Source organism: Grampus griseus (genome assembly GCF_964374135.1).
Source record: "Grampus griseus genome assembly, chromosome: 2".
NCBI lineage: Eukaryota > Metazoa > Chordata > Mammalia > Artiodactyla > Delphinidae > Grampus > Grampus griseus.
This window is the reverse complement of record NC_139018.1, coordinates 95,259,472-95,331,560: the sequence shown is the minus strand read 5'-3', so window position 1 is coordinate 95,331,560 and position 72,089 is coordinate 95,259,472. Positions and strand designations below refer to the sequence as shown.

General features: G+C 43.5%; 1 protein-coding gene and 1 pseudogene across 2 annotated transcripts; both read right to left on the bottom strand.

Annotated features, from left to right (window-relative positions):
* Positions 1 to 38,298: 38,298 nt before the first annotated feature.
* LOC309819285 (RAD52 motif-containing protein 1-like) lies at positions 38,299 to 47,090 on the bottom strand (annotated as a pseudogene). The gene is made up of 4 exons: positions 46,995 to 47,090; positions 46,436 to 46,615; positions 43,141 to 43,263; positions 38,299 to 38,400 (listed from the first exon to the last, which is right to left on the bottom strand). The product of its transcript is annotated as an RAD52 motif-containing protein 1-like (transcript).
* Positions 47,091 to 47,097: 7 nt separating this feature from the next.
* Positions 47,098 to 67,472, bottom strand: LOC309819284 (leucine-rich repeat-containing protein 37B-like; the record flags this gene model as incomplete). The annotated part of the gene is given in 8 exon segments (XM_082649403.1): positions 47,098 to 47,111; positions 47,844 to 47,898; positions 47,902 to 47,962; positions 56,512 to 56,580; positions 57,127 to 57,197; positions 63,399 to 63,477; positions 66,808 to 66,970; positions 67,277 to 67,472. Coding segments are annotated over 8 exon segments (708 nt in total).
* Between the last annotated feature and the right edge of the window lie 4,617 nt (positions 67,473 to 72,089).

Genomic DNA, 72,089 nt, shown 5'->3' with positions numbered 1-72,089 from the left:
TTTTGCCTGAATATATTCAGGCAAAAACGCATACGCCCTTCTTGGCCAATCGAGGAAGCGGGCAATGGAAATCCGCACAGCAAAGAAGTCTCTCTTCAACCGGTCCAAAGGGCCATCCGAAAAAAGTGTAAGAACCAGAGAGGCAGGACAGGCCATGCAGACCAGGGAGCCTTGTTACCCTGATTGGCCGGAATTTAATTGCCAACAGCCACTCTGGAGAAGTGTACGGTGTTTCCGGAAACATGTGAAAAACAGAGCTACAGAGCATAGGGCACTTCCACTCGTGGGCATATATCTTGGGAAATATAAAAATCAACAAGACACAGCCACCCCAAAGCTTAGGGCTCCTCTGTTTACAAAATCCTCCACTTGGGTACAACTTAAACACCCCAGGAAAGAGAAAAATGGATAAAGAAGTTGTGGTACTTATGTACAATGGAATGTCACTCAGCCTTGAAATCACTGTCATAAGGCCAGCAGCAGCATAATGAGTGGATTTACGTACGATGATTCTAAGTGAAAGAAGTCACACAGAAAAAGAAACTTATCATAAGATATCACTCACAGACGGAATGTAAACATGGCTACACATGAACTGAATTACAAAACAGAACACAGTCACACATGTAGAAGACGCACTTATGCCTGCTTAAGGGGAGAGGTGAGGAGGGGTGATGCATAAAACCAGAGTTTAAACTTAGCACGGATCCCGTTCCATAAACCAAATATGTAATAGAGAAGACCTACTCTTTGCTCAGTGAACTGGACTCAACACCCGCTATGCACCGCAGAGAAATATATGTGACAAGTCAGAATCTTAAAACCTATGTATTGATATGTCTCCGTAAGGGAATCAAGTGTGTGTAGGGCGGCAGAAATACTGCAGTGAAATTCAGCTGAAGCCCATTATAAAAATAAAGTTCGAAAAACAAACAAAACACAAAGAGAGTGAAAGAGAGAGAAATTCTTACAAAATTCGTCCAGGGGCTGTGATGCACCCTGGATTGACCTTACCTACCCCCTACAGCTGGATGACACATGAGGCTGGACACTTGGGGCTGAGAGGATTGGTGAGGTTGGGTGAGCAAATGCAGACCCTTTAAAGCAGTACTGCGCGCTACCCATTCCATGGGCCCCAACTCTCCAGGTTTAAGGGTATCTTCCTACAGCTAAAACACGCATGGGAAACCCAGAGGATGGTACACCGTGTGATCGGGAAAGGTTTCTAAAACGTACCTCACTTTTCCTCTCCTGGTGCTCGGGTTCGCCATTCCAGCCGCTTTACTAACAATCTCCCCATTTGGAGAGTCAGCGCCTTAAACCTCCTGTTTCGCACAGTCTGCAATTAGTGCGGAGGATGAACGGGATGACGGAGAACCGATGAGAGAACAGCTGTAGGTGTTCGGACGGGCACATGCACCTCTAATTTCCCATCAGGAGGAAGAATTAACCAAAGCCTCAGCCCGCCGCCCCGGAACCAGAATAGGGCCTGAAGCAATCCTGCGGTTTTGCGGTCAGTTCACAAAAGAGCGAGTTGAAAAATGGAGCTCAGGGGCACTGCAGTTCACAAACCTGCAGAGTTAAAAAGGACAACTTTCGTCGAAAAATATATTGAGGTAAGGCAACGAAGAAGAGTTGAAACCAAGGCAGAATTGCAGCAAACAGGTTTCACCAGGTAGATTGGAGTCTCCTTTAAAGCACATGAAAAGCGGCCGAACTTCGACGATGACGCAGTTGCCCAAAAAGGGCGTATGCGTTTTTGCCTGAATATATTCAGGCAAAAACGCATACGCCCTTCTTGGCCAATCGAGGAAGCGGGCAATGGAAATCCGCACAGCAAAGAAGTCTCTCTTCAACCGGTCCAAAGGGCCATCCGAAAAAAGTGTAAGAACCAGAGAGGCAGGACAGGCCATGCAGACCAGGGAGCCTTGTTACCCTGATTGGCCGGAATTTAATTGCCAACAGCCACTCTGGAGAAGTGTACGGTGTTTCCGGAAACATGTGAAAAACAGAGCTACAGAGCATAGGGCACTTCCACTCGTGGGCATATATCTTGGGAAATATAAAAATCAACAAGACACAGCCACCCCAAAGCCTAGGGCTCCTCTGTTTACAAAATCCTCCACTTGGGTACAACTTAAACACCCCAGGAAAGAGAAAAATGGATAAAGAAGTTGTGGTACTTATGTACAATGGAATGTCACTCAGCCTTGAAATCACTGTCATAAGGCCAGCAGCAGCATAATGAGTGGATTTAGGTACGATGATTCTAAGTGAAAGAAGTCACACAGAAAAAGAAACTTATCATAAGATATCACTCACAGACGGAATGTAAACATGGCTACACATGAACTGAATTACAAAACAGAACACAGTCACACATGTAGAAGACGCACTTATGCCTGCTTAAGGGGAGAGGTGAGGAGGGGTGATGCATAAAACCAGAGTTTAAACTTAGCACGGATCCCGTTCCATAAACCAAATATGTAATAGAGAAGACCTACTCTTTGCTCAGTGAACTGGACTCAACACCCGCTATGCACCGCAGAGAAATATATGTGACAAGTCAGAATCTTAAAACCTATGTATTGATATGTCTCCGTAAGGGAATCAAGTGTGTGTAGGGCGGCAGAAATACTGCAGTGAAATTCAGCTGAAGCCCATTATAAAAATAAAGTTCGAAAAACAAACAAAACACAAAGAGAGTGAAAGAGAGAGAAATTCTTACAAAATTCGTCCAGGGGCTGTGATGCACCCTGGATTGACCTTAGCTACCCCCTACAGCTGGATGACACATGAGGCTGGACACTTGGGGCTGAGAGGATTGGTGAGGTTGGGTGAGCAAATGCAGACCCTTTAAAGCAGTACTGCGCGCTACCCATTCCATGGGCCCTAACTCTCCAGGTTTAAGGGTATCTTCCTACAGCTAAAACACGCATGGGAAACCCAGAGGATGGTACACCGTGTGATCGGGAAAGGTTTCTAAAACGTACCTCACTTTTCCTCTCCTGGTGCTCGGGTTCGCCATTCCAGCCGCTTTACTAACAATCTCCCCATTTGGAGAGTCAGCGCCTTAAACCTCCTGTTTCGCACAGTCTGCAATTAGTGCGGAGGATGAACGGGATGACGGAGAACCAATGAGAGAACAGCTGTAGGTGTTCGGACGGGCACATGCACCTCTAATTTCCCATCAGGAGGAAGAATTAACCAAAGCCTCAGCCTGCCGCCCCGGAACCAGAATAGGGCCTGAAGCAATCCTGCGGTTTTGTGGTCAGTTCACAAAAGAGCGAGTTGAAAAATGGAGCTCAGGGGCACTGCAGTTCACAAACCTGCAGAGTTAAAAAGGACAACTTTCGTCGAAAAATATATTGAGGTAAGGCAACGAAGAGGAGTTGAAACCAAGGCAGAATTGCAGCAAACAGGTTTCACCAGGTAGATTGGAGTCTCCTTTAAAGCACATGAAAAGCGGCCGAACTTCGACGATGACGCAGTTGCCCAAAAAGGGCGTATGCGTTTTTGCCTGAATATATTCAGGCAAAAACGCATACGCCCTTCTTGGCCAATCGAGGAAGCGGGCAATGGAAATCCGCACAGCAAAGAAGTCTCTCTTCAACCGGTCCAAAGGGCCATCCGAAAAAAGTGTAAGAACCAGAGAGGCAGGACAGGCCATGCAGACCAGGGAGCCTTGTTACCCTGATTGGCCGGATTTTAATTGCCAACAGCCACTCTGGAGAAGTGTACGGTGTTTCCGGAAACATGTGAAAAACAGAGCTACAGAGCATAGGGCACTTCCACTCGTGGGCATATATCTTGGGAAATATAAAAATCAACAAGACACAGCCACCCCAAAGCCTAGGGCTCCTCTGTTTACAAAATCCTCCACTTGGGTACAACTTAAACACCCCAGGAAAGAGAAAAATGGATAAAGAAGTTGTGGTACTTATGTACAATGGAATGTCACTCAGCCTTGAAATCACTGTCATAAGGCCAGCAGCAGCATAATGAGTGGATTTAGGTACGATGATTCTAAGTGAAAGAAGTCACACAGAAAAAGAAACTTATCATAAGATATCACTCACAGACGGAATGTAAACATGGCTACACATGAACTGAATAACAAAACAGAACACAGTCACACATTTAGAAGACGCACTTATGCCTGCTTAAGGGGAGAGGTGAGGAGGGGTGATGCATAAAACCAGAGTTTAAACTTAGCACGGATCCCGTTCCATAAACCAAATATGTAATAGAGAAGACCTACTCTTTGCTCAGTGAACTGGACTCAACACCCGCTATGCACCGCAGAGGAATATATGTGACAAGTCAGAATCTTAAAACCTATGTATTGATATGTCTCCGTAAGGGAATCAAGTGTGTGTAGGGCGGCAGAAATACTGCAGTGAAATTCAGCTGAAGCCCATTATAAAAATAAATTTCGAAAAACAAACAAAACACAAAGAGAGTGAAAGAGAGAGAAATTCTTACAAAATTCGTCCAGGGGCTGTGATGCACCCTGGATTGACCTTAGCTACCCCCTACAGCTGGATGACACATGAGGCTGGACACTTGGGGCTGAGAGGATTGGTGAGGGTGGGTGAGCAAATGCAGACCCTTTAAAGCAGTACTGCGCGCTACCCATTCCATGGGCCCCAACTCTCCAGGTTTAAGGGTATCTTCCTACAGCTAAAACACGCATGGGAAACCCAGAGGATGGTACACCGTGTGATCGGGAAAGGTTTCTAAAACGTACCTCACTTTTCCTCTCCTGGTGCTCGGGTTCGCCATTCCAGCCGCTTTACTAACAATCTCCCCATTTGGAGAGTCAGCGCCTTAAACCTCCTGTTTCGCACAGTCTGCAATTAGTGCGGAGGATGAACGGGATGACGAAGAACCAATGAGAGAACAGCTGTAGGTGTTCGGACGGGCACATGCACCTCTAATTTCCCATCAGGAGGAAGAATTAACCAAAGCCTCAGCCTGCCGCCCCGGAACCAGAATAGGGCCTGAAGCAATCCTGCGGTTTTGCGGTCAGTTCACAAAAGAGCGAGTTGAAAAATGGAGCTCAGGGGCACTGCAGTTCACAAACCTGCAGAGTTAAAAAGGACAACTTTCGTCGAAAAATATATTGAGGTAAGGCAACGAAGAGGAGTTGAAACCAAGGCAGAATTGCAGCAAACAGGTTTCACCAGGTAGATTGGAGTCTCCTTTAAAGCACATGAAAAGCGGCCGAACTTCGACGATGACGCAGTTGCCCAAAAAGGGCGTATGCGTTTTTGCCTGAATATATTCAGGCAAAAACGCATACGCCCTTCTTGGCCAATCGAGGAAGCGGGCAATGGAAATCCGCACAGCAAAGAAGTCTCTCTTCAACCGGTCCAAAGGGCCATCCGAAAAAAGTGTAAGAACCAGAGAGGCAGGACAGGCCATGCAGACCAGGGAGCCTTGTTACCCTGATTGGCCGGAATTTAATTGCCAACAGCCACTCTGGAGAAGTGTACGGTGTTTCCGGAAACATGTGAAAAACAGAGCTACAGAGCATAGGGCACTTCCACTCGTGGGCATATATCTTGGGAAATATAAAAATCAACAAGACACAGCCACCCCAAAGCCTAGGGCTCCTCTGTTTACAAAATCCTCCACTTGGGTACAACTTAAACACCCCAGGAAAGAGAAAAATGGATAAAGAAGTTGTGGTACTTATGTACAATGGAATGTCACTCAGCCTTGAAATCACTGTCATAAGGCCAGCAGCAGCATAATGAGTGGATTTAGGTACGATGATTCTAAGTGAAAGAAGTCACACAGAAAAAGAAACTTATCATAAGATATCACTCACAGACGGAATGTAAACATGGCTACACATGAACTGAATTACAAAACAGAACACAGTCACACATGTAGAAGACGCACTTATGCCTGCTTAAGGGGAGAGGTGAGGAGGGGTGATGCATAAAACCAGAGTTTAAACTTAGCACGGATCCCGTTCCATAAACCAAATATGTAATAGAGAAGACCTACTCTTTGCTCAGTGAACTGGACTCAACACCCGCTATGCACCGCAGAGGAATATATGTGACAAGTCAGAATCTTAAAACCTATGTATTGATATGTCTCCGTAAGGGAATCAAGTGTGTGTAGGGCGGCAGAAATACTGCAGTGAAATTCAGCTGAAGCCCATTATAAAAATAAAGTTCGAAAAACAAACAAAACACAAAGAGAGTGAAAGAGAGAGAAATTCTTACAAAATTCGTCCAGGGGCTGTGATGCACCCTGGATTGACCTTAGCTACCCCCTACAGCTGGATGACACATGAGGCTGGACACTTGGGGCTGAGAGGATTGGTGAGGGTGGGTGAGCAAATGCAGACCCTTTAAAGCAGTACTGCGCGCTACCCATTCCATGGGCCCCAACTCTCCAGGTTTAAGGGTATCTTCCTACAGCTAAAACACGCATGGGAAACCCAGAGGATGGTACACCGTGTGATCGGGAAAGGTTTCTAAAACGTACCTCACTTCTCCTCTCCTGGTGCTCGGGTTCGCCATTCCAGCCGCTTTACTAACAATCTCCCCATTTGGAGAGTCAGGGCCTTAAACCTCCTGTTTCGCACAGTCTGCAATTAGTGCGGAGGATGAACGGGATGACGGAGAACCGATGAGAGAACAGCTGTAGGTGTTCGGACGGGCACATGCACCTCTAATTTCCCATCAGGAGGAAGAATTAACCAAAGCCTCAGCCTGCCGCCCCGGAACCAGAGTAGGGCCTGAAGCAATCCTGCGGTTTTGCGGTCAGTTCACAAAAGAGCGAGTTGAAAAATGGAGCTCAGGGGCACTGCAGTTCACAAACCTGCAGAGTTAAAAAGGACAACTTTCGTCGAAAAATATATTGAGGTAAGGCAACGAAGAGGAGTTGAAACCAAGGCAGAATTGCAGCAAACAGGTTTCACCAGGTAGATTGGAGTCTCCTTTAAAGCACATGAAAAGCGGCCGAACTTCGACGATGACGCAGTTGCCCAAAAAGGGCGTATGCGTTTTTGCCTGAATATATTCAGGCAAAAACGCATACGCCCTTCTTGGCCAATCGAGGAAGCGGGCAATGGAAATCCGCACAGCAAAGAAGTCTCTCTTCAACCGGTCCAAAGGGCCATCCGAAAAAAGTGTAAGAACCAGAGAGGCAGGACAGGCCATGCAGACCAGGGAGCCTTGTTACCCTGATTGGCCGGATTTTAATTGCCAACAGCCACTCTGGAGAAGTGTACGGTGTTTCCGGAAACATGTGAAAAACAGAGCTACAGAGCATAGGGCACTTCCACTCGTGGGCATATATCTTGGGAAATATAAAAATCAACAAGACACAGGCACCCCAAAGCCTAGGGCTCCTCTGTTTACAAAATCCTCCACTTGGGTACAACTTAAACACCCCAGGAAAGAGAAAAATGGATAAAGAAGTTGTGGTACTTATGTACAATGGAATGTCACTCAGCCTTGAAATCACTGTCATAAGGCCAGCAGCAGCATAATGAGTGGATTTAGGTACGATGATTCTAAGTGAAAGAAGTCACACAGAAAAAGAAACTTATCATAAGATATCACTCACAGACGGAATGTAAACATGGCTACACATGAACTGAATAACAAAACAGAACACAGTCACACATTTAGAAGACGCACTTATGCCTGCTTAAGGGGAGAGGTGAGGAGGGGTGATGCATAAAACCAGAGTTTAAACTTAGCACGGATCCCGTTCCATAAACCAAATATGTAATAGAGAAGACCTACTCTTTGCTCAGTGAACTGGACTCAACACCCGCTATGCACCGCAGAGGAATATATGTGACAAGTCAGAATCTTAAAACCTATGTATTGATATGTCTCCGTAAGGGAATCAAGTGTGTGTAGGGCGGCAGAAATACTGCAGTGAAATTCAGCTGAAGCCCATTATAAAAATAAATTTCGAAAAACAAACAAAACACAAAGAGAGTGAAAGAGAGAGAAATTCTTACAAAATTCGTCCAGGGGCTGTGATGCACCCTGGATTGACCTTAGCTACCCCCTACAGCTGGATGACACATGAGGCTGGACACTTGGGGCTGAGAGGATTGGTGAGGGTGGGTGAGCAAATGCAGACCCTTTAAAGCAGTACTGCGCGCTACCCATTCCATGGGCCCCAACTCTCCAGGTTTAAGGGTATCTTCCTACAGCTAAAACACGCATGGGAAACCCAGAGGATGGTACACCGTGTGATCGGGAAAGGTTTCTAAAACGTACCTCACTTTTCCTCTCCTGGTGCTCGGGTTCGCCATTCCAGCCGCTTTACTAACAATCTCCCCATTTGGAGAGTCAGCGCCTTAAACCTCCTGTTTCGCACAGTCTGCAATTAGTGCGGAGGATGAACGGGATGACGAAGAACCAATGAGAGAACAGCTGTAGGTGTTCGGACGGGCACATGCACCTCTAATTTCCCATCAGGAGGAAGAATTAACCAAAGCCTCAGCCTGCCGCCCCGGAACCAGAGTAGGGCCTGAAGCAATCCTGCGGTTTTGCGGTCAGTTCACAAAAGAGCGAGTTGAAAAATGGAGCTCAGGGGCACTGCAGTTCACAAACCTGCAGAGTTAAAAAGGACAACTTTCGTCGAAAAATATATTGAGGTAAGGCAACGAAGAGGAGTTGAAACCAAGGCAGAATTGCAGCAAACAGGTTTCACCAGGTAGATTGGAGTCTCCTTTAAAGCACATGAAAAGCGGCCGAACTTCGACGATGACGCAGTTGCCCAAAAAGGGCGTATGCGTTTTTGCCTGAATATATTCAGGCAAAAACGCATACGCCCTTCTTGGCCAATCGAGGAAGCGGGCAATGGAAATCCGCACAGCAAAGAAGTCTCTCTTCAACCGGTCCAAAGGGCCATCCGAAAAAAGTGTAAGAACCAGAGAGGCAGGACAGGCCATGCAGACCAGGGAGCCTTGTTACCCTGATTGGCCGGAATTTAATTGCCAACAGCCACTCTGGAGAAGTGTACGGTGTTTCCGGAAACATGTGAAAAACAGAGCTACAGAGCATAGGGCACTTCCACTCGTGGGCATATATCTTGGGAAATATAAAAATCAACAAGACACAGCCACCCCAAAGCTTAGGGCTCCTCTGTTTACAAAATCCTCCACTTGGGTACAACTTAAACACCCCAGGAAAGAGAAAAATGGATAAAGAAGTTGTGGTACTTATGTACAATGGAATGTCACTCAGCCTTGAAATCACTGTCATAAGGCCAGCAGCAGCATAATGAGTGGATTTAGGTACGATGATTCTAAGTGAAAGAAGTCACACAGAAAAAGAAACTTATCATAAGATATCACTCACAGACGGAATGTAAACATGGCTACACATGAACTGAATAACAAAACAGAACACAGTCACACATTTAGAAGACGCACTTATGCCTGCTTAAGGGGAGAGGTGAGGAGGGGTGATGCATAAAACCAGAGTTTAAACTTAGCACGGATCCCGTTCCATAAACCAAATATGTAATAGAGAAGACCTACTCTTTGCTCAGTGAACTGGACTCAACACCCGCTATGCACCGCAGAGGAATATATGTGACAAGTCAGAATCTTAAAACCTATGTATTGATATGTCTCCGTAAGGGAATCAAGTGTGTGTAGGGCGGCAGAAATACTGCAGTGAAATTCAGCTGAAGCCCATTATAAAAATAAATTTCGAAAAACAAACAAAACACAAAGAGAGTGAAAGAGAGAGAAATTCTTACAAAATTCGTCCAGGGGCTGTGATGCACCCTGGATTGACCTTAGCTACCCCCTACAGCTGGATGACACATGAGGCTGGACACTTGGGGCTGAGAGGATTGGTGAGGGTGGGTGAGCAAATGCAGACCCTTTAAAGCAGTACTGCGCGCTACCCATTCCATGGGCCCCAACTCTCCAGGTTTAAGGGTATCTTCCTACAGCTAAAACACGCATGGGAAACCCAGAGGATGGTACACCGTGTGATCGGGAAAGGTTTCTAAAACGTACCTCACTTTTCCTCTCCTGGTGCTCGGGTTCGCCATTCCAGCCGCTTTACTAACAATCTCCCCATTTGGAGAGTCAGCGCCTTAAACCTCCTGTTTCGCACAGTCTGCAATTAGTGCGGAGGATGAACGGGATGACGAAGAACCAATGAGAGAACAGCTGTAGGTGTTCGGACGGGCACATGCACCTCTAATTTCCCATCAGGAGGAAGAATTAACCAAAGCCTCAGCCTGCCGCCCCGGAACCAGAATAGGGCCTGAAGCAATCCTGCGGTTTTGCGGTCAGTTCACAAAAGAGCGAGTTGAAAAATGGAGCTCAGGGGCACTGCAGTTCACAAACCTGCAGAGTTAAAAAGGACAACTTTCGTCGAAAAATATATTGAGGTAAGGCAACGAAGAGGAGTTGAAACCAAGGCAGAATTGCAGCAAACAGGTTTCACCAGGTAGATTGGAGTCTCCTTTAAAGCACATGAAAAGCGGCCGAACTTCGACGATGACGCAGTTGCCCAAAAAGGGCGTATGCGTTTTTGCCTGAATATATTCAGGCAAAAACGCATACGCCCTTCTTGGCCAATCGAGGAAGCGGGCAATGGAAATCCGCACAGCAAAGAAGTCTCTCTTCAACCGGTCCAAAGGGCCATCCGAAAAAAGTGTAAGAACCAGAGAGGCAGGACAGGCCATGCAGACCAGGGAGCCTTGTTACCCTGATTGGCCGGAATTTAATTGCCAACAGCCACTCTGGAGAAGTGTACGGTGTTTCCGGAAACATGTGAAAAACAGAGCTACAGAGCATAGGGCACTTCCACTCGTGGGCATATATCTTGGGAAATATAAAAATCAACAAGACACAGCCACCCCAAAGCTTAGGGCTCCTCTGTTTACAAAATCCTCCACTTGGGTACAACTTAAACACCCCAGGAAAGAGAAAAATGGATAAAGAAGTTGTGGTACTTATGTACAATGGAATGTCACTCAGCCTTGAAATCACTGTCATAAGGCCAGCAGCAGCATAATGAGTGGATTTAGGTACGATGATTCTAAGTGAAAGAAGTCACACAGAAAAAGAAACTTATCATAAGATATCACTCACAGACGGAATGTAAACATGGCTACACATGAACTGAATTACAAAACAGAACACAGTCACACATGTAGAAGACGCACTTATGCCTGCTTAAGGGGAGAGGTGAGGAGGGGTGATGCATAAAACCAGAGTTTAAACTTAGCACGGATCCCGTTCCATAAACCAAATATGTAATAGAGAAGACCTACTCTTTGCTCAGTGAACTGGACTCAACACCCGCTATGCACCGCAGAGGAATATATGTGACAAGTCAGAATCTTAAAACCTATGTATTGATATGTCTCCGTAAGGGAATCAAGTGTGTGTAGGGCGGCAGAAATACTGCAGTGAAATTCAGCTGAAGCCCATTATAAAAATAAAGTTCGAAAAACAAACAAAACACAAAGAGAGTGAAAGAGAGAGAAATTCTTACAAAATTCGTCCAGGGGCTGTGATGCACCCTGGATTGACCTTAGCTACCCCCTACAGCTGGATGACACATGAGGCTGGACACTTGGGGCTGAGAGGATTGGTGAGGGTGGGTGAGCAAATGCAGACCCTTTAAAGCAGTACTGCGCGCTACCCATTCCATGGGCCCCAACTCTCCAGGTTTAAGGGTATCTTCCTACAGCTAAAACACGCATGGGAAACCCAGAGGATGGTACACCGTGTGATCGGGAAAGGTTTCTAAAACGTACCTCACTTTTCCTCTCCTGGTGCTCGGGTTCGCCATTCCAGCCGCTTTACTAACAATCTCCCCATTTGGAGAGTCAGGGCCTTAAACCTCCTGTTTCGCACAGTCTGCAATTAGTGCGGAGGATGAACGGGATGACGGAGAACCGATGAGAGAACAGCTGTAGGTGTTCGGACGGGCACATGCACCTCTAATTTCCCATCAGGAGGAAGAATTAACCAAAGCCTCAGCCTGCCGCCCCGGAACCAGAGTAGGGCCTGAAGCAATCCTGCGGTTTTGCGGTCAGTTCACAAAAGAGCGAGTTGAAAAATGGAGCTCAGGGGCACTGCAGTTCACAAACCTGCAGAGTTAAAAAGGACAACTTTCGTCGAAAAATATATTGAGGTAAGGCAACGAAGAGGAGTTGAAACCAAGGCAGAATTGCAGCAAACAGGTTTCACCAGGTAGATTGGAGTCTCCTTTAAAGCACATGAAAAGCGGCCGAACTTCGACGATGACGCAGTTGCCCAAAAAGGGCGTATGCGTTTTTGCCTGAATATATTCAGGCAAAAACGCATACGCCCTTCTTGGCCAATCGAGGAAGCGGGCAATGGAAATCCGCACAGCAAAGAAGTCTCTCTTCAACCGGTCCAAAGGGCCATCCGAAAAAAGTGTAAGAACCAGAGAGGCAGGACAGGCCATGCAGACCAGGGAGCCTTGTTACCCTGATTGGCCGGAATTTAATTGCCAACAGCCACTCTGGAGAAGTGTACGGTGTTTCCGGAAACATGTGAAAAACAGAGCTACAGAGCATAGGGCACTTCCACTCGTGGGCATATATCTTGGGAAATATAAAAATCAACAAGACACAGCCACCCCAAAGCCTAGGGCTCCTCTGTTTACAAAATCCTCCACTTGGGTACAACTTAAACACCCCAGGAAAGAGAAAAATGGATAAAGAAGTTGTGGTACTTATGTACAATGGAATGTCACTCAGCCTTGAAATCACTGTCATAAGGCCAGCAGCAGCATAATGAGTGGATTTAGGTACGATGATTCTAAGTGAAAGAAGTCACACAGAAAAAGAAACTTATCATAAGATATCACTCACAGACGGAATGTAAACATGGCTACACATGAACTGAATTACAAAACAGAACACAGTCACACATGTAGAAGACGCACTTATGCCTGCTTAAGGGGAGAGGTGAGGAGGGGTGATGCATAAAACCAGAGTTTAAACTTAGCACGGATCCCGTTCCATAAACCAAATATGTAATAGAGAAGACCTACTCTTTGCTCAGTGAACTGGACTCAACACCCGCTATGCACCGCAGAGGAATATATGTGACAAGTCAGAATCTTAAAACCTATGTATTGATATGTCTCCGTAAGGGAATCAAGTGTGTGTAGGGCGGCAGAAATACTGCAGTGAAATTCAGCTGAAGCCCATTATAAAAATAAATTTCGAAAAACAAACAAAACACAAAGAGAGTGAAAGAGAGAGAAATTCTTACAAAATTCGTCCAGGGGCTGTGATGCACCCTGGATTGACCTTAGCTACCCCCTACAGCTGGATGACACATGAGGCTGGACACTTGGGGCTGAGAGGATTGGTGAGGGTGGGTGAGCAAATGCAGACCCTTTAAAGCAGTACTGCGCGCTACCCATTCCATGGGCCCCAACTCTCCAGGTTTAAGGGTATCTTCCTACAGCTAAAACACGCATGGGAAACCCAGAGGATGGTACACCGTGTGATCGGGAAAGGTTTCTAAAACGTACCTCACTTTTCCTCTCCTGGTGCTCGGGTTCGCCATTCCAGCCGCTTTACTAACAATCTCCCCATTTGGAGAGTCAGCGCCTTAAACCTCCTGTTTCGCACAGTCTGCAATTAGTGCGGAGGATGAACGGGATGACGAAGAACCAATGAGAGAACAGCTGTAGGTGTTCGGACGGGCACATGCACCTCTAATTTCCCATCAGGAGGAAGAATTAACCAAAGCCTCAGCCTGCCGCCCCGGAACCAGAATAGGGCCTGAAGCAATCCTGCGGTTTTGCGGTCAGTTCACAAAAGAGCGAGTTGAAAAATGGAGCTCAGGGGCACTGCAGTTCACAAACCTGCAGAGTTAAAAAGGACAACTTTCGTCGAAAAATATATTGAGGTAAGGCAACGAAGAGGAGTTGAAACCAAGGCAGAATTGCAGCAAACAGGTTTCACCAGGTAGATTGGAGTCTCCTTTAAAGCACATGAAAAGCGGCCGAACTTCGACGATGACGCAGTTGCCCAAAAAGGGCGTATGCGTTTTTGCCTGAATATATTCAGGCAAAAACGCATACGCCCTTCTTGGCCAATCGAGGAAGCGGGCAATGGAAATCCGCACAGCAAAGAAGTCTCTCTTCAACCGGTCCAAAGGGCCATCCGAAAAAAGTGTAAGAACCAGAGAGGCAGGACAGGCCATGCAGACCAGGGAGCCTTGTTACCCTGATTGGCCGGAATTTAATTGCCAACAGCCACTCTGGAGAAGTGTACGGTGTTTCCGGAAACATGTGAAAAACAGAGCTACAGAGCATAGGGCACTTCCACTCGTGGGCATATATCTTGGGAAATATAAAAATCAACAAGACACAGCCACCCCAAAGCCTAGGGCTCCTCTGTTTACAAAATCCTCCACTTGGGTACAACTTAAACACCCCAGGAAAGAGAAAAATGGATAAAGAAGTTGTGGTACTTATGTACAATGGAATGTCACTCAGCCTTGAAATCACTGTCATAAGGCCAGCAGCAGCATAATGAGTGGATTTAGGTACGATGATTCTAAGTGAAAGAAGTCACACAGAAAAAGAAACTTATCATAAGATATCACTCACAGACGGAATGTAAACATGGCTACACATGAACTGAATTACAAAACAGAACACAGTCACACATGTAGAAGACGCACTTATGCCTGCTTAAGGGGAGAGGTGAGGAGGGGTGATGCATAAAACCAGAGTTTAAACTTAGCACGGATCCCGTTCCATAAACCAAATATGTAATAGAGAAGACCTACTCTTTGCTCAGTGAACTGGACTCAACACCCGCTATGCACCGCAGAGGAATATATGTGACAAGTCAGAATCTTAAAACCTATGTATTGATATGTCTCCGTAAGGGAATCAAGTGTGTGTAGGGCGGCAGAAATACTGCAGTGAAATTCAGCTGAAGCCCATTATAAAAATAAAGTTCGAAAAACAAACAAAACACAAAGAGAGTGAAAGAGAGAGAAATTCTTACAAAATTCGTCCAGGGGCTGTGATGCACCCTGGATTGACCTTAGCTACCCCCTACAGCTGGATGACACATGAGGCTGGACACTTGGGGCTGAGAGGATTGGTGAGGGTGGGTGAGCAAATGCAGACCCTTTAAAGCAGTACTGCGCGCTACCCATTCCATGGGCCCCAACTCTCCAGGTTTAAGGGTATCTTCCTACAGCTAAAACACGCATGGGAAACCCAGAGGATGGTACACCGTGTGATCGGGAAAGGTTTCTAAAACGTACCTCACTTTTCCTCTCCTGGTGCTCGGGTTCGCCATTCCAGCCGCTTTACTAACAATCTCCCCATTTGGAGAGTCAGGGCCTTAAACCTCCTGTTTCGCACAGTCTGCAATTAGTGCGGAGGATGAACGGGATGACGGAGAACCGATGAGAGAACAGCTGTAGGTGTTCGGACGGGCACATGCACCTCTAATTTCCCATCAGGAGGAAGAATTAACCAAAGCCTCAGCCTGCCGCCCCGGAACCAGAGTAGGGCCTGAAGCAATCCTGCGGTTTTGCGGTCAGTTCACAAAAGAGCGAGTTGAAAAATGGAGCTCAGGGGCACTGCAGTTCACAAACCTGCAGAGTTAAAAAGGACAACTTTCGTCGAAAAATATATTGAGGTAAGGCAACGAAGAGGAGTTGAAACCAAGGCAGAATTGCAGCAAACAGGTTTCACCAGGTAGATTGGAGTCTCCTTTAAAGCACATGAAAAGCGGCCGAACTTCGACGATGACGCAGTTGCCCAAAAAGGGCGTATGCGTTTTTGCCTGAATATATTCAGGCAAAAACGCATACGCCCTTCTTGGCCAATCGAGGAAGCGGGCAATGGAAATCCGCACAGCAAAGAAGTCTCTCTTCAACCGGTCCAAAGGGCCATCCGAAAAAAGTGTAAGAACCAGAGAGGCAGGACAGGCCATGCAGACCAGGGAGCCTTGTTACCCTGATTGGCCGGATTTTAATTGCCAACAGCCACTCTGGAGAAGTGTACGGTGTTTCCGGAAACATGTGAAAAACAGAGCTACAGAGCATAGGGCACTTCCACTCGTGGGCATATATCTTGGGAAATATAAAAATCAACAAGACACAGGCACCCCAAAGCCTAGGGCTCCTCTGTTTACAAAATCCTCCACTTGGGTACAACTTAAACACCCCAGGAAAGAGAAAAATGGATAAAGAAGTTGTGGTACTTATGTACAATGGAATGTCACTCAGCCTTGAAATCACTGTCATAAGGCCAGCAGCAGCATAATGAGTGGATTTAGGTACGATGATTCTAAGTGAAAGAAGTCACACAGAAAAAGAAACTTATCATAAGATATCACTCACAGACGGAATGTAAACATGGCTACACATGAACTGAATAACAAAACAGAACACAGTCACACATGTAGAAGACGCACTTATGCCTGCTTAAGGGGAGAGGTGAGGAGGGGTGATGCATAAAACCAGAGTTTAAACTTAGCACGGATCCCGTTCCATAAACCAAATATGTAATAGAGAAGACCTACTCTTTGCTCAGTGAACTGGACTCAACACCCGCTATGCACCGCAGAGGAATATATGTGACAAGTCAGAATCTTAAAACCTATGTATTGATATGTCTCCGTAAGGGAATCAAGTGTGTGTAGGGCGGCAGAAATACTGCAGTGAAATTCAGCTGAAGCCCATTATAAAAATAAAGTTCGAAAAACAAACAAAACACAAAGAGAGTGAAAGAGAGAGAAATTCTTACAAAATTCGTCCAGGGGCTGTGATGCACCCTGGATTGACCTTAGCTACCCCCTACAGCTGGATGACACATGAGGCTGGACACTTGGGGCTGAGAGGATTGGTGAGGGTGGGTGAGCAAATGCAGACCCTTTAAAGCAGTACTGCGCGCTACCCATTCCATGGGCCCCAACTCTCCAGGTTTAAGGGTATCTTCCTACAGCTAAAACACGCATGGGAAACCCAGAGGATGGTACACCGTGTGATCGGGAAAGGTTTCTAAAACGTACCTCACTTTTCCTCTCCTGGTGCTCGGGTTCGCCATTCCAGCCGCTTTACTAACAATCTCCCCATTTGGAGAGTCAGCGCCTTAAACCTCCTGTTTCGCACAGTCTGCAATTAGTGCGGAGGATGAACGGGATGACGAAGAACCAATGAGAGAACAGCTGTAGGTGTTCGGACGGGCACATGCACCTCTAATTTCCCATCAGGAGGAAGAATTAACCAAAGCCTCAGCCTGCCGCCCCGGAACCAGAGTAGGGCCTGAAGCAATCCTGCGGTTTTGCGGTCAGTTCACAAAAGAGCGAGTTGAAAAATGGAGCTCAGGGGCACTGCAGTTCACAAACCTGCAGAGTTAAAAAGGACAACTTTCGTCGAAAAATATATTGAGGTAAGGCAACGAAGAGGAGTTGAAACCAAGGCAGAATTGCAGCAAACAGGTTTCACCAGGTAGATTGGAGTCTCCTTTAAAGCACATGAAAAGCGGCCGAACTTCGACGATGACGCAGTTGCCCAAAAAGGGCGTATGCGTTTTTGCCTGAATATATTCAGGCAAAAACGCATACGCCCTTCTTGGCCAATCGAGGAAGCGGGCAATGGAAATCCGCACAGCAAAGAAGTCTCTCTTCAACCGGTCCAAAGGGCCATCCGAAAAAAGTGTAAGAACCAGAGAGGCAGGACAGGCCATGCAGACCAGGGAGCCTTGTTACCCTGATTGGCCGGAATTTAATTGCCAACAGCCACTCTGGAGAAGTGTACGGTGTTTCCGGAAACATGTGAAAAACAGAGCTACAGAGCATAGGGCACTTCCACTCGTGGGCATATATCTTGGGAAATATAAAAATCAACAAGACACAGCCACCCCAAAGCTTAGGGCTCCTCTGTTTACAAAATCCTCCACTTGGGTACAACTTAAACACCCCAGGAAAGAGAAAAATGGATAAAGAAGTTGTGGTACTTATGTACAATGGAATGTCACTCAGCCTTGAAATCACTGTCATAAGGCCAGCAGCAGCATAATGAGTGGATTTACGTACGATGATTCTAAGTGAAAGAAGTCACACAGAAAAAGAAACTTATCATAAGATATCACTCACAGACGGAATGTAAACATGGCTACACATGAACTGAATTACAAAACAGAACACAGTCACACATGTAGAAGACGCACTTATGCCTGCTTAAGGGGAGAGGTGAGGAGGGGTGATGCATAAAACCAGAGTTTAAACTTAGCACGGATCCCGTTCCATAAACCAAATATGTAATAGAGAAGACCTACTCTTTGCTCAGTGAACTGGACTCAACACCCGCTATGCACCGCAGAGAAATATATGTGACAAGTCAGAATCTTAAAACCTATGTATTGATATGTCTCCGTAAGGGAATCAAGTGTGTGTAGGGCGGCAGAAATACTGCAGTGAAATTCAGCTGAAGCCCATTATAAAAATAAAGTTCGAAAAACAAACAAAACACAAAGAGAGTGAAAGAGAGAGAAATTCTTACAAAATTCGTCCAGGGGCTGTGATGCACCCTGGATTGACCTTACCTACCCCCTACAGCTGGATGACACATGAGGCTGGACACTTGGGGCTGAGAGGATTGGTGAGGTTGGGTGAGCAAATGCAGACCCTTTAAAGCAGTACTGCGCGCTACCCATTCCATGGGCCCCAACTCTCCAGGTTTAAGGGTATCTTCCTACAGCTAAAACACGCATGGGAAACCCAGAGGATGGTACACCGTGTGATCGGGAAAGGTTTCTAAAACGTACCTCACTTTTCCTCTCCTGGTGCTCGGGTTCGCCATTCCAGCCGCTTTACTAACAATCTCCCCATTTGGAGAGTCAGCGCCTTAAACCTCCTGTTTCGCACAGTCTGCAATTAGTGCGGAGGATGAACGGGATGACGGAGAACCGATGAGAGAACAGCTGTAGGTGTTCGGACGGGCACATGCACCTCTAATTTCCCATCAGGAGGAAGAATTAACCAAAGCCTCAGCCCGCCGCCCCGGAACCAGAATAGGGCCTGAAGCAATCCTGCGGTTTTGCGGTCAGTTCACAAAAGAGCGAGTTGAAAAATGGAGCTCAGGGGCACTGCAGTTCACAAACCTGCAGAGTTAAAAAGGACAACTTTCGTCGAAAAATATATTGAGGTAAGGCAACGAAGAAGAGTTGAAACCAAGGCAGAATTGCAGCAAACAGGTTTCACCAGGTAGATTGGAGTCTCCTTTAAAGCACATGAAAAGCGGCCGAACTTCGACGATGACGCAGTTGCCCAAAAAGGGCGTATGCGTTTTTGCCTGAATATATTCAGGCAAAAACGCATACGCCCTTCTTGGCCAATCGAGGAAGCGGGCAATGGAAATCCGCACAGCAAAGAAGTCTCTCTTCAACCGGTCCAAAGGGCCATCCGAAAAAAGTGTAAGAACCAGAGAGGCAGGACAGGCCATGCAGACCAGGGAGCCTTGTTACCCTGATTGGCCGGAATTTAATTGCCAACAGCCACTCTGGAGAAGTGTACGGTGTTTCCGGAAACATGTGAAAAACAGAGCTACAGAGCATAGGGCACTTCCACTCGTGGGCATATATCTTGGGAAATATAAAAATCAACAAGACACAGCCACCCCAAAGCCTAGGGCTCCTCTGTTTACAAAATCCTCCACTTGGGTACAACTTAAACACCCCAGGAAAGAGAAAAATGGATAAAGAAGTTGTGGTACTTATGTACAATGGAATGTCACTCAGCCTTGAAATCACTGTCATAAGGCCAGCAGCAGCATAATGAGTGGATTTAGGTACGATGATTCTAAGTGAAAGAAGTCACACAGAAAAAGAAACTTATCATAAGATATCACTCACAGACGGAATGTAAACATGGCTACACATGAACTGAATTACAAAACAGAACACAGTCACACATGTAGAAGACGCACTTATGCCTGCTTAAGGGGAGAGGTGAGGAGGGGTGATGCATAAAACCAGAGTTTAAACTTAGCACGGATCCCGTTCCATAAACCAAATATGTAATAGAGAAGACCTACTCTTTGCTCAGTGAACTGGACTCAACACCCGCTATGCACCGCAGAGAAATATATGTGACAAGTCAGAATTTTAAAACCTATGTATTGATATGTCTCCGTAAGGGAATCAAGTGTGTGTAGGGCGGCAGAAATACTGCAGTGAAATTCAGCTGAAGCCCATTATAAAAATAAAGTTCGAAAAACAAACAAAACACAAAGAGAGTGAAAGAGAGAGAAATTCTTACAAAATTCGTCCAGGGGCTGTGATGCACCCTGGATTGACCTTAGCTACCCCCTACAGCTGGATGACACATGAGGCTGGACACTTGGGGCTGAGAGGATTGGTGAGGTTGGGTGAGCAAATGCAGACCCTTTAAAGCAGTACTGCGCGCTACCCATTCCATGGGCCCTAACTCTCCAGGTTTAAGGGTATCTTCCTACAGCTAAAACACGCATGGGAAACCCAGAGGATGGTACACCGTGTGATCGGGAAAGGTTTCTAAAACGTACCTCACTTTTCCTCTCCTGGTGCTCGGGTTCGCCATTCCAGCCGCTTTACTAACAATCTCCCCATTTGGAGAGTCAGCGCCTTAAACCTCCTGTTTCGCACAGTCTGCAATTAGTGCGGAGGATGAACGGGATGACGGAGAACCGATGAGAGAACAGCTGTAGGTGTTCGGACGGGCACATGCACCTCTAATTTCCCATCAGGAGGAAGAATTAACCAAAGCCTCAGCCTGCCGCCCCGGAACCAGAGTAGGGCCTGAAGCAATCCTGCGGTTTTGCGGTCAGTTCACAAAAGAGCGAGTTGAAAAATGGAGCTCAGGGGCACTGCAGTTCACAAACCTGCAGAGTTAAAAAGGACAACTTTCGTCGAAAAATATATTGAGGTAAGGCAACGAAGAGGAGTTGAAACCAAGGCAGAATTGCAGCAAACAGGTTTCACCAGGTAGATTGGAGTCTCCTTTAAAGCACATGAAAAGCGGCCGAACTTCGACGATGACGCAGTTGCCCAAAAAGGGCGTATGCGTTTTTGCCTGAATATATTCAGGCAAAAACGCATACGCCCTTCTTGGCCAATCGAGGAAGCGGGCAATGGAAATCCGCACAGCAAAGAAGTCTCTCTTCAACCGGTCCAAAGGGCCATCCGAAAAAAGTGTAAGAACCAGAGAGGCAGGACAGGCCATGCAGACCAGGGAGCCTTGTTACCCTGATTGGCCGGATTTTAATTGCCAACAGCCACTCTGGAGAAGTGTACGGTGTTTCCGGAAACATGTGAAAAACAGAGCTACAGAGCATAGGGCACTTCCACTCGTGGGCATATATCTTGGGAAATATAAAAATCAACAAGACACAGGCACCCCAAAGCCTAGGGCTCCTCTGTTTACAAAATCCTCCACTTGGGTACAACTTAAACACCCCAGGAAAGAGAAAAATGGATAAAGAAGTTGTGGTACTTATGTACAATGGAATGTCACTCAGCCTTGAAATCACTGTCATAAGGCCAGCAGCAGCATAATGAGTGGATTTAGGTACGATGATTCTAAGTGAAAGAAGTCACACAGAAAAAGAAACTTATCATAAGATATCACTCACAGACGGAATGTAAACATGGCTACACATGAACTGAATAACAAAACAGAACACAGTCACACATGTAGAAGACGCACTTATGCCTGCTTAAGGGGAGAGGTGAGGAGGGGTGATGCATAAAACCAGAGTTTAAACTTAGCACGGATCCCGTTCCATAAACCAAATATGTAATAGAGAAGACCTACTCTTTGCTCAGTGAACTGGACTCAACACCCGCTATGCACCGCAGAGGAATATATGTGACAAGTCAGAATCTTAAAACCTATGTATTGATATGTCTCCGTAAGGGAATCAAGTGTGTGTAGGGCGGCAGAAATACTGCAGTGAAATTCAGCTGAAGCCCATTATAAAAATAAATTTCGAAAAACAAACAAAACACAAAGAGAGTGAAAGAGAGAGAAATTCTTACAAAATTCGTCCAGGGGCTGTGATGCACCCTGGATTGACCTTAGCTACCCCCTACAGCTGGATGACACATGAGGCTGGACACTTGGGGCTGAGAGGATTGGTGAGGGTGGGTGAGCAAATGCAGACCCTTTAAAGCAGTACTGCGCGCTACCCATTCCATGGGCCCCAACTCTCCAGGTTTAAGGGTATCTTCCTACAGCTAAAACACGCATGGGAAACCCAGAGGATGGTACACCGTGTGATCGGGAAAGGTTTCTAAAACGTACCTCACTTTTCCTCTCCTGGTGCTCGGGTTCGCCATTCCAGCCGCTTTACTAACAATCTCCCCATTTGGAGAGTCAGCGCCTTAAACCTCCTGTTTCGCACAGTCTGCAATTAGTGCGGAGGATGAACGGGATGACGAAGAACCAATGAGAGAACAGCTGTAGGTGTTCGGACGGGCACATGCACCTCTAATTTCCCATCAGGAGGAAGAATTAACCAAAGCCTCAGCCTGCCGCCCCGGAACCAGAATAGGGCCTGAAGCAATCCTGCGGTTTTGCGGTCAGTTCACAAAAGAGCGAGTTGAAAAATGGAGCTCAGGGGCACTGCAGTTCACAAACCTGCAGAGTTAAAAAGGACAACTTTCGTCGAAAAATATATTGAGGTAAGGCAACGAAGAGGAGTTGAAACCAAGGCAGAATTGCAGCAAACAGGTTTCACCAGGTAGATTGGAGTCTCCTTTAAAGCACATGAAAAGCGGCCGAACTTCGACGATGACGCAGTTGCCCAAAAAGGGCGTATGCGTTTTTGCCTGAATATATTCAGGCAAAAACGCATACGCCCTTCTTGGCCAATCGAGGAAGCGGGCAATGGAAATCCGCACAGCAAAGAAGTCTCTCTTCAACCGGTCCAAAGGGCCATCCGAAAAAAGTGTAAGAACCAGAGAGGCAGGACAGGCCATGCAGACCAGGGAGCCTTGTTACCCTGATTGGCCGGAATTTAATTGCCAACAGCCACTCTGGAGAAGTGTACGGTGTTTCCGGAAACATGTGAAAAACAGAGCTACAGAGCATAGGGCACTTCCACTCGTGGGCATATATCTTGGGAAATATAAAAATCAACAAGACACAGCCACCCCAAAGCCTAGGGCTCCTCTGTTTACAAAATCCTCCACTTGGGTACAACTTAAACACCCCAGGAAAGAGAAAAATGGATAAAGAAGTTGTGGTACTTATGTACAATGGAATGTCACTCAGCCTTGAAATCACTGTCATAAGGCCAGCAGCAGCATAATGAGTGGATTTAGGTACGATGATTCTAAGTGAAAGAAGTCACACAGAAAAAGAAACTTATCATAAGATATCACTCACAGACGGAATGTAAACATGGCTACACATGAACTGAATTACAAAACAGAACACAGTCACACATGTAGAAGACGCACTTATGCCTGCTTAAGGGGAGAGGTGAGGAGGGGTGATGCATAAAACCAGAGTTTAAACTTAGCACGGATCCCGTTCCATAAACCAAATATGTAATAGAGAAGACCTACTCTTTGCTCAGTGAACTGGACTCAACACCCGCTATGCACCGCAGAGGAATATATGTGACAAGTCAGAATCTTAAAACCTATGTATTGATATGTCTCCGTAAGGGAATCAAGTGTGTGTAGGGCGGCAGAAATACTGCAGTGAAATTCAGCTGAAGCCCATTATAAAAATAAATTTCGAAAAACAAAAAAAATACAAAGAGAGTGAAAGAGAGAGAAATTCTTACAAAATTCGTCCAGGGGCTGTGATGCACCCTGGATTGACCTTAGCTACCCCCTACAGCTGGATGACACATGAGGCTGGACACTTGGGGCTGAGAGGATTGGTGAGGGTGGGTGAGCAAATGCAGACCCTTTAAAGCAGTACTGCGCGCTACCCATTCCATGGGCCCCAACTCTCCAGGTTTAAGGGTATCTTCCTACAGCTAAAACACGCATGGGAAACCCAGAGGATGGTACACCGTGTGATCGGGAAAGGTTTCTAAAACGTACCTCACTTTTCCTCTCCTGGTGCTCGGGTTCGCCATTCCAGCCGCTTTACTAACAATCTCCCCATTTGGAGAGTCAGGGCCTTAAACCTCCTGTTTCGCACAGTCTGCAATTAGTGCGGAGGATGAACGGGATGACGGAGAACCGATGAGAGAACAGCTGTAGGTGTTCGGACGGGCACATGCACCTCTAATTTCCCATCAGGAGGAAGAATTAACCAAAGCCTCAGCCTGCCGCCCCGGAACCAGAGTAGGGCCTGAAGCAATCCTGCGGTTTTGCGGTCAGTTCACAAAAGAGCGAGTTGAAAAATGGAGCTCAGGGGCACTGCAGTTCACAAACCTGCAGAGTTAAAAAGGACAACTTTCGTCGAAAAATATATTGAGGTAAGGCAACGAAGAGGAGTTGAAACCAAGGCAGAATTGCAGCAAACAGGTTTCACCAGGTAGATTGGAGTCTCCTTTAAAGCACATGAAAAGCGGCCGAACTTCGACGATGACGCAGTTGCCCAAAAAGGGCGTATGCGTTTTTGCCTGAATATATTCAGGCAAAAACGCATACGCCCTTCTTGGCCAATCGAGGAAGCGGGCAATGGAAATCCGTACAGCAAAGAAGTCTCTCTTCAACCGGTCCAAAGGGCCATCCGAAAAAAGTGTAAGAACCAGAGAGGCAGGACAGGCCATGCAGACCAGGGAGCCTTGTTACCCTGATTGGCCGGATTTTAATTGCCAACAGCCACTCTGGAGAAGTGTACGGTGTTTCCGGAAACATGTGAAAAACAGAGCTACAGAGCATAGGGCACTTCCACTCGTGGGCATATATCTTGGGAAATATAAAAATCAACAAGACACAGGCACCCCAAAGCCTAGGGCTCCTCTGTTTACAAAATCCTCCACTTGGGTACAACTTAAACACCCCAGGAAAGAGAAAAATGGATAAAGAAGTTGTGGTACTTATGTACAATGGAATGTCACTCAGCCTTGAAATCACTGTCATAAGGCCAGCAGCAGCATAATGAGTGGATTTAGGTACGATGATTCTAAGTGAAAGAAGTCACACAGAAAAAGAAACTTATCATAAGATATCACTCACAGACGGAATGTAAACATGGCTACACATGAACTGAATAACAAAACAGAACACAGTCACACATTTAGAAGACGCACTTATGCCTGCTTAAGGGGAGAGGTGAGGAGGGGTGATGCATAAAACCAGAGTTTAAACTTAGCACGGATCCCGTTCCATAAACCAAATATGTAATAGAGAAGACCTACTCTTTGCTCAGTGAACTGGACTCAACACCCGCTATGCACCGCAGAGGAATATATGTGACAAGTCAGAATCTTAAAACCTATGTATTGATATGTCTCCGTAAGGGAATCAAGTGTGTGTAGGGCGGCAGAAATACTGCAGTGAAATTCAGCTGAAGCCCATTATAAAAATAAATTTCGAAAAACAAACAAAACACAAAGAGAGTGAAAGAGAGAGAAATTCTTACAAAATTCGTCCAGGGGCTGTGATGCACCCTGGATTGACCTTAGCTACCCCCTACAGCTGGATGACACATGAGGCTGGACACTTGGGGCTGAGAGGATTGGTGAGGGTGGGTGAGCAAATGCAGACCCTTTAAAGCAGTACTGCGCGCTACCCATTCCATGGGCCCCAACTCTCCAGGTTTAAGGGTATCTTCCTACAGCTAAAACACGCATGGGAAACCCAGAGGATGGTACACCGTGTGATCGGGAAAGGTTTCTAAAACGTACCTCACTTTTCCTCTCCTGGTGCTCGGGTTCGCCATTCCAGCCGCTTTACTAACAATCTCCCCATTTGGAGAGTCAGCGCCTTAAACCTCCTGTTTCGCACAGTCTGCAATTAGTGCGGAGGATGAACGGGATGACGAAGAACCAATGAGAGAACAGCTGTAGGTGTTCGGACGGGCACATGCACCTCTAATTTCCCATCAGGAGGAAGAATTAACCAAAGCCTCAGCCTGCCGCCCCGGAACCAGAATAGGGCCTGAAGCAATCCTGCGGTTTTGCGGTCAGTTCACAAAAGAGCGAGTTGAAAAATGGAGCTCAGGGGCACTGCAGTTCACAAACCTGCAGAGTTAAAAAGGACAACTTTCGTCGAAAAATATATTGAGGTAAGGCAACGAAGAGGAGTTGAAACCAAGGCAGAATTGCAGCAAACAGGTTTCACCAGGTAGATTGGAGTCTCCTTTAAAGCACATGAAAAGCGGCCGAACTTCGACGATGACGCAGTTGCCCAAAAAGGGCGTATGCGTTTTTGCCTGAATATATTCAGGCAAAAACGCATACGCCCTTCTTGGCCAATCGAGGAAGCGGGCAATGGAAATCCGCACAGCAAAGAAGTCTCTCTTCAACCGGTCCAAAGGGCCATCCGAAAAAAGTGTAAGAACCAGAGAGGCAGGACAGGCCATGCAGACCAGGGAGCCTTGTTACCCTGATTGGCCGGAATTTAATTGCCAACAGCCACTCTGGAGAAGTGTACGGTGTTTCCGGAAACATGTGAAAAACAGAGCTACAGAGCATAGGGCACTTCCACTCGTGGGCATATATCTTGGGAAATATAAAAATCAACAAGACACAGCCACCCCAAAGCTTAGGGCTCCTCTGTTTACAAAATCCTCCACTTGGGTACAACTTAAACACCCCAGGAAAGAGAAAAATGGATAAAGAAGTTGTGGTACTTATGTACAATGGAATGTCACTCAGCCTTGAAATCACTGTCATAAGGCCAGCAGCAGCATAATGAGTGGATTTAGGTACGATGATTCTAAGTGAAAGAAGTCACACAGAAAAAGAAACTTATCATAAGATATCACTCACAGACGGAATGTAAACATGGCTACACATGAACTGAATTACAAAACAGAACACAGTCACACATGTAGAAGACGCACTTATGCCTGCTTAAGGGGAGAGGTGAGGAGGGGTGATGCATAAAACCAGAGTTTAAACTTAGCACGGATCCCGTTCCATAAACCAAATATGTAATAGAGAAGACCTACTCTTTGCTCAGTGAACTGGACTCAACACCCGCTATGCACCGCAGAGGAATATATGTGACAAGTCAGAATCTTAAAACCTATGTATTGATATGTCTCCGTAAGGGAATCAAGTGTGTGTAGGGCGGCAGAAATACTGCAGTGAAATTCAGCTGAAGCCCATTATAAAAATAAAGTTCGAAAAACAAACAAAACACAAAGAGAGTGAAAGAGAGAGAAATTCTTACAAAATTCGTCCAGGGGCTGTGATGCACCCTGGATTGACCTTAGCTACCCCCTACAGCTGGATGACACATGAGGCTGGACACTTGGGGCTGAGAGGATTGGTGAGGGTGGGTGAGCAAATGCAGACCCTTTAAAGCAGTACTGCGCGCTACCCATTCCATGGGCCCCAACTCTCCAGGTTTAAGGGTATCTTCCTACAGCTAAAACACGCATGGGAAACCCAGAGGATGGTACACCGTGTGATCGGGAAAGGTTTCTAAAACGTACCTCACTTTTCCTCTCCTGGTGCTCGGGTTCGCCATTCCAGCCGCTTTACTAACAATCTCCCCATTTGGAGAGTCAGGGCCTTAAACCTCCTGTTTCGCACAGTCTGCAATTAGTGCGGAGGATGAACGGGATGACGGAGAACCGATGAGAGAACAGCTGTAGGTGTTCGGACGGGCACATGCACCTCTAATTTCCCATCAGGAGGAAGAATTAACCAAAGCCTCAGCCTGCCGCCCCGGAACCAGAGTAGGGCCTGAAGCAATCCTGCGGTTTTGCGGTCAGTTCACAAAAGAGCGAGTTGAAAAATGGAGCTCAGGGGCACTGCAGTTCACAAACCTGCAGAGTTAAAAAGGACAACTTTCGTCGAAAAATATATTGAGGTAAGGCAACGAAGAGGAGTTGAAACCAAGGCAGAATTGCAGCAAACAGGTTTCACCAGGTAGATTGGAGTCTCCTTTAAAGCACATGAAAAGCGGCCGAACTTCGACGATGACGCAGTTGCCCAAAAAGGGCGTATGCGTTTTTGCCTGAATATATTCAGGCAAAAACGCATACGCCCTTCTTGGCCAATCGAGGAAGCGGGCAATGGAAATCCGCACAGCAAAGAAGTCTCTCTTCAACCGGTCCAAAGGGCCATCCGAAAAAAGTGTAAGAACCAGAGAGGCAGGACAGGCCATGCAGACCAGGGAGCCTTGTTACCCTGATTGGCCGGAATTTAATTGCCAACAGCCACTCTGGAGAAGTGTACGGTGTTTCCGGAAACATGTGAAAAACAGAGCTACAGAGCATAGGGCACTTCCACTCGTGGGCATATATCTTGGGAAATATAAAAATCAACAAGACACAGCCACCCCAAAGCCTAGGGCTCCTCTGTTTACAAAATCCTCCACTTGGGTACAACTTAAACACCCCAGGAAAGAGAAAAATGGATAAAGAAGTTGTGGTACTTATGTACAATGGAATGTCACTCAGCCTTGAAATCACTGTCATAAGGCCAGCAGCAGCATAATGAGTGGATTTAGGTACGATGATTCTAAGTGAAAGAAGTCACACAGAAAAAGAAACTTATCATAAGATATCACTCACAGACGGAATGTAAACATGGCTACACATGAACTGAATTACAAAACAGAACACAGTCACACATGTAGAAGACGCACTTATGCCTGCTTAAGGGGAGAGGTGAGGAGGGGTGATGCATAAAACCAGAGTTTAAACTTAGCACGGATCCCGTTCCATAAACCAAATATGTAATAGAGAAGACCTACTCTTTGCTCAGTGAACTGGACTCAACACCCGCTATGCACCGCAGAGGAATATATGTGACAAGTCAGAATCTTAAAACCTATGTATTGATATGTCTCCGTAAGGGAATCAAGTGTGTGTAGGGCGGCAGAAATACTGCAGTGAAATTCAGCTGAAGCCCATTATAAAAATAAATTTCGAAAAACAAAAAAAATACAAAGAGAGTGAAAGAGAGAGAAATTCTTACAAAATTCGTCCAGGGGCTGTGATGCACCCTGGATTGACCTTAGCTACCCCCTACAGCTGGATGACACATGAGGCTGGACACTTGGGGCTGAGAGGATTGGTGAGGGTGGGTGAGCAAATGCAGACCCTTTAAAGCAGTACTGCGCGCTACCCATTCCATGGGCCCCAACTCTCCAGGTTTAAGGGTATCTTCCTACAGCTAAAACACGCATGGGAAACCCAGAGGATGGTACACCGTGTGATCGGGAAAGGTTTCTAAAACGTACCTCACTTTTCCTCTCCTGGTGCTCGGGTTCGCCATTCCAGCCGCTTTACTAACAATCTCCCCATTTGGAGAGTCAGCGCCTTAAACCTCCTGTTTCGCACAGTCTGCAATTAGTGCGGAGGATGAACGGGATGACGAAGAACCAATGAGAGAACAGCTGTAGGTGTTCGGACGGGCACATGCACCTCTAATTTCCCATCAGGAGGAAGAATTAACCAAAGCCTCAGCCTGCCGCCCCGGAACCAGAGTAGGGCCTGAAGCAATCCTGCGGTTTTGCGGTCAGTTCACAAAAGAGCGAGTTGAAAAATGGAGCTCAGGGGCACTGCAGTTCACAAACCTGCAGAGTTAAAAAGGACAACTTTCGTCGAAAAATATATTGAGGTAAGGCAACGAAGAGGAGTTGAAACCAAGGCAGAATTGCAGCAAACAGGTTTCACCAGGTAGATTGGAGTCTCCTTTAAAGCACATGAAAAGCGGCCGAACTTCGACGATGACGCAGTTGCCCAAAAAGGGCGTATGCGTTTTTGCCTGAATATATTCAGGCAAAAACGCATACGCCCTTCTTGGCCAATCGAGGAAGCGGGCAATGGAAATCCGCACAGCAAAGAAGTCTCTCTTCAACCGGTCCAAAGGGCCATCCGAAAAAAGTGTAAGAACCAGAGAGGCAGGACAGGCCATGCAGACCAGGGAGCCTTGTTACCCTGATTGGCCGGAATTTAATTGCCAACAGCCACTCTGGAGAAGTGTACGGTGTTTCCGGAAACATGTGAAAAACAGAGCTACAGAGCATAGGGCACTTCCACTCGTGGGCATATATCTTGGGAAATATAAAAATCAACAAGACACAGCCACCCCAAAGCTTAGGGCTCCTCTGTTTACAAAATCCTCCACTTGGGTACAACTTAAACACCCCAGGAAAGAGAAAAATGGATAAAGAAGTTGTGGTACTTATGTACAATGGAATGTCACTCAGCCTTGAAATCACTGTCATAAGGCCAGCAGCAGCATAATGAGTGGATTTACGTACGATGATTCTAAGTGAAAGAAGTCACACAGAAAAAGAAACTTATCATAAGATATCACTCACAGACGGAATGTAAACATGGCTACACATGAACTGAATTACAAAACAGAACACAGTCACACATGTAGAAGACGCACTTATGCCTGCTTAAGGGGAGAGGTGAGGAGGGGTGATGCATAAAACCAGAGTTTAAACTTAGCACGGATCCCGTTCCATAAACCAAATATGTAATAGAGAAGACCTACTCTTTGCTCAGTGAACTGGACTCAACACCCGCTATGCACCGCAGAGAAATATATGTGACAAGTCAGAATCTTAAAACCTATGTATTGATATGTCTCCGTAAGGGAATCAAGTGTGTGTAGGGCGGCAGAAATACTGCAGTGAAATTCAGCTGAAGCCCATTATAAAAATAAAGTTCGAAAAACAAACAAAACACAAAGAGAGTGAAAGAGAGAGAAATTCTTACAAAATTCGTCCAGGGGCTGTGATGCACCCTGGATTGACCTTACCTACCCCCTACAGCTGGATGACACATGAGGCTGGACACTTGGGGCTGAGAGGATTGGTGAGGTTGGGTGAGCAAATGCAGACCCTTTAAAGCAGTACTGCGCGCTACCCATTCCATGGGCCCCAACTCTCCAGGTTTAAGGGTATCTTCCTACAACTAAAACACGCATGGGAAACCCAGAGGATGGTACACCGTGTGATCGGGAAAGGTTTCTAAAACGTACCTCACTTTTCCTCTCCTGGTGCTCGGGTTCGCCATTCCAGCCGCTTTACTAACAATCTCCCCATTTGGAGAGTCAGCGCCTTAAACCTCCTGTTTCGCACAGTCTGCAATTAGTGCGGAGGATGAACGGGATGACGGAGAACCGATGAGAGAACAGCTGTAGGTGTTCGGACGGGCACATGCACCTCTAATTTCCCATCAGGAGGAAGAATTAACCAAAGCCTCAGCCCGCCGCCCCGGAACCAGAATAGGGCCTGAAGCAATCCTGCGGTTTTGCGGTCAGTTCACAAAAGAGCGAGTTGAAAAATGGAGCTCAGGGGCACTGCAGTTCACAAACCTGCAGAGTTAAAAAGGACAACTTTCGTCGAAAAATATATTGAGGTAAGGCAACGAAGAAGAGTTGAAACCAAGGCAGAATTGCAGCAAACAGGTTTCACCAGGTAGATTGGAGTCTCCTTTAAAGCACATGAAAAGCGGCCGAACTTCGACGATGACGCAGTTGCCCAAAAAGGGCGTATGCGTTTTTGCCTGAATATATTCAGGCAAAAACGCATACGCCCTTCTTGGCCAATCGAGGAAGCGGGCAATGGAAATCCGCACAGCAAAGAAGTCTCTCTTCAACCGGTCCAAAGGGCCATCCGAAAAAAGTGTAAGAACCAGAGAGGCAGGACAGGCCATGCAGACCAGGGAGCCTTGTTACCCTGATTGGCCGGATTTTAATTGCCAACAGCCACTCTGGAGAAGTGTACGGTGTTTCCGGAAACATGTGAAAAACAGAGCTACAGAGCATAGGGCACTTCCACTCGTGGGCATATATCTTGGGAAATATAAAAATCAACAAGACACAGCCACCCCAAAGCCTAGGGCTCCTCTGTTTACAAAATCCTCCACTTGGGTACAACTTAAACACCCCAGGAAAGAGAAAAATGGATAAAGAAGTTGTGGTACTTATGTACAATGGAATGTCACTCAGCCTTGAAATCACTGTCATAAGGCCAGCAGCAGCATAATGAGTGGATTTAGGTACGATGATTCTAAGTGAAAGAAGTCACACAGAAAAAGAAACTTATCATAAGATATCACTCACAGACGGAATGTAAACATGGCTACACATGAACTGAATTACAAAACAGAACACAGTCACACATGTAGAAGACGCACTTATGCCTGCTTAAGGGGAGAGGTGAGGAGGGGTGATGCATAAAACCAGAGTTTAAACTTAGCACGGATCCCGTTCCATAAACCAAATATGTAATAGAGAAGACCTACTCTTTGCTCAGTGAACTGGACTCAACACCCGCTATGCACCGCAGAGAAATATATGTGACAAGTCAGAATCTTAAAACCTATGTATTGATATGTCTCCGTAAGGGAATCAAGTGTGTGTAGGGCGGCAGAAATACTGCAGTGAAATTCAGCTGAAGCCCATTATAAAAATAAAGTTCGAAAAACAAACAAAACACAAAGAGAGTGAAAGAGAGAGAAATTCTTACAAAATTCGTCCAGGGGCTGTGATGCACCCTGGATTGACCTTAGCTACCCCCTACAGCTGGATGACACATGAGGCTGGACACTTGGGGCTGAGAGGATTGGTGAGGTTGGGTGAGCAAATGCAGACCCTTTAAAGCAGTACTGCGCGCTACCCATTCCATGGGCCCTAACTCTCCAGGTTTAAGGGTATCTTCCTACAGCTAAAACACGCATGGGAAACCCAGAGGATGGTACACCGTGTGATCGGGAAAGGTTTCTAAAACGTACCTCACTTTTCCTCTCCTGGTGCTCGGGTTCGCCATTCCAGCCGCTTTACTAACAATCTCCCCATTTGGAGAGTCAGCGCCTTAAACCTCCTGTTTCGCACAGTCTGCAATTAGTGCGGAGGATGAACGGGATGACGGAGAACCAATGAGAGAACAGCTGTAGGTGTTCGGACGGGCACATGCACCTCTAATTTCCCATCAGGAGGAAGAATTAACCAAAGCCTCAGCCTGCCGCCCCGGAACCAGAATAGGGCCTGAAGCAATCCTGCGGTTTTGTGGTCAGTTCACAAAAGAGCGAGTTGAAAAATGGAGCTCAGGGGCACTGCAGTTCACAAACCTGCAGAGTTAAAAAGGACAACTTTCGTCGAAAAATATATTGAGGTAAGGCAACGAAGAGGAGTTGAAACCAAGGCAGAATTGCAGCAAACAGGTTTCACCAGGTAGATTGGAGTCTCCTTTAAAGCACATGAAAAGCGGCCGAACTTCGACGATGACGCAGTTGCCCAAAAAGGGCGTATGCGTTTTTGCCTGAATATATTCAGGCAAAAACGCATACGCCCTTCTTGGCCAATCGAGGAAGCGGGCAATGGAAATCCGCACAGCAAAGAAGTCTCTCTTCAACCGGTCCAAAGGGCCATCCGAAAAAAGTGTAAGAACCAGAGAGGCAGGACAGGCCATGCAGACCAGGGAGCCTTGTTACCCTGATTGGCCGGATTTTAATTGCCAACAGCCACTCTGGAGAAGTGTACGGTGTTTCCGGAAACATGTGAAAAACAGAGCTACAGAGCATAGGGCACTTCCACTCGTGGGCATATATCTTGGGAAATATAAAAATCAACAAGACACAGGCACCCCAAAGCCTAGGGCTCCTCTGTTTACAAAATCCTCCACTTGGGTACAACTTAAACACCCCAGGAAAGAGAAAAATGGATAAAGAAGTTGTGGTACTTATGTACAATGGAATGTCACTCAGCCTTGAAATCACTGTCATAAGGCCAGCAGCAGCATAATGAGTGGATTTAGGTACGATGATTCTAAGTGAAAGAAGTCACACAGAAAAAGAAACTTATCATAAGATATCACTCATAGACGGAATGTAAACATGGCTACACATGAACTGAATAACAAAACAGAACACAGTCACACATTTAGAAGACGCACTTATGCCTGCTTAAGGGGAGAGGTGAGGAGGGGTGATGCATAAAACCAGAGTTTAAACTTAGCACGGATCCCGTTCCATAAACCAAATATGTAATAGAGAAGACCTACTCTTTGCTCAGTGAACTGGACTCAACACCCGCTATGCACCGCAGAGGAATATATGTGACAAGTCAGAATCTTAAAACCTATGTATTGATATGTCTCCGTAAGGGAATCAAGTGTGTGTAGGGCGGCAGAAATACTGCAGTGAAATTCAGCTGAAGCCCATTATAAAAATAAATTTCGAAAAACAAACAAAACACAAAGAGAGTGAAAGAGAGAGAAATTCTTACAAAATTCGTCCAGGGGCTGTGATGCACCCTGGATTGACCTTAGCTACCCCCTACAGCTGGATGACACATGAGGCTGGACACTTGGGGCTGAGAGGATTGGTGAGGGTGGGTGAGCAAATGCAGACCCTTTAAAGCAGTACTGCGCGCTACCCATTCCATGGGCCCCAACTCTCCAGGTTTAAGGGTATCTTCCTACAGCTAAAACACGCATGGGAAACCCAGAGGATGGTACACCGTGTGATCGGGAAAGGTTTCTAAAACGTACCTCACTTTTCCTCTCCTGGTGCTCGGGTTCGCCATTCCAGCCGCTTTACTAACAATCTCCCCATTTGGAGAGTCAGCGCCTTAAACCTCCTGTTTCGCACAGTCTGCAGTTAGTGCGGAGGATGAACGGGATGACGGGGAACCGATGAGAGAACAGCTGTAGGTGTTCGGACGGGCACATGCACCTCTAATTTCCCATCAGGAGGAAGAATTAACCAAAGCCTCAGCCCGCCGCCCCGGAACCAGAATAGGGCCTGAAGCAATCCTGCGGTTTTGCGGTCAGTTCACAAAAGAGCGAGTTGAAAAATGGAGCTCAGGGGCACTGCAGTTCACAAACCTGCAGAGTTAAAAAGGACAACTTTCGTCGAAAAATATATTGAGGTAAGGCAACGAAGAGGAGTTGAAACCAAGGCAGAATTGCAGCAAACAGGTTTCACCAGGTAGATTGGAGTCTCCTTTAAAGCACATGAAAAGCGGCCGAACTTCGACGATGACGCAGTTGCCCAAAAAGGGCGTATGCGTTTTTGCCTGAATATATTCAGGCAAAAACGCATACGCCCTTCTTGGCCAATCGAGGAAGCGGGCAATGGAAATCCGCACAGCAAAGAAGTCTCTCTTCAACCGGTCCAAAGGGCCATCCGAAAAAAGTGTAAGAACCAGAGAGGCAGGACAGGCCATGCAGACCAGGGAGCCTTGTTACCCTGATTGGCCGGATTTTAATTGCCAACAGCCACTCTGGAGAAGTGTACGGTGTTTCCGGAAACATGTGAAAAACAGAGCTACAGAGCATAGGGCACTTCCACTCGTGGGCATATATCTTGGGAAATATAAAAATCAACAAGACACAGCCACCCCAAAGCCTAGGGCTCCTCTGTTTACAAAATCCTCCACTTGGGTACAACTTAAACACCCCAGGAAAGAGAAAAATGGATAAAGAAGTTGTGGTACTTATGTACAATGGAATGTCACTCAGCCTTGAAATCACTGTCATAAGGCCAGCAGCAGCATAATGAGTGGATTTAGGTACGATGATTCTAAGTGAAAGAAGTCACACAGAAAAAGAAACTTATCATAAGATATCACTCACAGACGGAATGTAAACATGGCTACACATGAACTGAATTACAAAACAGAACACAGTCACACATGTAGAAGACGCACTTATGCCTGCTTAAGGGGAGAGGTGAGGAGGGGTGATGCATAAAACCAGAGTTTAAACTTAGCACGGATCCCGTTCCATAAACCAAATATGTAATAGAGAAGACCTACTCTTTGCTCAGTGAACTGGACTCAACACCCGCTATGCACCGCAGAGAAATATATGTGACAAGTCAGAATCTTAAAACCTATGTATTGATATGTCTCCGTAAGGGAATCAAGTGTGTGTAGGGCGGCAGAAATACTGCAGTGAAATTCAGCTGAAGCCCATTATAAAAATAAATTTCGAAAAACAAACAAAACACAAAGAGAGTGAAAGAGAGAGAAATTCTTACAAAATTCGTCCAGGGGCTGTGATGCACCCTGGATTGACCTTACCTACCCCCACAGCTGGATGACACATGAGGCTGGACACTTGGGGCTGAGAGGATTGGTGAGGTTGGGTGAGCAAATGCAGACCCTTTAAAGCAGTACTGCGCGCTACCCATTCCATGGGCCCCAACTCTCCAGGTTTAAGGGTATCTTCCTACAGCTAAAACACGCATGGGAAACCCAGAGGATGGTACACCGTGTGATCGGGAAAGGTTTCTAAAACGTACCTCACTTTTCCTCTCCTGGTGCTCGGGTTCGCCATTCCAGCCGCTTTACTAACAATCTCCCCATTTGGAGAGTCAGCGCCTTAAACCTCCTGTTTCGCACAGTCTGCAATTAGTGCGGAGGATGAACGGGATGACGGAGAACCAATGAGAGAACAGCTGTAGGTGTTCGGACGGGCACATGCACCTCTAATTTCCCATCAGGAGGAAGAATTAACCAAAGCCTCAGGCTGCCGCCCCGGAACCAGAATAGGGCCTGAAGCAATCCTGCGGTTTTGTGGTCAGTTCACAAAAGAGCGAGTTGAAAAATGGAGCTCAGGGGCACTGCAGTTCACAAACCTGCAGAGTTAAAAAGGACAACTTTCGTCGAAAAATATATTGAGGTAAGGCAACGAAGAGGAGTTGAAACCAAGGCAGAATTGCAGCAAACAGGTTTCACCAGGTAGATTGGAGTCTTCTTTGAAGCACAGGAAAAGCCGCAGAAGTTTAGAAGACTGAAAGATTGAAAAAGATTCAGCCTGCTCAGGGCTTTGTGGATGCTCAGCAGGGGGCCCCTGTGGGGGTAAAGTTTCAGCCTCCTCAGGGAGCTCTGGATGAGGAGGTTGGGCCTCCTGCTGGGATGGAGAAGTTTCAGCTTCCTCTGGGGGCTCCATAGTTTTATCTGGGCTCCCAGAAAAATCCCTAGGTATGCTCTCCTCAGGTTAAATGGCATACATACTGGGATCTAAATAATGACCCTGCAACTGTTGTTCTAGACCCTGAGTGTTTTTTTTTGAAATTGGCCTGTAGTTCCAACAACAACTTTGGCATGCCGTTGATGTTGAATTAGATCTTTTTTCAGGTTTGGGGATGAAACCATAAACTTCATTGGTTTTGAGCTCTTACTACCTAGAGGTGGAACAAGTATTTCAAACGATTGGTGAGCTTCAGCCTGATCCAGACCTGTGTCTTTAGTCTTACTTTTGTGTCCAGAAGGCAGAAACAAGGGCTAATTCTATCCCAGTCTAGAACTGGAACTGCCTCTGGGAGCTCTTGCACTGGAACTGCCTCTGGGAACTTTTGATGTTGGGTTTGCTTGTTATTCAGATCCTCACGTGGAACAGCAAACTGATCTGGCCCTGTAGGCATCTCTCCAACCGAATCCATGTCCGGGTATGGAACCTCAGTCTCAGTCAACTCCTGATGAGGCGGGGCCAACATCTGGAATGGAGACAAGGACGTCAAGTAATTAAAGCCCCCGGCTTCTGCCAGGGATGTAAGGGGCATGGGGCAATTTGGGAGGGGTTCTGAGGCGTGTGAATACAAAGCCTCTGTCAGCCGCGGGGGGTTGGGGGTCACCTGGATGGGGCCCATGGCCCACTCCGGAGGCTGAACTGCCTGGACTAGAAGCCACCGTCCTTGCCATGTGAGGAAGAGCCGTGGAGCGCAGGCACGACACAGAGGCGCAGCCGCGACATAACATGCGGCGGCTCCCAGGCGCAGCGACCCAGGCCAGTGAGGAGCCGGAGCCACATCCTCCTTCAGAGCCAAACCGAACTTCTATGCCAGCACCCCGATGCGAGGGCTCACGTTAGCAACCGCGCGCCCCGGCCCCGCATAACGTCCCATCCGTTATTTATGACATCTTTAGTTGCGCCACAGTTATTAGGCTCATGTGGAGATCCAATCCACGCCACCAGAATGGGCCTTTTTCCCAGAGTCCCCAGGACACAAGCCATCCTTCCCCTTGCAAAGGCAACAATTACCTCCTGCCGGCCCTCTTCCCAACCCCGCCCTGCCCACCCTGGCCCCAAACAATGAGGCAGGATTTAGGCTGCAGACCCAAGTGGCCCCAAACTCCAGCAGCCCAGGGGTGGAGGGGGTTGGGAAGGATGCAGAGCTTCCCGTGGAAACAAAAAACCTGGCATTCTGGGAAATTCAAAAGTGCTAGTCCAGTTCTGGCAATCTGAACTCTTCCTCCACAAAGCTGAAGTCTGAGAGACATTCTTCCTCCCTTTGGCCACACGGCTGACATGAAAAGTAGCTGACCTGCAAAACGAGCACCAGTTAGGGTGGCGGGAGGGGAACACTCCTTACAGTTATGCTAAAATTTTGCCATTTCCTCCAAACTCTCAGTATTCACGTCTCATGATTCATTCACAACTCTATTATTAGGGAGTCACCACTGAATCAGTGATGACTCCAGAACTTCTGTAGGAGGGGTTTGGGGCAGGTGAGCAATTCATTCTGGGAAAGAGAGTCTAAAACCAAGTGAATGTCCCTTTACATTAGCATGCGAAAACTTCCCCCATCCCACCTTGTCTCAACAGAGCCATTAATGTAGAAAAAACTACAGTGTCACTTTTCAGAGGTCTACCCTGTGTGAACATATGAAGAGGACACTTAGAATGTTAAAGTCAGCATGTTAAGTAATGTTCTTGAAATACTGTAACTAGCACCCAGTTTACTTTCTTCACAGTCCTTTCTATAATCTATTTAATTTTAGTCCTTTCTAATTGTCTGCTACACCTTTAGCACCTAAACTCCAAGAGACAAGGAGCTTCATCCTATTTCCAGTGCCTAGCACATGATGGTTTCTAAATGGAACTGATTCCACGATGGGCCTCATTTAGGAGTGGAACTGTTGTTATAATCAGGTTTCCAAAATCTTTAGTACCAATATGGAATCCTTTCCTCTCATATTTCACAGGAAGATAGACTTCTTAAAGCCCAAACATGGATACGTTTGAACTGTCCTTGACTGATTAAAATTGAACTGAAATAATTATTTTGTACAGGAAAAACTTTCAAAATTTTATCATTTTTCAGAACATAACCACCTTTTCTTTCTCTACCTTCGTCCCTTCAAAACAAACTTTGCAACATTAGGGTGAGTTAAATAATCAGAAATCTAGCCAAAAATTAAGCTCTCAATGGCATGAAACACATTTTCTGCTCCTTTAAAAAAATAATCCTATATGCAGTACATTAATGTTTTCTTTTAGAAATTACGTTGACAACTTAATCCCTAATTCGAGGCATCCATATAACTGGTTTACAGAAAGGTTCTTTGGCAAAAGATTGAACACAAGATATATAAGAGATCTGGGTAATATACCTTACTTGAAAGGCATGAATAGTTTTTAAACAGTGTAGCATAATCACACTTAAGACCATAGTTACTTTGTTCCCAAACCCCTGCAATTCTATTTGAGGGGAGTTCTAAAAGGCCAGTGTCTTCTCCTGTGTCCACAACCATAGACGTACACTGGTGGCCCTCAATCCTGCTCTCCAAACATCAAATAAGGGGCCAGAGATAAGGTCCGGGACTTGGAGAAGTACTAGAAATTCCCTGCCTCAAAAGCACTTTCAGAGTTTCACCTTTTCCTAAGGAAGACAGGGCTGAGTAGATATGCTGAAGTCTTCCAAATCCTGCTGGTTGTTTTGAATTATGGCTACACTGGCTGTGTACCCCTTGAGCTTTTATCTCCACATACTTGAATTAAATCCTGTAGTTCCTCTTCGGTTCTAGCATCTGTGACATCTTCACAGGGTCTATATGCCACAGCTGTTTTACCACTTTCTGTAATAAAATTAACAAGGATCAATTCAGAAGTTTTCTTGTTCTAAAACTTCCTGTATACAATGGTAGCACCGAATAATTAGACATTCTTTTGACTTCTAAAAGCAGAAAACAAGAGCATTTTCCTAGAAGTTCCCTCATCTGACACGTCAGTTTTTATTATAATTATTTGTGAAGACATATATAAGAAGTATCAACTTTGGTTCAAAAACTTTATGATCTTAGAAATAAGAACTAAGGAATAAGGACATAGAAATTAAAAGCTGTGGAAACAAAAATGTTCCATCACAATACAATTAAATAGGAAGGCATCAGGTGGGGGTCAAAGTGAGTTCAAACCTGGGAGAGATACCACTGGACTGTAATAGATACTTCCTATTAGAAGCAAGGCAAGTGCCTACTCCTTGGGACCAAAATTCTACCAGATACAATGAACATAGCTTTGGAGACAGAGACAGACAGACAGAGCATTTGAACACTCTACTGGCAGAAACTGGCCCATGTACCCTTTGGACAATACAGCTTGCCTCAAGGCAAGCTAGAGCCACCAGGCTTTTTGGTCTAAGGGGTTTCGTGTACATATAAGGAGTACCTTGGCATATTAGGCACAAACAACCCAGGCATTTAGTTTGGTTCTTAAAGGTTGTTACCCAGAGTTGACAGCGGATGGAGATTGTGCCTGATGACCAGGGAAGTCAAACTTCACTGGAAGGACTGCCCAGGCTGGAAGGCCAAGTCCAATCCAGGGTCAACTCTTACAAGCCAATAAGGTCGCTGACAACTTAGCTAGGATTTCTCAGTCTCTCAGCCTGCAGGGCTGTGAAGCAGGGGAGCAATTCTGTTCCCGGAATCTACTAATCATAAAGTTTCCTTTGGGCACAGCCTGTGACATTCTCACCGCTGTATAACTGGATAGGGAACACAATCAACGCTATTCAATAGCATGACCAGTTTCAAGGCTCACAAAAACTTAGCCGATTATTATATAAGAATCATATTCACCCAATATATCAGAAATAAACACTTCAACAAGAAAACAACGGTAATAATAATAGTCAATATAAGTAGGCTTACTATGTTTCAGGCATAGTTCTAAGCTTTTTACATTCATCATCTCATTTACTCTTACAATATCCCCCATTTGGTGGTAAGCTGAATTACTAACCCTATATGCAGATAAAGAAATTGCAGCTTAGAGATATTAAATGCCTTCAAATGTCTCTGGCTAGAAAAACCTAAAATTGCAACAACAACTGCAACAAAATCTAAGAGACAATGTTAGGACTCAAACACAGGTGTCCAAAGCTTATAATCACTACCCTATTCTGTATGAGAAGCAAGCAATTGAGGAAGAACTGTATCAAACACTTTCTGTATGAACTGAGGCCAGTCATTCTACATCTAAACACTGGGGACAATAATATTTGCCGTTGTTCTTCTCATAAATGCCACAAAGAACAAATTTAAGACTGTTGCTGTGAAAGCATATGGTGAATGAAAGAATATGTAATGTTTTAGATAACCATTATTTTCATCCAATTAACTTTTCAAATTAGTTTATTTGCTCACTGAAACTGAAGCACTTAACGACAATCAAATAGGTCTTACCTAAAACCACAATCAGCAATTTCTGGAATGCAGCTGTCATAGCTTTCTGAATAGCAAGCTTCTGGGTTATCTTCCTTCTCATAAGGAATGATAATGACCCTAAATCCAACCAAAACAGATGAATTTAAAATGCCTATATGAATAACTGATTTCTAGGTTATATTTTAAAACTAAAAATGCATCTGTGATTCTTAGCTCATTACCTTAGTGATTAAGGGCAGGCACAACACTGGGGTACGGTGAATGTCTCCGTTGCAGGTATACCCTGGCATGGCACATTTTTACGGCTCAGATCTATTCTGGAAGTTCCTAAAATACTACATGGGAAATGCAAACCAAGAACGTGGCACAAATCTCATATTACTCACAGATTTCAAACGGACAAGCTGAGGCTACACTGCTACAGACCCTGCTATCCTCTGCATCAAGGGCTGGACTCATACAGTGAGATAGATTTGGTTGTAGTGCACATGATCCGGCCTCTACGCAACCATCACCCACTCAGGTGAATGGTGGAGCCTCCTCCACCCCATTCGCTAACAGCCCTGCCTCTGACTTAAAACCCTAAGTCCAAGTGCCATGGATTCTAGGAAAAAACTCAGTACCAATCAGAATCCCCTTTCTAGGGATCTACGTTTACTTATTCTGCTCAGGCTCTTTTATAGGAGGCAAAGGACTGAACATTTACACATGAGTTTATTTCAACCTTTAGAAATTGATTTTGTTGGGATAACTGAAGGACAGAAGACATCTGTATTTGAAGGACTATTTTAGCACAAAAATAATTATTAACCAAAAAAAAAAAATTCCTAACTAATTTTCCCTCCTCCGAAGCTTCCTGACAGGCAGTCAGTTCTAAAATTCTAAAGGTTAAGGTGCTGTCAGGTATTGCCTAAGATAAAAACCTATATTGTCAGGCAGAACAATTCTGCCCAGGGCTTTAGTTGCTCAGAAAAGGTGATGATGTAATTGAAAAGTTGAGTTTCAGAAAGAAAGGAAAAAAGAGAAATCCCACTCCCTCACCTCCCCACACACACACATACTGGAAAGCAGACCTTCCTCCAACTTATCCAAAGGTTCCTCAGCCGTGCCAACTCAGGGACTCCTGCACTTCTGGGAGGTCAACACCACCTCTAAAGCACAGAAGAACTTCAGGCTTTGCTTCTGAAGTGCTGTCACAATATCTTAATTTTCCCTTTCTTCAAGGTTAGAAAGATCCCGAAGCTGTTAGGATTTTGAATTAAAGGCTAGACTTCAACATATTCTGTTGTTAGAAATAAAAACTAAACTGCAGCAATCCCAGGTAATAGTTTAGGTATGCTATCCCTTCAAAATCAACTGAGACTTGCAAATGAATCACTAGATATGGACCACTGTTTTTTTTATGATATACCATACAAATACTGGAGAAAATTATGGACACCACCATCCAAGTCATTGAGATTAGCACTAATTCTAGGTGGCAGACCAATGCTCAGATACGTTCATGTGGAAGTCTCTCACATCTCCCTATAGCCCTGTTTTGTTCTGCTCTCTAAAGTCTAGGAGTTCAATGTTAAAATGAATCTGGTTAGTCTAAGAAAATCTATAGAGTTTACCTTGATGATCCTTTTTGACGACCCACGGAAACCAAAGTTGTAATTTGCCAATTCTTGGCATCTGGAGCTCTTTAGTGCAAGTGTATTATGTTGAACCGCCTTAGGTCTGGTGCCGAGATGAACCTAAAGACATAAAAGACCTAAAACTATCACAACCCTACATAGAGACCTCATTTTGGATATACCTGAGATTTAACATTACCAATTTTATAGAGTGGTTGTGAAGATTAAGTAGGAAATTTTTAGCAATGAGTTCACAGTGATCCCTAAATAAATGTTATTTATTAAGTCAGTACTTTTCTGCACCATTTCCAGGACCCCTGATTAACCGGAAGGTTTCCTGACCTCTGGTGGTGAAAGTGATGATGAAAGAACCAAGGAAGCCCGGCAGAAGCCTATTATGGGGCTGGGGGTAAGCAAAGGAAGTGAACTGTTTTACTCGTCTCACCCTGTAGCTCCTGCTTGAGAATATGACGTGAAGAGGAGACAAGATGGACCTGCCACTGAATTAGGACCTTAATCTGTAGCACCCCCTCCCCAAGTTACTAACCCCTGTAAGAAGAGGGAATACATATACCTCTATGAATGTAAATAAAGGAGCCAAAAGAATTAGAGGTTCATCTGCATTAACAGGCTTCTTTGAGAGTGCAAGTATTTCCAGTCTTAACTCTCTAAAGAACTTACATATTACTGTGGAGTTTTTATATCACTAGTTCTTTCTTAAAGGTCCATTTCCATTTTGAACAGGGTGTAGTATATAAATATAGTCATAAAAATTCAAATAATACAAATAAATTCAAAGCATTGTTAATGCTTTATTGATTTGTTTCTGCATCTTCCTCAGTCACTAGTTTATGAGCTCCTTAAGTGCTTGAAGGAACGATATATTATTCTTTCCTTGTTACCAGAAACAAGCATAGATCTTGGCATACAATAGAGGAGTGATGGTCTGTTGACTGAGGGAATGAATGAGTACATAAGAAAATGAAATTACTTTCTCCAACTGAAGCTGCCTGCTGGGAAGGAGAAATGAAGATTAATTTTTAAATGTTGAGTGTCGCATGGGATGCTAGGCCCTGTACGGTGAGTCATAATGGAGCTGTCCTGGACAATTAGGAATCTTCAGAAGGGCTCTGAGCCCCTGGGTAGTAGAGACGGCTGACATCTAGGATAAACTTGCCACAGTTCTTCCTGGCAAACCTTTCCCTTCGTGCACTGAGAAAAACTCAGATACATTAGGCCTTTCCTTCATTTTATTTTAAGATGTTATTCTCTTTTATGTATTTATAAAAAACAGAGGGGAAGTAAGATAAGAAGTATGTATACCTGCCAATGAAAAAAAGAACACGTAATTGGAACTTCCGTGCTGGTGCAGTGGTTAAGACTCCATGCTCCCAATGCAGGGGTCCTGGGGTCGATCCCTGGTCAGTGAACTAGGTCAGTGATCCCTGGTCAGTGAACTAGGTCTCACGTGTATGCTGCAACGAAGAGTTTGCACGCCACATTTCAGGAGCCTGCGAGCCACAAAAAAAGGAGCCTGCCTGCTGCAAATGGGGAGCCCAGATGCCACAACTGGGGAGCCCCTGAGCCGCAACTAAGGAGCTCACCTGCTGCAACTGAGACCTGGTGCAACCAAATAAATAAATAAAATTGAAAAAGAACGCATAAGTAAAGTAGGGAAAAATTTCGGGGTTGTGGGTAGTAAACTAAGGCTCTGCATTAAATAAAGAAATCTAATACGAATGCCCTTTCCTCTCAACTCTATTGTGACTTGGAGAACTTTTCTTCATTATTCTATCAGTGACGGGCTTTATGCTGTGAAAATGTCCCAACCTACACTTATGGAATGGTCTTAATGTCCGATATAAGAAAAGAACTCATTACTCACAACTGATACCAAGTAACAGTTTCATAATCTTTCCAGGACCATCTGTAGTATCTGAGTGGTTATGTGAAATGGTCGCAGGGTCTGCAAATTAAAGAATGTCTGACACAAAATCATTTCAATCCCAGGGAGTACTGCCAGGATTGAAGTATTGCCAGGGTGTTAAACAAGATAAAGAAGTGGGAGGTAGTGTACCTGGAGTCACATCTGAGGAGAGTTCTCAGATTCAGTAAAGGTGAAATCAGTGAGTAAAGAAATATGGGTGAGAATAGGCAGCAAGGTCAGTAGGAAGTAGCCAGAACAAGAAGCCAATCAGAGAAGACACACAATTATAAAGGGAAAGGTCTGGGAAATCTAAGCCTCACTCACTTATTCAGAGGAATTGAAATGGTCCTTGAAAAAGGAATGGTGGCTGAATGGAGGCACATAATGAAATGTTAATTCTGGGGAAGTAAAATTGGATGGCATGTTGATATGGAATAAGGTTTCTACAATGCATTAAAGAATATTTTAACCATTTTCTGGAATCTGAACCGAGTTCTGAATAGGCAGTTTGAGAGTGATGAAGATGATGAAGGCTCCTTTATGTTACATCTAACCAAAGTTTGTCAAGCTCGGGACTTCCCTGGTGGCACAGTTGTTAAGAGTCCGCCTGCCAGTGCAGGGGACATGGGTTCCATCCCTGGTCCTGGAAAATCCCACATGCCGCAGAGCAACTAAGCCCGTGTGCCACATCTACTGAGCCTGTGCTCTAGAGCCTGTGAGCCAAAACTACTGAAGCCTGCGTGCCTAGAAACCGTGCTCCGCAACAAGAGAAGCCATCGCGATGAGAAGCCCACGCACCGCAACGAAGAGCAACCCCGCTCACCACAAATAAAGCCGGCACGTAGCAACAAGACCCAATGCAGCCACAAATAAATTAATTAATTAATTAAAAAAAATTGTCAACCTCACACATTTAAAATCAACATAAAAGTAAATATAAGGAAGACTCTTGTGAAGATTTCTTAAATTAAGGGGCAGCATAAAATGACATGGGGTTTAACATCGGTTAAGTTTGGGTTTGGCCTAGTTTCCACATTTACTGTCATGAACCTTAAGTAAGTCACTTAACCATCCTGAGTTCGAGTTTCTTCATCTAAAAAAAAGAAAGAAACAACTAGGAAACTGGGGGATCAGTGGAGCAGTGCATCTGAGAGCACTCTGTACACCACAGTGCTGTAGAAACGCTGGCCTTTTTTTTTTCCCGCCCTGGTATCTTAGTTCCCAGACCAGGGATTGAACCAGCGCCCTCAGCAGTGAAAGTGCAGAGTCCTAACCACTGGACCACCAGGGAATTCCCGATGGCCTATTAGTTTTAAGTTCAGCACCACATCCCAGTAGAGCGAGGAATTCCACATTTGGACCCATCTTCACTGGAGATGTGTGAAAAAGCTGCTTCTGGTCACATGCCTTTTGGGCTCTGTGGGCATCCCTTGCTGAATGAAACTTGATGATGGCATAGAACCCAGGACCACCCACTGCTGCATTTGGGAAGACTCAGACAGAATACAGAAAGCCAAACCGGGAGAAGACTGTGAAGAGAGAATGCTGTAGGGTGGTCTCACACTAAGAAAGTGCAGTAAATTTCAGGCCCAGGAAACCAAACCGCCCATTCCCTTATATTCCCCCAGCCCTTTGCACACTTAACTGTGGTGAGCCTGGAACTCCAAACACTTCTCATTTCATGAACAAGTTTCCCTCTGAAATCCTAAGCTTCGAGAAGCATTAGGAGGCAATGCCTTCTGTTGGGAACTATGTCTCAAAAATCTATGGGGGTGAGATGACCGCTCAGGTCGTCTCTAGAACTAAGATTCCTCTCAGCGGAGACCACAGGCAGATGAGGTGCTGAAGAAGTACCCCGGGGCGCCCAGTTACTGTGGCGCGGGGCGGCTTCCTCCACCCTTCCCTCCGCTCCAGCTCCTCTCACTTGCAAGGCCTCGGCCGTGGATCCAGAGCTCAGCTCCCACACCAGCAAGGTTTTGTCACCCCCGATGGGAACCACAAAAGGTACCAAGTGCAGCATCCTAACATCACCGCGCGAGCGCTGCTCGGGGAACAAGCGGACTGCACCAGCAAACGGGCGCCCGTGCTTTTTAAAAAGTTAGTGCCAGTAAATCTAATATATAGAAAAATAGTTGAAAGCCCCTGAGTGTTTTGTGGATAGAAAAGCATGAGATTCAGAGCAAGTTCAGAGCTTGAGAGTCTAAGAATAAACTAGCTCTCCATTCCATTAGAAGGACTAGGTAGCAGCTTCTGGTTATGGAACCCGAAACTCTCAGGCTCCAAATAGGACATCAAACAGCATCACTTGTACTCTTTATAAAATTGCAGAAACAAACAAAATAAACAAAACTATATTTACACCTGTCCTATAAGACAAAGCGTACTTGAGACCTAATGTATATAAAATCAGTTAACAAACTGTGATGCACTATATCAATAAGTTCTCATTTGCACAGAGCACAGCATAGGATATGTGGCCATTAATGTTAATTCCCTTCCCCCTTGGATTCCTTTCTCTTGTTCCTTTAATTATGCGGATCCGTTACATTATTAAGCTAACAATGTAACTGAGCTATTATTAGCTTAATAATGTAACCAAGAATCTGATTTTTAGCCAGGGGGTAGTTCTTAGAAACTTAGGGAGCTGGAACTCTGAATGAATGAATTAAAATAATGCAATTACATCATTAATATTAAAATTTATCATCACTGATTAAAAATTAAAATATTAAATTAAAAATTAAAAATTTATTATCCTGCAATTGAGACTCACCACAACGTGTGACGTCTGTCAGGCATTCGCTGTCACAATGCAGCTTGACTGTCTTTCAGACAACCTCAATAATATTTTTAAATTGGCAGAGGCAGCAGGCCATAAGGCTAGGTAAGATCCTATAAATGGAAACACAGGTAATTAAATTCGTGGTAAAAGAGTTACTTGAGTAGGTAGAAGAGGTAGGCCAAGGACACCACAGACCAGTGCAAAAAGGAGTTCCTGGGGCATATGGACTGCAGAACTGGATAGGGGCCGGTTGGCCAATTGCTGCTCTTGACTGTTGTAAATAAATATAGAGGAGGAGAGAGGTGCCCAACAGAAGGATTAAGATGGCAGTAGATATGGTATGCCTAGAAAAAAGGGAATAGGGATTAGAATTGGGTGACACTGATCTGTAGTTTAAATCCGAAGTATCTCCTTCCAACCCCAAAGCCTCACTTTGGGTTGAGAGTACACAGGAAGAAGGCACACTTCTAAGAAGAGTCTGAATAAGACCGCACCTTCTGGAGTCCCTTTCTCAGGTCCTATTTGTGAGTAGTAATATAGTAGAAATTATTCTAGTAATAGAAAAGCATCGTGTGGTTAAACAATAACAGAGGTCGCTTTGGCCAAATCTGGACAAAAGGAACATTCCAAAGAATAACATTATCATTATAATAAGGTATAACCTAGTTAACTTATAAAAAAGCACATAAGTTCATAATGATACTCAAATGAAAAGTGGGGGAGCTCTTCTTTATATAATAATGTCAACTAATAAATGCAAAAGGAATGATAGAATTAGGAAAGTGTCATTTTGCATCTATCAATGTAATAATCGATTCAGACAAGGATTATCATTGATGCACAGCTGGGTGAAGAGTTGTTTGAAAGTAGGATCTTTACTGATCCCAAAGTATCACCCCACATATGATTTATCAATTACCAAGGGGAAAAATAATTTTACAATGGAGAGATATGGAAGATACCACCTTAATCAAGTGATCAAACTTAGCACTGGGCCACCTGAACTGATGAAGTATGAAGAATACATCACCTACATAGTATTCTTCCCCAAAATATATACTTTGAATCCAATGAGGAAATAGACAAATCCAGATTGTCAGGCAATTTACAAGCTAACTGGCTTAGAGTCTTCAAAAATACCAATGTCATAAAAGACCAAAATAAAAATAGGGAAATATTCTAGATTAAAGGAAACAAAGATATGACATGCAATGCATAATCTTTAATTGGACCCTGTATCAAAATAAAACAGACTGAATGTTATTGGCTTCTGGCCAAGATGAAGTAACAAGGACCAATTTAACCTCCCACCTGAAACAATGAAATCATCAGACAGAACATATGAAACAACAGTTTTCAAGAAACTGGACCTCAGGCAATAAAGTTCAGTGATCCCCAGGAGATGGGAAATAAATGAAGTGATCCCCATAATTGCCCTAACTTACTTCTCTGAGAGAGTTTCCAGGTCATGGTACAGGGAAGAGAAGTCCAGGCAGAGACTGGTGGACTCCCTGACTGACGAAATGGAGCTGACAGTCTGGGAAAACCAAGGTAACTAGAGTGCACAAAGCAGACTACCAGAGAGAAAAGAAGTGCACAGACAAAGAAGTCTGGAGATATGCAGAGGGATCTCTTGAGAATTCAACAAAGTATTTGTCAGTACATTTGTGTGAGGAATTACTTGATACCAGGAAAAGAACCACATGAAAGGATTAATAATAAGAATATCTGGATATCACACAGGGTTGTAGGAATAGTACCTGTTCCTACAGGTCAAACTGGAAAACCTCATGATACTCAGAAAAGACTTGTCTCAGTAGTTGCAAATAATGAGCTCCAGACTAAAGGCTACTTGGACTCCTACCCAATGAATCTTAAAAGCTAGACCTAAAAGAATAAAATTGTTTTGAGTAACTTCATTCCACCCAAAACAAAGCCCAAGCATTTTACAAGAATTTAATATATATAGCACACAAGAAACAAAAACGCACAGTATCGGGGATCATATGAAAAATTGCCAAGCATGCAAAGAAGTAGGAAACTATGACCCATAGTGAGGAGAAAAGGCAATCAATCAAAACTAACCCATAATCTATACAGATGTTAGAATTGGCAGAAAAGAACATTTTAAGTTTTTATACATGAAGAAAAGTTATTATAACTGTATTTCATATGTTCAAAAACCCAGACAAAACACTGAAAATGTTAAGAACAGGCACAGAAAACGTAAAACAGTCCCAAATTGAGCTTCTAGCAATTAAAAACAATGGCTAAATGAAAAAGACATTGAATGAGGTTAATTGCAGATTAGACACTGCAGAAGAAAGGGTCAGTGAACATTAAGGTATAGTAATAGAAACTATCCAAAATGAAACAAAAAGAGTAACAAAACTAAACAACAACAAAACTTAATAGAGCATCAGTGAGCTGTGCAACAACTTCAAGTGGCCTAATACATGTGAACTTAGAGTCCATGAAGGAGAGGAAAAATACAAAAATTTGAAGAAATAATAGCCAAAACTTTTCCAAATTGGTAAACAGTATAAAGCCACAAAGTCAAGAAGATCAATGAACTTTAAGCATAAGAAACATGGACGAAACTACACCAAGGCACAAAAAATAATCAAATTGCCCAGAACCAGCAATAAAGAGAAAAATTTAACAGTAGCCAGAGGAAAAACCTATACACTACATAGAGAGGAACAAAGATATCAATGACAGCAGAATTTTTGTTGGAAACAATGTAAATGAGAAGTCAGTGGTCAGTCAGCCAATTCTATCAAGCTAGAATTCTATACCCAGATGTATCAAAACAAAAGCAAAATAAAGACTGTCTCAGACATACAAAAGCTGCAAGAATTCTTTACAAGTAGAATTTCACTATAAGAAATGCTAAAAGAAGTATTTTTAAGCAAAAGGAAAATGACACCAGATTGGAATATGGATCTACACAAAAGATTAAGAATACTGCAATTGGGACTTCCCTGGTGGTTCAGTGGTTAACAACCTGCCTGCCTGCCAATGCAGGGGATATGGGTTCGATCCCTGGTCCGAGAAGATCCCACATGTTGCCAAGCAACTACGCCCGCACGGCACAACTACTGAGCCTGCACTCTAGAGCCTGTGTGCCACGACTACTGAAGGCCACGCACCTAGAGCCTGTGCTCTGCAACAAGAGAAGTCATCCAATGAGAATACAATGCACTGTAACGAAGAGGAGCCCCTGCTTGCCGCAACTAGAGAAAGCCCAGGCGAAGCAATAAAGACCCAACGCAGAAAAAATTAATTAAAAAAAATACTTAAAAAAATTTTTGAAAGGATTTTAGTCATTCAATATATGTCTCTGACCACAATGGAATTAAATTAGAAATTAACAAATTCGAAAAAGTTCCAAATATTTGGAAACCAAAGAACACTCTTCTGAGTAACTTTGTGGTCAAAGAAGAAATCAAAAGGGAAATCAGAAAGTATTTTGAACTCACGGAAACTGAAAACATAATATGTCAACATGTGGGTTATTGCTAATGCGGTACTCAGTTTCCTCAACTTCCACCTCAAACTGGGAAAACAAGAGCAAATTAATCACAGAGTAAGAGAAGAAAGAACACAATAAAGATCAAAGTAGAAATAAATAAAATGGAAAACAGAAAAATACTATAGATATTAAAAGGATAATAAGAGAATATATAGAATACTTTATACCAATAAATTCAAGATGAAATGGACAAATTCCTTGCAACACATGCACTACCAAAGTTTATTCAAGAATACAGATATTAAAGAAATTGGGTGTGCAGTTTAAAACCTTCCAACAAAGAAAGCTTCAAGTTCAGGTGGCTTAGCTGATAAATTCTACCAAACATTTAAGGAATAAAATAATGCCAAGTCTACACAAACTCTACCAGAAAGTTGAAGAGAAGGGAATACTTCCCAACTTATTTTATAAGGCCAACTTTCACCGTATCAAGATTAGAAAATGACATTAGAAGAAAACTATAGACCAATATCTCTCATGAACACAGAAGCAAAAAATCTTAACAAAATTTTAGCATATCAAATCCAATAATATATAAAAAGATGATACATCATGACCAAGTGGGGTTTATCTCAAGAATGAAAGGTTGGTTTAATATTTGAAAATCAATTTACCAACTTACTACACTAAAAAAGAAAAATCAGGACATCTCTGGTGGGGCAGTGGTTAAGAATCCACCTGCCACTGCAGGGGACATGAGTTTGACCCCTGGTCAGTGAAGATCCCACATGCCACGGAGCAACGAAGCCCATGCACCAGAACTACTGAGCCTGAGCTCTAGAGCCCGTGAGTCACAACTACTGAGCCCATGTGCCACAACTAGTGAAGCCCGTGCACCTAGAGCCCATTCTCTGCAACAAGAGAAGCCACCGCAATGAGAAGCCGGCATACTGCAATGAAGAGTAGTCCCTGCTTGCCACAACTAGAGAAAGCCTGCGTGCAGGAATGGAGGCCCAATACAGTCCAAAAATAAATAAACAAATTAAGAAAACAAAAGAAGGGAAAAATCACATAATCATTGCAATAGATGCAGGAAAAGAATGAAAAAATCTAACATCCATTCCTGATTAAAGAAAAAAAACAGCCCTCAGCAGACGAGGAATGGAAGGAGACTTCCTCAACTTGATAAATGACTTCTACAAAACACTTAACATCATATTTAATGGTGAAGGACAAAGAACTTGCTCGCCAGTATCAGGACAAAGGCAAGGATGTCTGCTCTCATTACTTCTATTTGACATTGCACTGAAGGTTCTAGCCAGTGCAATAGGGCAACAAAAAGAAAAGAGATATTCAGAAAGGAAAGGAAGAACTAAACCTATGTTTATTTCCAGATAACATGATGACAGAGAAAACCTGATAGAATCTACAAAATTGCTACTGGAACTCATCAATGAGTTTCTCAAGTTTGCAGGGTACAAGATGAACATACAAAAAGATTAATTAATCTCAACAATCAGAGATCAAAGTTTTAAAATACTACTTATAATAGAATCAAACATATAAAATACTTAGAATAAATCTGACAAAACATGTAGAAGACTTGCACAGTGAAAACTGTAAAATATTGCTGGGGGAAATTAAGGAAGACCTAAATAAATGAAGAGATAAAATGTATTCATGGATCAGAAGGTTCAATATTGTTAAGACATCATTTCTCCCCAAACTGATTTATAGATCAAAATACCAGTAGCCTTTTCTATAGAAATTGACAACCTAATTCTAAAATTCATGTGGAAATAAAATTTAGAATAACTAAAACAACGTTGAAAATGAACAAAGTTGAAGAACTAACAGTAACTGATTTCAAGGCTTATGAAGTAACACTTTCAAGACATTGTGATAGTAGTGTAAAGATAGACAAAAGGATCAAAGGAAGAGAATAGAAAGTTCAGAAGTAGAGAGATGTGGACAACTGACTTTCAGGTTCAAAGGCATTTAAGTGGAGAGATGATAGTCTTTTCACCAAATGATGCTGGAACAATTGAATACACAGGTGCAAAAACCAAACAAAAAAAAGAACTTCCATCCAAACCATATACAGAAATGAACTCAAATTGGTTCAAAGATCTAAATGTAAAACATAAAAGTATAAAATTTCTAGAACAAAACAGGTGAAAAATTTTATGACCTTGAGTTAGGCAAAATTTCTTAGATACAACACCAAAAGCATAACCCATGAAAGAAAAAAATAGATAAATTAGACACTATCAAAATTAAGAATTTCTGCCCTGCAAAAGACACTCCTGAGAGAACGGAAAGATGAGTCACAGAACGGGAGAAAATACTTAGCAACTTACATATTCGATAAAGGACTAATTTCCAGAATATATAAAGAACTCTCAAAACTCCAGAAAAATATATATAAAAGATAAAAAGATATACAGATGGAATATAAGCATATGAAAAGACGTTTGACATGATTAATCATTAGGGATGCTACAGTGAGATACAACTACTCACCTATTAAACTATCTGAAATTAAAAATACTGAGCATAGCAAGTGTTGGCCGCAACGTGAAGAAAATGCAATTCTCATACACTGCTGGTAGAGATGTAAAATGATCAAACCACTATGGAAAATAGGTATTTTTTAAAAACTTAAACATACACTAACCAATGATCTAGCCATTCTACTTGCAGGTATTTACCCAAGAGAAATGGAAGTATACATCCATACAAACACTTGTACACAAATATTCATAGCAACTTTATCTGTAATAGACAAAGACTGAAACAACTCAATGTTCATCAATGGTGAATAGATAAATTGTGGTTCATCAATATAATGCAATACTATTCAGCAATAAACAGAAATGAATTACTGATATATACAACAATATGGATGAAAATTAAAATAATCATGCTGAGTTAGAAACGAGTTAGAAGAAAGTATACACTCTATGATTCCATCTACATACAATTCTAGAAAATGCAAACAGAAAGCAGAGCAAGGGTTGCATGGTGATTGGGAAGGGCAGGAACAATGGGAAGGAAGAATTACAAAGAGACGTTAAGAAACTTTCTGAGGAGATGGACATTTTGATTTTGGTGATGTCTTCATGGTGTTTATATATGCGTGTGTGTGAATACAGATTATTCTATGTCAATTATACCTCAAAAAGCTGTTAAAAGAAATGATATTATATGAGAGAGACAACTGGGGAAATTTGAATAGCAACTCTTTATAAGGTAATATCATTGTGTAGGAATTTAATTTCTTCAATACTGTGTGTTAACAGTATTGTAGTTACATAGGGAAATAATTTTTAATATCCAGAGAGGAAGGCATCTAGCTGACAAGAGAGGGATCACAATTGTGGCAGATGCTGTGGGAGGCTGAAGAAGATGAGGCTAGAGCAGTGAACAATGTGTGATGGCGTGGTGAAGACAGTCATTTGTCAGCTGACCTAAGATGGTTGGAATAGAGTGCTAAATGCAGGGCCCTTTCTGCATACTAATCTCATGCAATCCCCTCACCTAGCCTTGGCATAACAGAAAGTTTCTATTAGCTTGCCATATTGGAGGGGGGATGGCACAATTTAAGGTGCAGTAAGTTGTGTAATAAACTGTCACAATAGGGTCCTACAGAAATAGTTTTTAAACTGAAAAGAAATGAAACTTGACCCTTCCCTCAAAACATATATGAAAATTAACTCAAAATGAATCATAGACCTAAATGGAACTATACAACTTCTGGAAGAAAACATAGGAGAAAATCTTTGTGATTTTGGGTTAGACAATGGGGTCTCAGACAAAGATTTCTTAGATAAGACACAAAAAAGCACAAACCATCTAAGAAAAATTGCTAAGGGACTTCCCTGGTGGTTAAGACTCTGAGTTCCCAATGCAGGGACCCGGGTTTGATCCCTGGTCAGGGAACTAGTTCCCACATGCATGCCGCAACTAAGAGTTCGCATGCCACAACTAAGAAGCCCATGAGCCGCAACTAAGGAGCCCATCTGCCGCAACTAAGACCCAGAACAGCAAAATAAATAAATTAACTAAATATGAAAAACAAGAAAAATTGCTAAATTACAGATCATCAAAAATTTCAAACTTCTAGTCTTCAGAGACACTGTAATACAATGAAGATAAGTCACAATCTGGGAGAAGATATTTACTAAACACATATCTGAAAGAAAGGACTTTTTTCATTGCTTTTTATATAAAGCACTCTTAAAACTCAATATAAATATCCAATTTAAAAATGGATTTGAACAGACACTTCTTTAAAAAGATATTTGCACATCAACAGACACTCAACATCATCAGCTACTACAGAAATGCAAAATGTGGCAAAAACCACGAGATGCAACTACACACCTACGAGAAAGGCTAAATTTTTTAAAAAAACAAATATAAGGATCAGGTGATGATGTGGAGCAACTGAAACTCGCATAAACTGCTAGTGGGAAAGCGAAAGGCACAGGCACTTTAGAAAACAGTTTAGCAGTTTCTTAAAAAGTTAAATATGCGCTTAGCATATGATGAAGCAATCCCACCCTTAGGTATTTTACCCCAAAGAAATGAAAACATATGCTCGCACAAAACATATGTTCACACATACGTGTGAGTGTTTTCAGAGGCTTTGTTCAAAACTGCCAAAAAACTAGAAAAAAGTCAAATGGTCATCAATCACTGAATACATAAACAAACTGTATATCCACACAACTAGAATACTGCTCAGCAATAAAAAGGAATGAAATACTGACAGGTGCAACAAAACAGATAAATCTCCAAAGAGACTGACTAAGTGAAAGAAGCCAAAAACAAAAGGCTACATTCCACATGATTTCAGTTATAAGACATTCCGGAAAAGGCAACATTACATGGACAAAAATCAGACTGGTTGTTTCCAGGGGCTGGTAGTGGGAGGAGGATGGATTGACTATAAAGGGACATGAGGGGTCTTTTGGGAGTGCAGAAATGTTCTTTACCTCAAATGTGGTGGTGGCTACAGAACTAACTATACGTTTGTCAAAACACATCACACTGTATATTTAAAAACAGTGAATTTTGTGAAATGAAAATTATACATAAATAAACCTGACTTAAGAAAATAATAAAACAAACCTAAAAAAAACAAATGAGTGAAAATAAATGTAAGAAAAATCAACTTACAGTTTTTCCAATTCAAGGGTCATCATGACGATGCTTTCAATTGCTGCGACACTTGTGTTGTTCCCATGTCTCTGAAGGAGAAGCCCAAACATGCATGATATAAAACCCAAAGACAAAAATTCTAAACTTCAAAAGATACTTAACATTTGATTACTTCAATTCTGGCTTCTGACTTGCCATAGGTGATAATTACAAAGAGCTCTTATTGAAGAAATTTAAATTTGCATCACCAAATGAATGACCTTGGTGCTGAACAGCACAATCATTTTTTATTATCCTAGCTTCTCATTTTCAATTGCATCTACCTCTTTGATCACTCTTTTTTAAAAAAATAATGTACCCCTTATTCCTTTTTGCTTTCTGGGATAAATAATATTCCTACATGCATCTACATCTTCCATAACTATATGTGTTCTTTAACACTGTTCTCATTCTCTGCTGGCTGTCTTACCCGTATATATTCTTTCTTAATCCTTTTCTTTGCCAATAACTCTTATTTTCAATAACCCAGTTAAAATCTAAATTATGACTTTTTACCCAAAGTACTCAATCTTTGATGAAAGAAAGAAGGAGCAGAAATTATCTCATGAGCCATGAAAGTGTTGCAATACTTACAAATATTTTAATGCTGGCAATTTAAAAAGATCAGAATCTTCACCTGTTGTCAAAGGATTACGATTGAGAATTCTGAAAAATGGAATGGAATTAAAATTATCTGCATTTTCAATTACTTCCATGAAAGCTTATATTCATTTTTTTTGGTATGGAACTTGAAGGTCAAAAAAAAATCCATTTTCTCTCTTTACCTATAAATCACCATTAGAATTTGTAAAACACCCTTTCATTGGGAACTAGGCAGGTCTCTAGATGATAAAGTGGAGAAGAGAAACAAAAAAATAGAAAAAAAAGTGGCTAGCATAGAAAAAATATGCCAAGGAACTTTTCAGGTTCAAAACCCTCGAAGTGACTATACTGGTAGGAAGCCCTTGCTCTGTAAAAAACTACTATTTCTAGTGTCCTCCATAATTCAAGGTGATTTCTTCTATCTCTACAAATTTTTTGAAAATTTCATGATTTAAACTACCCAATTAAAGACAAAAATAGGTCTAATTCCTTGGTTCTGGAGCCAAAGAAGAAGCAATAAATCCAAGAGGAACTTATGAAAGCCATACTCCCATCACATACTCCCGTGTGTATTCTAGTATCATAGCCTTTGTTACTGTGTATGTAATCAACGGTTTACTTGTCAGTCTCCTACATTGTCAGCAACTTCAGAGCAGGGACCACACTTTACTGTCATTATTATTCCTGTGCCTGACATAGTGGCTATATATTTACTAGGTATTTAATAAATGTTTGCTGAATAAATAAATAACATTTTGTTTATATATCAATAAAATAAACAAATCAATTTTGGAGAACAAAATTTTATTCCAAAATGCTGGAATAGATTTTCTTCTTAGTTCTTTCTTTCTTTTTTTTTTCCTTTGCTCTGTAAAACAAATAAGGGGAAAAAAAACCCCCAAAAGAAACAGGAAGAAAGAAAAGAATATCTGACTTTAGGTTAACTCTACTCAAGAATTATTAGTGTACTTTTGCAGAATATTATAAAAATAATCATCAAAACTAATATCTTTTGGGTTGCCAGGGATCTGTGATCAGCATTTAACATTTAATCCTCATAGTAACCTTATGTGATAGATATATTACCCCATTGTACAAATGAGGAAACAGAGGCACAGAGAAGTTACATAGCTTGTCCTAAGTCATCAAGCTAGTAAGAAGCAGAGCTGGAATTTGAACTCAGTTCTGACTCTAAAGTCTGTGTTTAACATGAATGAAAAAAAAAAGGGGGGGTTTTATAAAATATCTTTCACTTTAACCTTAATTTGGAGAGCACTAAATATAGAAATACCTTTTCAAACTTCATCTACCCATCTGGGAAAGCCTCTATGAGAATTATATTTTCTCTTTTTATTTATTTATTTATTTTTCCTTTTATTTATTTTTTCCTTAATCATCTCCCATAATAAATATTTAATTAGCCTATGGTCATTGAGACTTTAGAGATTTTAAAAAACATTGCAGGAAAATCAGTAATAAAATGATGGAGGAAGGACATCTAAAACTTCATCCCTCCATAGAAACAACAATAACAACAACAAAAAAAACTGGCAAAAATGGTCAGAATCAACTTCTTCTGAACTCTGGAAATTTAACCAACAGGCTTGCAACACACTGGGGGGCAATTTATTCAAGGAAAACAAATTAATTTCTGTAAGAACAATGAGATCTGTGTTGCTTGAACTTGTCCTTGACCTTTGCTCTCCATGCCAGTGGTAGCCTTGAAAAACAGCCCACATCCCTGGTACCAGAAGGAGCAGCATGGTCTAGGAGGTCCTTCAAAAAGACTCATTCCCAAAGAACTGTCATTGTTTTACATGTCTGGTGGTCCCCTGGAAGATCTCACGTGAAAGGCTTGTCTTTGACCTGACCACGAGCAGTCTAGTGAGAAAAGCCTCTCCTCAGGTGGCATTTCGGAAAACATTTTGAAGCAAATATTTTAACATGGCAGTTGCATGAGACAACGGATAACAGTTTGGGGCAAAAAACAGCCCAACCAAAAAGCTTAAAAAGAAAAGCTGAGGAATGAGATGTCCACAGAGACTGAAATGTGCCAATGTATTCCTGGGAAACTGGAAGACCACAAGACATATTCCTGGGAATGTAGGAGAATAACTGTTAGCATTAATAAATGAATTCAGCAAGGTTTCAGGATATAAGATCAATATTATTTCTAGGGCTTCCCGGGTGGCGCAGTGGTTGAGAGTCCACCTGCCGATGCAGGGGACACAGGTTCGTGCCCCGGTATGGGAGGATCCCACATGCCGCGGGGCGGCTGGGCCCGTGAGCCATGGCCGCTGAGCCTGTGCGTCCGGAGCCTGTGCTCCACAATGGGTGAGGCCACAACAGTGAGAGGCAGCATACCACAAAAGAAAAAAAAAATTATTTCTACACACGAGCAATGAGTAATCCAAAGTGAAATTAAGAAAACAATTCCATGTGTAACAGCATCAAAACAAATAAAATACTTAGGGAAAAATTTAACCAAGTAAGTGCAAGATTCACACTGAAAAGTACAAAACTGTTGAAAGAAATTGAAGAAGATCTAAATAAATAAAAAGACATGCTGGATTCATGGACTGGAAGATAGTCATATTAAAATGTCACTACTTCCCAAATCAACCCATGGTTACATTGTAAATCCTTTCAAAATCCCAGCTGACCTCTTTCCAGAAACTGCCAAGCTAATTCTAAAATTCATATGGGAATTCAAGGAAACAGAATAACCAAAACAATGTTGGTAAAGAACAAAGTGGGAGGACTCACACATCCTGGTTTCAAAACTCAGTTCAAAGCTACTGCAATCACAGTGTGGTACTGGAATAAGACAAGACATGTAAATCAATGGAACAGAAATGACAGTATAGAAATGAACCCTCATATTTATGGTCTATTGATTTTCAACAAGCGTACCAAAACAATTCAATGTGGTAAGAAGAGTCTTTCAAATGACGCTGGGACAACTGTACATCCACACACAAAATAATAAAGCTGCACTCCTACACTTCACACCATATATGAAAATTAACTCCAAATGGATCAAATTTCCAAATGTAAGAGCAAAGGCTATAAAACTCTTAGAAGAAAACACAGGAGTAGTCCTTGCAGTAGACAACAGTTTCGTAGATATAATACCCGAAGCACAAACAACCAAAGGAAAAATAGATGAATTGGATTTTATAAAAATTAAAAAGTTTGTGCTTCAAAGGACACTATCAAGAAAGTGAAAAAAACATACAGAATGGGAGAAAATACTACAGGTGGGAAGAATAAGACACAGTTGGGAGAAGAAAAGTATAGTAGTTGCGAGGTGTGACAGTCTCAAAATTTTGAACTATTACAAATAAAACAGCCACTCTAAGTCATGGCAAAGGGCAGACCCAAGTTATTTTTGTTTTTAGCATTTATGCCTTTCTAAATCTGAGAAGCTGCCAGGATTCCAGTACATAGCAAAAAGTGATGACAACACCCTGAAGTGTGTAAGCTTTTGTGTGTACATAGCTATCTAAAGGAAACCAGTGCTAGTTGACTGGAGGAGCATTAGTGTGGCTCTGTGACCGCAGCTCAATTTGCCTTCATAGTGTGGCCCCCCCCTCCCTCACTGATACTCTCAAAAATGGGGTAAATAATTTAATAGGGATAAGGCTTTGATTTTCCTCTTATTCTCTCTTGTTCTTGGTTCAATATTGGTGTACCACAGACAAGACAGCATGTGAATGCACTCTGTCTGGTTAAGTTATATAGCCTTTATACACTGCAGAGTCCTTCAGTTTCTAAAATCATGGAGCTTGTATTGTTAGAACCAATGAAGTGACTAAAAGAATTTTTAAAAATAAGCCATCAGTCTGGACCTGCATAGGTGAATGAAGGAGAAACACTGTAAATTCAGAAAGAAAAAGTATACTTAACATTTAGGATTATCAACCACTGCTGCTTTTCCATAATATATTTCATTCCTGATTTTATCCGAGAGAGATATGATTACTACCACCAGTCAAAAAGTGGTACTTTAATAATTAATAAACTCTTGGTTCATCTTTGAGGTAGATTTCGGATTTAAAATAGACTACCACACTGCTAACTACTTCACCTGATGTTTGTCAATAACATTGAAGCTTCATTCAAGAAACCTACTGACTTATAATTACCTGAAACCCGGTTATGAATCAAGGTTTTATGGGGCCTGAAGCTCATCTACTTTGAGAAATCCTATCTAATAAAAACATGCAAAGTTGTGAATACAAAAATCGCTAAGACCCCTCTCAAGACTTTGGAAGGGACCTATGCAAGTGAGGAGCCCTGAAGCCTAAGCTTCATTGAATTCATGATAAATCCACCTCAGCTGAGGCCCTTTTCCAAACTTATTTAATGCAGGCAACTTATAAACACCCTAATAATATGTCATTATAGGTAGTAAAATGACTTAACTCGAGGGTGGCATCTTCCCTTGGTGGCTAGCCTTTTGAAAGAGATGCAATAAACTTTTTATCTCACCATGGCAAATGTTTCCTGAATCAAATTAGCTTTGTCTATTAGAAAGACTTAGCCCAAAACAAAGACTTATTATACTGTGACAATCTTTTGAAAGTAACTGTGAATGAGTTTTAGGAGTACAGTACTAATTTATTTCCAACACCAGATAGTTCTGATTATCTTTCACTAACTTTTTCGGCCATTAAAGAGGAAAACAAATTCAAAAGGAACAAGTTGGTGCCTCTTCCATTACAAATCTTTTCTAACCTACCACCCATTTTCTACTTCATCCCCCCCCCCCCGTCACCTCGTTACCCTGCTGCATAGATGCTAGAATGGCTCTCATCTATGTTTTCCCATCAACTTTCATCTTTCTCCTTCCAGTATGAAAGCTTCTTGGGGACAACGTTCCTGCCCTATGCGCCTCTGTATCTCCAGCACGTAGTACAGTGCTGACACACAGTGGGCATGGTACTCAGTGAATGTTTTTGAATGAATTCTTAATCTTTAAACTGTGATTTATTTATTCATTTGTTTGGTTGGTTGTTTATTTATTTATTTCCACAATATATTTTCCGGTGTTGCCTACATAACTATAGTGAAACTCTGATTCTTATAAGGAACTCATTGTGTTATAGGATGTTTAGGAAAGGTGGTGAGTTTAAGACCTTGTATTGACGCTACTAAAACCTCCTGGTGAAGGGACCTCATCAGCCTGCTCTCCGATGTACTGGCAAAAGAACAACTGACCCTTGGTGCTCTCTCCCCAAGGTAGGCATCAGCAAACTAACAAGGGAAAGGAAGGAGGCCACTAAAGACAGGCATCTGCAGGAATTGCTAATCCAGTTCCAGACACAGCCTCAACACCTTCATTAACCCAAAATGTGTGAACTGTGTGAAACTGGATTTCTGACCCACAAGACAGGTAAGAGAGTCTTTTCCAAAGCCAGGTGTAGAAGAGCTCTTTTTTACCTTGAGTCTAAAATCGCCTTCGGTCCATTGAACGTACCCACTATCATTTCCTTGTGTCATGAGAAATCACAGAATTTTTGAGCTGAAGGGGTGTAAAACCCACACTTCTTATTGAAGAGTAGTCAGCAAAGAACGTATATTGTATTAGGCTACAGCAATGTATTTTCTTTATATTTTTCACACTACAGCTGAACACAAACAACGTCTTTTTCCATATCTCAAAAGTTCCTACTGGCCACAAATATTACACTTCAGAGATATATGCTTTTTGAAAAATAATGTTCTGGGTGGCTGGGGAGAGCCCTGTGGTGTGTGTTCAGGAATTCTTTCTGCTTTGCCATTTAAAAGAGCTAATAATGGTTGGGGAAGCACCCACACCTTTTGCTCCCTGAAGAATTCGGTGCTTAACTTAGTTCTTTGCAGCTCTGTGTTGCATACATTTTAAGCAGTTAGGAACTTTGCACATGAGCAGGAATCAAAGTTAAATTCAAAAGTGGAACTTCATGGGCCATTCGCATATTGGAGAGGCATCAGTGGGTTTCCATGACAATGCTAATTTGAGTGTTTTGGCTTGGTGCCTTTTATTGCCCGAGCCAAAGTTCAGTACTATGGAAAGCAAAGGGTTTCATATATGAGTTAAACAAGTTTCTTGGCCTCTTTGTACCTAAGTTTCCTCATTTGAAAAAAAAAATAAAATAAATGGCTCTCAAGACATCCTTTCCAGAATTCATACTGGGCTTACACCCAGCTAACCAATAACTGCATGATGTTTTTATACACAGTTTTTTACATGTATTCATCTTCTATTTCACTTACTACTTGTGTAAAAACTTCATTCCATGCCAGGCCTGAAACGTTCCAAAGCTCAGTTCTGTGAGTAAATTGCAACCAAGATTTCTACAAAAAAAACACAAGCAAAATAAAAAGAAAAATATATATACTTTCAGAATATTTATCCTTTGGCAATAATTCTAATTTATACATGATGAAACATAACATCACTACTCCATACGCTAAAGAAATCTCACTGTGGAAGATATTATGATTTATACTTTCATGATTATATATGTGGTGCATTAGATACAAAATAGTAAATGCTCATTAAATACTTGTGTTAAGTGATCTTTATTTCTCTAGAAAGGTAGCACTATAGACATTTTTGGCTGGATAATTCTTTGCTGTGGGAGGCTCTCCTGTACAGTCTTGGATGTTTACTATCATCTCTGGCCTCTGTCCACTAGATGTCAGTAGCATATACAGATCTGACAAGCAAAAATATCTCCAGACACTACCAAATGTCACCTGCGTGCAAAATCACCCTGGGTGAGAACCACTGCTCTATAATGATTCACTCTGATCTGTGTAATAATTCTCACACTAATCTTTGCTAGAGACAAAAAGGATTTGCTACAAAATTTTACTGGTAATTTTAATCATATTTCAAAATGAGCAACAAATTAATTTTATAAAAAATTAAGCTTTATAAAAATTCCAAATATAATGAAGCTATATTTGTAACTTACATAAACTGCAAAAAAGGTAGTGGTTCTAATGTAATTTTTTCGACAGATGGTATTTTATTGCAGGAAAAATCTCTAGGAAAATTAAAAGGAGTATATTGCTTCAATTTGCTATTAGATACCTAATTAGTAGGAATAACTAGTAGAGATTAGAATGATAATAATAAATAAGAAGCTTTGGTCTAAACTCCAAACCTTAGGAATTACTATTTGAACCTTTCAGAGTTCCTAACCCTGCCTTCATCTCTCTTAAAAGTCTCACATTCAGGATCTTCATAAATTAAATATACAACTATAGATCCTGATAGATTTTGGAGGTAATCTTTCCTGAGAGAAGCATTGATTAGATTCCACCTTTCGTTGTCTAATCAAATTCTAGATTATGAGCCCAAAGTTTTTATCTCTATATATCATTATAATTTCTTCTATTAAAAGGAATATTCTTATATTTACACATTTCCCAGTATAGTTCTGTTTTTCTATGCCAATTCATTACCAGAAGAAATAAAAGATAACATTTCACACAACTTGAAAGGAAGTTATTGGTATCATTAATATGTAACGTTAATTCAGGATTACACTTTCTATCATTTTGACTTTTATTCGAAAATACCTACTCTTGACGATAGCTGACTATCTTATTTCCATTGATTCCAGCTTAGTCTCTCATTTCACCTGGATGGGTATAACTGTCTTCTGACTGCTGTTTCCATCTCTACCCTCTCCCTTTCTAAGCCATCCTCTACGCGATCCCCAGATTAACTCTCCGGAAGTGGTTCTGAAATACCAGCATCACTTGTGAATTAATGAAGATACAAATACTCAGCCCTACTCTGGACCTCTTGAATCAGTAACTGTGGGGGTGGAGCTTGTGTTTTCACAAGCCCTCCAAGTGATTGGTTCTGTTGCAGGCTAAAGCTTGTCCTAAAGCACTGCTGTGGTAACATGCTAGCTTGGCATGTTATCCTTGGCTTGGCCTCCAAAGCCCTAGATGATCTGGCTCTAATCTCCTACTCTTCCCACTTGTACTCTACAGGTACTCAGAGTATTTTTCCTGTGTTTTGCCTTTCTCCCACTTTCCTTTTCCAACCTTATTCTTCCCAAGATGTCTGTCATTGATACCCAACGGCCCTTCGAGGTCCCGTTTAAACAGCATTGCTCTAGTAACATCTTCCCTGATCCAATTTGAAGTCTTTTTTCCTTCTTTTGTGCTCCAGTACCAACTTGTAGCTCTCATTGCCCATATTCATTTCTTTCTTTAAATATAGCTCTTTTTGCAACCCATTTCCTCTGAGTATAAACTCCTTCAAAGTATGGACTAGATCCTGCTTATGTGCATCGTCTATCATATTTAAAGCCAACGCGTGGACATAAAGCAAACTCAAATATTTATAAAATCAACAAATAGCTGGGGAATGGATAGAAGAAGGAAATGACTGTTTTAAAAGAAATGTAGTTTTATTACTTCATGGTGCCTCCACAGCACTTTGTCATTATGGTTTGAGCTTATATGCTTATTTTACCTATGAGATCATGAGTTGCTAAAAGGAATTCTGTCTTACCCATCTTCGTGTTTAAAATAAGCCTCTTGTTTTCATCATTTGTCTCTCTTGCTTGAAAACTTGCAGTGGCTCCCCATACCTTACAGTGGAACTTTCAAACCTGGATTGCCGATAGCCAAGGTTTTTCATAATCCTATCTTTTATTGTTACCTAACCCAATTATTTTCAGCCAGACTAATCTATTAAATTCTGATCATCCCTGCAGTCACACCTTTGCCTAGACTGTACTGCCTATTATTTTTCTGGCAAATCACAGCCAATCTTTAAGTCCCAGCTAAACACTGAGCTTATCCATGCAGCCTTCGGTGACCTCCACACCCCTGTGATTACAGGTTGTGGTGAACTACACCACCTACCTGTATTTCTCTTCATACTTAATTATATATTACCTCCCTTTTAAGGCATATCCCCTTTCTTCCAACTTGTCATTGTCATTTCTGGAGACAATGCCATATACTTCTGTGGCTCCCAAAGTACTTAGCCCTGGGTTGGGCACAAAATGGGTGCTACATATAGAAAGCCAGGGGACAAAGATGAGTTCTAGATATAATTGAGGGATGGAATAATAATAATAGCTAACACTAAAGTATATGCTAGGCACTGATAGAAGAGCTTTACCTATATTAACTCATCTAAATCTCCCAATGAGATTGGAGTCATTGGGAGATTGAGGAGTCATAGGAGTCATCCTATGAGATGATGACTACCATAATTCCCATTTTACAGATGAGGAAATTGAGTCATAAAGCTAATAAATGACAGACCTGGGTTCAAACCCAGTTAGTCTGGCTCCGGAATTTCTACTCTTAACTACTTTGTTGTATTACCACCAATGAGATGGGGAGAGGGACATGTTGCTGTAAAGACGATGGAATAAAGATGGAAGAAGAGTAGATGTTAAGGAATTAAATAATGGGGTAAAAAATGGAGAAAGAAAAAATAAGGGCAATTACAAGTAAAAGACTGGAGGAGAGGGAAAAATGGTAAGAAGGAGAATGAAGATAAGGAATCATTGACAAACAAAAGGTGTAAACAGAAAGTCAGTCAGTGTGGATTGGGGAGAAAAGGAGGACCCAGGAACACCTGAAGAAAGGCTGCCATGTCAGGCAGGATGCAGAGAACAAATGAGGAGAGGCGAATCTTACATGATGGTGAAGGTGCCATTGTAGGCGTTAGGCTCTGGCTCAGGCACTCTGTGGAGCTTCTGCTTTGGGCTGAGACCAACACACGACAGCGTCTCATTTGTGCAGGTACAGAGCTCACATATGCTGAAGTTTGTGGTGGCATTCTGTTCCGGCTGCTTCTTTTCTGGGGTATATTTTACACCAGGAAGGCCTGTGGATACTGAATACTGAGTCGAAGGAAAAAGAACTGTCTCAGATACCCTTGGTTGCTGAGATATGGTAACTCACAGGTCCACAGGTAGAACTGTGGCTTGAGTCAGGTTTGGTTGTGCAAGTGTCACCTCAGGGTGTTTTGGAGGGGAAGCTGTAGTCTGCTGTAGGGATGTACAATGTCCAGCCTCCATAGTGGATTCTGGAGTGGTGGTTTGCTCTAGGTCCACATAATGAACTCTGACGCTGGATGATGTTGAATGCTGACCTTGATCCTTACTTGGATTTGGAACTGTCACCTCCTGCTGGAATGGAGATTGAAGTACAACATACTGAGGTGCCTCTGGAGGCTGAGTTGGGGTGTGCTGCATGATTGGAGAAGGTACAGTCTCCATATTGGATCCTGCAGTAATGGTAATTTCCACATCCATAGGTTGAATTGTGAGTTGAATCAGGTTTGGCTGTGCAAGTGTCATCTCAGGGTGTTTTGGAGGGGGAGCTGTAGTCTGCTGCCAGGCTGCAGAATGTTCAGACTCTGTAGTAGGTTCTGGAGTTGTGGTAAGTTCCAGGTCCAAAGGTTTAACTGTGATACTGGGTGATACTGGATGCTCAGCATGACCCTGATCTGGTGCTGGAACTGTCACTTCGAAGTACAATGGGACTGAGCTACAACTTCCTTAATGAGCTCTGGAGGCTGAGCTTGGGTCTGCTGCATGGTTGGAGAAGGATCAACCTCCAAACTGGATTCCAGAGGTAACGTAAGCTCCAGGTCCAAAGGTTGAATTGTGTCCTCAGTCAAGGTTGGATGCTGAGCCTGAACTTGCTCTGGATTTGGAAGTGTCACCTCGTGGTATGTTGGAGGAACTACAGTCTCTTGCAGGGGTGTGGAATGTTCAGCCTCCATAGTAGGTTCTGGAGTTGTGGTAAGCCCCTGGTCTAAAGGTTGAACTGCGACACTGGGTGATGCTGGACGCTCAGTGTGATCCTGATCTGGTGTTGGAACTATTGGGTTCTGATATACTGGAAGCTGAGCTACAAAAACCTCCTTAGGTGGTTCTGGAGGCTGTGTTAAGTTATCCTGCATGGTTGGAGAAGGTTCATCCTCCTTAGTGGGTTGTGGCCTTATGGTCAGTTCAAAGTCCAAAGGTTGAACTGTGACCTCTGTCAAGGTTGGATGCTGAGCCTGAACTTGCTCTGCATTTGGAAATGTCACCTCGGGCTATGTTGGAGGAACTGCAGTCTGCTGCAGGGCTGCAGAATATTCAGCCTCCGTTGTAGGTTCTGGAGTTGTGGGAAGACCCTGGTTCAAAGGATTAACTGTGACTCTGGGCAAGTTTAAATGCTGAGCTTGATCCTGTCCTAGTGTTGGAACTGTCATCTCATAATGCACTGGAGTTTGTGCTACAACCTCCTTAGGTGGTGCTGGAGGCTGAGATGGGGCCTTCTGCTCAGCTGGAGAAGGTTCTGTCTCTTTAAGGGGTTCCAGAGGTAGGCCTGGGAACGCCTGTTGGACTGGAGAAGATTCCATGTTCACAGGGGGCTGTAGAAGGTGAGGAGGGTCCCTTGAGGGACTGGAAATGGTTCCACCTTTGCAGAGAGTTCTGATGAATGATCCTGAAGCTCCTGCTCTGTGGGAGAAGGTACCACCTCCCTAGGGGGCTACAGACATATAGCTGAGCTCCCCTGGGGAACCGGAGACTGAGCTGGGGCCTCGTCCTGGATTAAAGAAAGCTCTATCCCTCCAGGGGGATCTGGAGTCTGAGTAGGGTCCTCCTGCTGCACTGTAGGATGTTCAACCTCTTACTGGGCTCCAGAGTTAAGACAATCACAGGATCCACGGGTTTAACTGTGATATTAAGCAACACTGGGTGTTCAACTTCACCTGGACCTAGAGGTGAGAATGTCACTTCATTATGTACTAAAGGTTGAGCTGCACCATCTGTAGAGGACACTGGAGGCTGAATTGGGTGCTGATGCTGGACTGGAGAAGGTCCAACCCACTCAGTGGGCTTTGGATGCTGAGCTGAGCTCCCCTGCTGGATTGCAGAAGGGTCAGTTTCCTCAGGAAGCTCTTCAGGTTGAGTTGGGGCTTCCTGCTGAACTGGAGAAGGCAAACATTCTCAGAGGGGGTTGGATGCTGATCTGAAAATTCTTGCTGGACTGACAATGGTTCCAACTGCTCAGGGGACACTGTAGACTGAGCTGAGGTTTCTTGTTGGGGTGGAGAAGTTTCAACCTCATTAGTGAATGCTGGAGTTACGATAAGTACAAGATCCACGGGTTTAAAAGTGACATCGGGCTGCTGCAGAAGCTGAGCTTGATCCTGACCTAGAGGAGAAACTGTTGTCACAGGATGCTCTGGAGAGAAAACTACAGTCACATTAGAGAGCTCTGGAGACTGAGTTGGAGAGGATTCCACCTCACCATGAGACTCTGGATGCTGAGCTGTGGCTTCCTGCTGAGGTGGAGAAGGTACGTCAGGAGCCTGTGAAAGCTGATCTGGAGTCTACTGCTGGCTTGTGGCAGGTATAACCTCTTCTCCACGATGCTCTGGATACTGAGCTGGGGTCTCCTCTTGTACTGAAGGTTTATTATGTGTACTGTCTTCTAGAGTTCGGCTGCAGCCTCCTGCTGAACTGGCAAAAGTTCAACCTCCTCAGGTGCTGTGAAGGCAGTGTGGGGGCCTCATGTTGCATTGTAGAAAATTCTGCATTAGTAAGGGGCACTGAGGCTGAGCTGAAGGCTTACGCTGATTTGGAGAAGGTCCCACCTCTGGAGTGGGTTCTTTAGTTATGGTAAGCTCCACATCTGCATGTTTGACAATGACACTGGGTAACTCTGAATGTTGAGCATGAGGGTGACTTGGAGGTGAACCTGTCATTTCATGATGCTCTGGAGGTTGAGCTGGCTGTTCCTGTTGAGTCAGAGAGGGTTCCACCTTCCCAGAAGGCGGCTCTGGAGGCTGAGCTGGTTGCTCCTGCAGGGCTGCAGAAGTTTCTATCTCCGCTGGAGACAAAGCTGGGATCTCCTGCTGGGTTGCAGAAGATTCTGCCTCATTAGGGGTCTCTGGATACTGAGCTGAGGCTTCCTCCTTGGTTGCAGAGGTTTCAGGTTCTCCAAAAGACTCTGAAAGCTGAGCTGGAATGTCTTGCTGGGTTGCTGTTTTCACCTCCTCAGGAGGCTCTGTAGGCTCAGAAGGCTGAGTCGGTTGATCCTGTTCACTTGGAGAAGGGTCAGCTTCCACAAGAGGCCCTGGGGGCTGACCTGTGGGCTCCTGCTGGGTTGGAGAAGGTTCAACGTCCCCAGGAGGCTCAGAAGGTTGAGCTGGTTGCTCCTGCTCCCTTGAAGGCTCAACCTCTCCAGGAGGCTCTAGAGGCTTAGCTGAGGTCTCTTGTTGCGTTGGAGAAGATTCTGTCCTCTCAGGATGATCAAGAGGTGGAGTCAGGGCCTCCTGCTGAGCTGTAGGAAATTCAGCTGCCGTAGTGGGCTCTGGAGTGATGGTAAGTTCCAAATCCAGAGGTTGAAGTGTAACACTGGGCAAGTTGGAATGAGCGTGACGCTGAACGCCAGGTAGAGATGCTACCTCTTCACTCACTGGAATTTCACGCACATACTCAGTAGGGAGACCTGGAGCCTGAGTTGGGGCGTCTTGATGGAGTAGAGAAGGTTCACCTCCTCAGGGCTCTCTGGAGGCTGAGATGGTGCCTCCTGCTGGACTGTTGGAGGTTCAACCTCCTCACGGCTCTCTGGAGGCTGAGATGGGGTCTCCTGCTGGACTGGAGAAGGATCAACCTATTTAGTGACCTGTGGAGTTATGGTAAGTGCCAGATCCATAGGTTTAATAGTGACATTGTACAAGTTTGACTGCTGAGCTTCATTTACCCCATGATGCGCTACTGGTCGAACTACAAGCTCCTTAAGTGTCTCCAAAGGCCGGGTGAGGGCCTCTTGAGGACTTGGAGTTTCTAGTTCCTCAGGGTCCTCTGAAGGCTGAGATGGAGCCTCCTGCTGAAGTGGAGGTGGTTCTACCTCTTCAGTGGGCTCTGGATGCTGAGTCTGGGCCTCTGCCTGGGGTGAAAAAGATTCAACCTCCTCAGGGGTCTGTGGATGCTGAGCAGCGGTCTCCTGGGGTAAAGATTCAGCCTCATCAGTGAGCTCTAGATGATGAGTTTGGGCCTTCTGCTGGGATGGAGAAATATCCTCCTCAGAAGACTCCCTGTCGTGTAGCTTTTGTGCCATATTTTCCTTGCGTGTGGCATTGAGAGGCCTATACATATCCCTATGTCAAAGTGGCCGCCTTCTCCCGAAAAAGCCCTCCTAGAAACAGAAAGGGAAATATTAATTCTGCATCTCCCCTGCTTTCTCTGGCCACAGTACTTTCTCCTCCTCAAACTTACCTGACTCTCACTTTCCCCTGAGCTTCTCTTATGCAGCAGTAATCGAAAAAAGCCCCTTGGAGGAAAACATACACAGTTAGTGTTACATGTCATTTTTCATCTCTCTCACAATGTGTTATCTCTGGTTGTATTAGGACTAAATGGGTACCTCAGTCCATAATCACAATGAGCAAAATCACAACAGACCCGGAATCCTGAAAATCACTGCACGCATGCTGGCCTTCCAGAAGTTCTCTGTGTCTGTCCAAAATGGCCCCCTAGTGTCTCTGGGGAGACCTTTACATGTAGCTTAGCATGGAGTATAGGCAGGATTTTCAGCCCCACTCCCCTTTCTTGGTCCTTGGCCGAGTGCCATCGTGCAGAGAAAACACTGCACAACGGCGCTGGGCAAAAACACGTTACTCTCTAGATGCGCTTCACACCAGTCCGCTTCGGACATAGTCGCACATGCAGCATTTGCTGGGGGTGTGGGTGTGGGGAGAAGGTGCTTTTATTTTCCTGGCTGCTCTATCCTATAAGTTGAATCACACCAAGTAAACACCTGAAACCAACGAGCAAAGTTATCTATACCTCTCTGACTTTCATACTGCAGGCTGTCACTGAGGTGTCAGTGAATTGTGGGATCAGTTTAAAGGCCATGACCAGCAGGGAAACACAAAATACTCTTTTTGAATATAAATAGAAGAGAAAAAAATC